The sequence below is a fragment of the Peromyscus leucopus genome, unplaced genomic scaffold (assembly GCF_004664715.2).
Source record: "Peromyscus leucopus breed LL Stock unplaced genomic scaffold, UCI_PerLeu_2.1 scaffold_1261, whole genome shotgun sequence".
Lineage (NCBI taxonomy): Eukaryota > Metazoa > Chordata > Mammalia > Rodentia > Cricetidae > Peromyscus > Peromyscus leucopus.
Window position 1 is genome coordinate 81655 of NW_023504404.1, and position 72089 is coordinate 153743.

Below are 72089 nucleotides of genomic sequence, written 5' to 3' on the forward strand. Positions count from 1 at the left end.
GAACTTGCACTGTCCAACAGCCTGGCCTCAAACTCAGAGACCCACCAGCCTCTGCCTTCCCATTGTTGGGATTAATGGCGTGTGCCACCACACTTGGCTCTAATCTTTTCTTTAACTTCTTTTCACAAGTTGGGAATTTAGCTGGGTGGTATCTTGCTCTGAGTTCACCACTCCCTTTATTCTATTTCTTAATTGGTTTATCTCCTTGAACACAGGATTTAGCTCTATTACACTTCCTGGTGCCCCCTTTATCAGTCTGTACATTATGTATTTTTATTTGCTCAGCTTGCTACTTTTCCTTATAATTCTTCATTAGGGTTACCTTTAATAACCACACAACAGAGCCTATACTAGGCTGCTTTGAGATTTCCTTTTCCAAAGAATTAATCCAAAAGTTTTCAGTTTATCCACAGACAAACTCTTTGGATGAAGGAAAAGTAGTGGCATTCTTCACCAAAATATCACAAGAATGATTTCTAGGCAACACATTAAAATTCATATCTGAAACATCTTGAGACAGCACCCCACAGTTCACATAACTCTAAGCATCACTGTTTTCCATGATCCTGTTGGTATGACCCGTTAATCAGTACTCAAATCATTCTGCTGTGCTCTTAACCCAAAGCACCCAAGTCCAAATTCCTCCAAAAAAATCATGGTCAGGCCTATCACAGCAATATCTTAGTCCCAGATACCCTTTTCTCTCTTAGTTAGAGTGTCTACTGCTGTGATAAGACACCATAACCATGGAAACTCTTATAAAGGAAGCATTTAATTGGGGTGGCATACATTTTCAGAGGTTCAGCCCAATATTGTCACAGTGGAACCTGGCAGTGTGCAGGCAGACATTGTACTGGAGATGTGGCTGAGAGTCCATCATCTTGCAGGCAACAGGAAGTAGACTGAGGCTTGGGTGGGCTTGGGCATATATGAGACCTCAAAGTACACCTCCATAGTGGCATACTTCTTCCAAAAAGGCCACACCTACTCCAACTTACCCACACCTTCCATTCCCTATGAGCACATAGAGATTCAAATTACCACACTGATCTATCATTTGAGACCATCCAGACATAGAACAGTTTAACCCTTCATATCCCTCCTCTGCTTCTGTTGTTGACCTGAAGCTCCTTGTGTGCTCAGTGCCCCTGGGGCTGGACCTAAACACAATGCAGGGAGATTTGTATCTGAGCTCACAATTCACTTTCCTCACTGTGTCCCTTGCACAGTAATACATGGTAGTGTCTTCAGTTCTTAAAATGTTCATTTGGCAATACAATGAGTTCTAAGAATTGCCCCTGGAGATTGTTAACTGGCCCTTCACAGAATCTTTTTTCCTACTTGCATCATATTTCATAATTGCTTCCCTCTCCAGCCTCCTTTCTGGGGCTTGGTGAAAACAGTGAATCGAGAGACTGCACAGAAGAGTTTAATGGACCCTGCAGACCATAACAAACCACCCCCAGACTTTACCAGCTGTACCTTACACAACACGTCTGAAAACACAGAATCATAGTCAGAAACCTGTCACATACACCCATTGCAACTCTTCCTCATGTCCTCTTACATAAACAGAATCTCCTCCATGTAATTATTATTTATAAGAGCAAGAATGAAAACCCATCTAAGCCCCAGTTCCATGGTGAGTGATCTGTGTTCACTTCTATTCACTGAACAGGAAGACCGGCTGGGGTCCAGGGCTCATCTCCACTCTCACATTTTCATGAGTAGAGGAAGGAGTTATTTGCATCTCCTTCTGCTATGTACCGAGCTCTGAGGTTGGAACTCAGGGTGAAGACAATGCTCAGAGCAGATGTAAGAGACTTTGTGGTCATTGTCAAGAGTTACTTAATTCATGATGTTGTGATATTGTACTATATACTTTTCTGGCTAAAGATTCACTACACTTCATTTAATATCATGTTTGATGTTTACACAAGACATGAATTATATCTAGTAATGTGGTCTCCTATTTAAAAATATGAAATTTAAAAGGCATCACAGACTGTTACATTTCTTGAGGAAGCTTAGGTCTAATGTGTCATCCCCGTATCTGGGTTTGTGCTTCTTAATGCTGCAGACAGCTCCTCCCTGGAACAGCTCTTGGTCAGAGTCAGACATGTCTGTGGAAGCTCAAAGTCCCCCTCTCTTAACACCAGAGGAGCTTCGGGTATTATATCTCCAAAGAGTTCCCAGAGCCCCAGCACTGATTTGGGACCTTTAAGGACTCCAGTGTCATCACGGAGCAGCTATCATTTCTCTACACTTCTAGTGGGTAGCCAATGGACAGATAGCTGGTAACACTTTTGATTTTTTTTTCATTTTAATAGTTCCTGAAAGCATGGATACATATTTTATTTGCTGCAAATGTACTTGACATCAGATGATTGCACATTTATGTTTTCACATGCTAAGCATCCATACACATGGAACCTTGTCTAACCATCAGCACAGTCATGGAAGTGAACACATGTCTCATCCTGAACACAGCCACAGGCAAGTGGTGACATCTTGTGAATTTAGTTTTCACTGCACATTGGTAGTGTGCCATGACTTTGTTGATTCACAGTCTAGTCTCCATAAAAATATATCCTATTCTTTCACCTGATTTGGGTCAGTATTTGTATTATCTAGTTGTTTTAGTCATTTATACAATGCAGAACTTATCCCCTGTACTAAGTTGGCTGCTCTTAGGGAAAGAAACAACAGAATGTATAAATATCAACACAGGCAATTTTACTTTATATTCCATGGCTATCAGATCTTTGGCTGCACACTAGAGATGCAGAGAACCTGGCAACTGCTCAGTTCATGACACTGGGTGCCTTAAAGATCACAAATCAGTGCTGGGGGCTTGGAAGCTCCCTGCAAATGTAATATCAGAAGCACCTCTAGTATTAAGTTCATTGTGGAAGGCTGAAAGAGATGGAGAGTGCCCAGTCAAAGGGAATCATAGCAGCAGCAACAATCTATTGTATCTAGCGGTAGGCATGGTGACATTATTAGTCTCAAGCAATAGATATTTGAGACTTCCCATAATTTTTATGAAGTTTAATCAGTCCAAGAAACTGTGGCTCCTCTTTCTGTGAAAGAATACAGTGAAATATGTCTTTAGAAAGTTGTATCCTAAGTTGTCAAGTCTCTGTATCACAGATATATTCTGAAAAAAAAAATATGGCAAGTCTTAGTCCCTCCAGCCTGTAGAACCTTGCACAGTAACAAAGTCTCACTTATTGTCCTGGGGACAGAGCTCAATTTGTAGAATGTGTTTTGCATGCCTGAATCCCTGTGTTCATTCCCAACTCTGTATGATAAGCAAGAGGTTAGAGGAGGAGAATTGTCGGTTCGAGTTATGCTTGGTCTATATGAAACTGTGTACCAAATAAGAATAGAGAAGAAATAAGGATTGAAAAATCAAGACAATTTACTAAGTATGAATTTCTAGTTTTACATAGAAAGATAAGTATTTAGTGTTACATAACTATACTCTGTATGTGTAAACTCTTTTCCTGTCTTTGTATAAATTATTGAATAATGTAATAGGAAATTAAGATGAGAAAAACTGAAATATAATAATTTAAGAAATGCTGTGTAAGATCCAGTGAAGAATGAATGATTACGTTGAACTGAAGTAAAAAATGTGGCTGTAGGCACAGCTCAGTGCTGTAGTATGTCAGCCCTAAAGCTCTAAGAGTTTTCCTCAAAAAATAAAAAGAACTGGTATATAAAAATATATACTATCTGAGATTATTCTTTGAACAATGACAAAAATACATTTTGAAAATCTGTATAAACCATTTATTTTCTCTAGGGCTGACCTTTCCCCCCTAGCAAAGAGACCTGCTGCTTGCCACCACAAAGGTACTCGCAGCAATTCTGTGACATCCCTAAAACACTCAGGGGCCTATTTCCTTCCATGCTATATCTTTTGCTCTCTGGATTCTCAATGACTTGCCTTTTCTTTCACCACCACCTAGATTTGTTCTTTCTCAGAGCAAAGATTCACCAGGCCCCTTAGAGACTTGCCTGCACTGCACTACCAGGTCGTCCTGCTCCTTCTTCTCCCACAGAGTACTCTCTTCCTGTGAACTTCCTCCACATGCCATCATGTTGTCTTTGCTCTTTACCACATCTTAGGCAGTTTTCACCATGGTCTTCCTTCTCTGAACTCCTGGGTAAACATTGTTCTTACATAGAACCTAGGCCTCCTAATCCTTAAGGTTCTTGCTTCTATGTGCCAACAGTCTGCCCTGGTTTTGCAAAATCTTTCATCCCTATGCCTTTTTTATCAGAACAGTAGTATTTGATTTTCATCTAGAGCCCAGGGCTATCTAGTATTAGGTTCTTGACCACCTGAGCAGTGTCAGGAATAAGTATAATTACATGGAGTAATTCTGAAGTACAATCTGAAATTGGTTGGTTATGCCAGCAAAAGATATTCTACCTGCATGTTAAGGTAAACAGCAACTATAGTCCCAGCTATAATACCTTTGGACCTACAATGGTGTCTTGCCTGCAAAACACACATATTTTCTGTGTTCTAAAAACTTCTCCTTATACCCTCAGATAAATTCCTAATTTGCTTATCAATGAAGCTATTATTTTTTAATTTTAGATGGAGACTAATGCAGATATCAACATCAGGTAAACATGCAGAGAACAAGTGACCTTGGAATGTGGAAATGAAGTTGATACGTCTTCAATGTTAACCCTGTGCCAAAGGCTCAGAAAAGTCATGAAGAGGGTACAGAAAGAGTGTGAAATTCACAGGACTAGGATGCCACCATAAAATGGTATCTTCTAGACAGTATAGGGATGCTACTTTACCCATGAAATCTTGACAATGTTGATGTCTAAACCAGGCGACAATAGTATAACATGAAATGTCTTAGGTCTCCATCCATAAATGAAGAGTTACAAGTAATCAATGGCTGCTGAGAGAGAGAGAATGAGTTTTCTTCTAGACAAGCTACCTGATGGGTTATTGAATCCCAAGTGGACTGTAGTAAACACATAAACATATACATAACTATAACTGAGCTTAATGTGTTAAACATACATGCACACACAGAGAGAAACAGAGAGAGAGATAGAGAGACAGAGACAGAGAAACAAAGTCAGGGACAGAAGAGAGAGACTTGTAAATGTTAACTAAAGTTGAAGAAGTCGTGAATTTTATAATGAGTGAGAGTTGGACATGGGAAGAATTTGAGTGGGGATATTGATGTGTACACTACTCAGTTTAAGAAATTTCAAAAATATTTTAATTGAAAAACTTTAAAATCAACAACAAAACCTTTTCTAACACAAAACTACTTGGTCAGTGGCTTTTGTTCAGTGCAAACACTTAATGGGAGGACCTAGGAATCCCACCCAGCCTGTGTTCCTCTGGTAGGGCCGCAAGATAGGGCTGGGATGGTTTACAGGTGCACAGGGGAACTTGTATGCATTTCTTGCTCTGTATAAAAAGCTATGCATTAGACGTATTTGACATGTGAATGATTAGAGCAAAGGAAAGAGACAAAACTGAATAACACCATTATTTATTACACATGTGTGATATAATTCAAAGTCTTATTTTATTGTGCTTTTGAACTGAGATACAGCTTTGCCTTATTTGTTCCACAGAAAGCCATTATAATACAATGCTGATAATTTTAGAAGGATTAGCAAAGTTTTATGGATGTTGAATCCACTTATGAAACTGAAGAAATAGTTTTCAAGTGTAGCTTAGTGTTGATTCATGCAAAGTGACTGGTATGTGATACCCAGAATTGAAAACAGTTATTATGCACATTCTACATACTATTATTTTCTATAAATAACCTATAAAAATTTGAATCTTTGTTTACATTTTTTCATGTTATTAATAAAGAGTTTTATTGGCTAGGAAAATGGCTCATCAGTGAAAATTAAGCAACACTCTTGCAGAGGATTCAAGCTCAGCTCCTAGGACCAATGTTGTATGGCTCACAGGCATCTGTAACTCAAGAGATCCAACTGCCTCTTCTGGCCTCTATAGGCTCCTGCATTCACATGTACATACATAAGCAGGGATGAAGATAGAGGGAACCGGGAGCAAATGATAGTGAATTGAAATTCAGTCAGACATCTTTTGCATTAAGCATATCATCCTCCTGTTGCCCACCACTAGCAGCACACAAAGGGCCCCCTTGCTTCAACACCAGAAATTGAAGTTCATAGCCTATTGCTGAAGACACTACACACTTCAGACTCATGACATGGAAGAATATAGCTGGAACTCTCCTGCAAGCCATCCCCCTGAGGTACTATAAAAACTATTCAGAGGGCCTGATCCAGTTGGGGGCCCCTCAGCCTTTGGTTCATAGTTCATGTGTTTCCATTCCTTTGGCTATTTGTCCCTGTGCTTTATCCAACCTTGGTTTCAACAATTCTCTCTCATATAAACCCTCCTCTTTCTCACTAATTAGACTCCCGGCGCTCCACCCAGGGCCTAGCCGTGGATGTCTGCATCCAGATTCCTCAGTCCTTGGATGGGGTTTCTGGCACAACTATTAGGGTGTTTGGCCATCCCATCACCAAAGTAGGTCAGTCCCGGCTGTCTCTCGGCCATTGCCAGTAGTCTTTTGTGGGGGTACCTTTGTGGATTTCTGTGGGGCTCTTTAGCACTTTGTTTCTTCCTTTTCTCATGTGGTCTTCATTTACCATGGTCTCCTATTCCTTGTTCTCCCTCTCTGTTCTTGATCCAGCTGGGATCTCCCACTCTCTTTCTGGTATAGACTGTGCTGGATATAGAACTCTAGTACATCACGTCACTATTTTTAAACATTTTCAGAGTAATAAAGGAACCATGTGTATGAGTTCCTAAAGGTAGAAAATAATCTAGAGCCTCCACTTTAGGGTCTGGCTCTGATATCCTTCCATTTCTCCAGTTCAGCTCCCTCCCTAGGACATGACACTATACTGATTGGGAGTGAATCTCATGTGAAGAGCCTTGAAATTGCCTCTCAGCGAGACAGGATTGAAAGGTTCTAGGTTTCCAAAAGAGGAATTCATCCTACAATGAGATAAACTGTTTACATGGTAATTGAGAGAGACTTTGAACTTGGTCATTTCTGTTATTGGAGCAACCACAGAAGAATAACATATCCTAGGAACTAACTGAACTTCTCCACGTTAGATCTTGTATCTTTCTAGGTGATGGTCTCCTGGGCCTTGTATGTGGTTAAATGAGAGTAATCAACTGTGAAATAGAGTCAGGAAACACCCTTGCTGGCCTCTGCACCTGCTTCTCAGGCTCTGTGTAACTAATTTATTTTGGTTTTAATTTTTGTTGTCTTATGGCAAAAAATATTTAGTAATATTATTGATCATACAAACTCAATGTCATTTAAAAATCATATTCAATATCAGACTATGTCCCTCTGTATTTACTTTGACAGAATCTCACTCCCATGTAGAGATTGCTCTGAAATGTTTTTGGACAGTTTTATAATCTCTCAGAAATCCTGTACAAGACAGAAAGTTTGTCCTAGGAATTTTGTGTGACTGTGAGGTATCAGCCTAGTCATAAGGTGGAATTCTGTGGAAAATGGAAGCTTTGTCTCTCCTTGAGAAATTCAGCCTGTCCCCACAGAAGTCGGCCCTATGAAACTTGCATGGGTCCATCCAATTCAAATCTTACAACAATCGAACATTCATTCAACTCTTAGTCTTTCTGTTGATGGTCCCCCAGAATTTAGAGATAAGAGAACCCCTCTTTCATTTCAATCCTCTGTAGATTATTTTTGAACAACAGATTTCATGATGTTGAGAGTTTACAATGCACAGTCAAGAGCAGGCTGGCATTAGATCTTGGATGACAAGGAATTTCTGTCCCTTTTACCTAGAGTAGGAGATACTACCTGAGTATCATGTGACCTGCTGGAAAAGGCCCAGAGGTTAAGGAAGGAAAATGATGAAATGTGAGAATAATTTCCAGAAGGAAAATAAACATACTGGCAGGAAAACAGACATTCCAATCAACTCTCAACCTGAGGATGTTCATGTATGTGAGATAAGCCAGGTCAGGTGGAAAACAAATTGGGTTTTCTAGTCACGGGGTCTTGTTTCTCCAACTTACTGACTTTTTCTGAATACATAAAACTGTTTACACAAGAGAATCCCACTGTCCACTGTGTTGTTTTCTGTTTCTTCTCTTTCTTCTTCTTCTTCTTCTTCTTCTTCTTCTTCTTCTTCTTCTTCTTCTTCTTCTTCTTCTTCTTCTTCTTCTCCTCCTCCTCCTCCTCCTCCTCCTCCTCCTCCTCCTCCTCCTCCTCCTCATCATCATCACCATCATCATCATCATCATCAGTATGTTTCCATGCTATCCATGGCAATATCATTTCTGTTCCTGACATTCAGACTTTGTACAACCTAAGTGTGTATGAATTCTCCTAATGAGAAACAAAACAAAACCATGAAACATACATAAACAGGAATGATTAGATTCAGACATGTCAAAGTTATAACAAAGCCAATAATCAAGAGAAGGGCTAATTGTGCATTGCTGCCTATAACAACAAAAAGTGTATGTGTGTGTGTGCATGTGTGTTGGGGGACAACTGTGCACCATACACTGATGTCCATTCGATGTCAATCAGTGTCAATTTAGAACTTGAGACAAAGACAATCCGATTTCAGCATACAAGGCTCCTGATAACAAGAACTAGTAGTCTCTTACATTTCCAGTTTGGAATCCCACTGCTCTGGCCACAATGTTATCTGCACAGGAGCCCAAAATGTTGTCAAGGTAGCAGACTCCATGCCCTGTGGACTCCAGAGCATGACATGCAATAACATCTCTAACTCTAAAACAATATGAAATTTGATCACTACTAACAAAAGCAATTCAGAATGAGGCAATAAACTTGTCACAGCTTCAGTCTTGCTGTAGTCCATCCACCAGGGCCTGGTTAAAATTCAGTGCTCACTGGCCATAATCAGGAAACTCTGGCTCAGTAAGTAACTGCTGGTGCTTACAAGGTTAATATTGACTGAAATCATGCTATTGTTGAGGAATCATTTGCCCAAATCCTAGGAGAAAAAGCTCACTTTACATTCATTAAACATTGCTCATATATTTATCATTTTTCTTCAGTATACCTCATAGGCATTGAGAAGTTAATCCACAGACACCTGATGTCCAGAGTGTGCCAAACCAGCAGGCTCACTGTGGTCATCATAGGTCAAAGGCAGCCATGAGTGCTGACACTCACCCTGGCATTAGGTAACACACCTTGGATCCCTTGGTTTTCACCTTCACCCTGTGCTGTTCAATGAGTTGTGTTTGTCTTGATTTAGGTAATCCCATATTCTATAGTCCGTTTCTTCCCCAAAATATCTTTACACATAGTTTGGTCAGTACAAACGTATCCAAAGAAGGCTCAGGTCTGCACAAGTGTGCTTTTTTTTCCCTTTCACAGATACCTGAAACTTGTAATCCTACTGAACCAGCACCAAACATCACTTCCCCTAATGATTCTGTAACTCACAGGTAAAACATACCATCTTTAGAAGCTTCTGCTACAGCAAATGTTCTATTACATTAAGCATGGAGCCAATGTTAATAAGAAAACACCAGCGAGAAGCAGAAAACTGTGATTAGGAACTCTGTTTCCAATGGAAGGGAGTTAGAACAGAGACAGTAGATGACATCGGCTGGCATTGGCACAATGTTCAGTCAGACATTTCCACAAGTTGAGGGTATAAGAACCATCTTCAAAGGAATCATTACATGGAACATTAGGTTGAAAAGTAACCTTTACTATGATGCAAATTTCCAGTATGCATTGTTGGAAAATTTTTGTTACCTCTACCCTATTAGAGCATTAACATATTGGAAGCTGGAAAGAGTAGACATCTTGTTTTTCCATGGAAGATCTTTGCTCTGCCCCATGTGAGAGGAAATAAATTGAAAGGTCTTTAGATAATTTATATTTCCCTGTGATTTCTAACTGAACTTATCACCGCCAAGTCTTAAAATTACAGACTTTTGTGAAAAACTTTTATTTTTTTGTTTATTCCATCTGATAGCAGGTGAAAATGGATATCTGAGATGTACCATAGGGAAATAATGATATGCTTATTAGAAATTAAGCAAATAGAAATTCTCATAGACTATGACATACCAAAGGGTCATAGTCTTACCAAAAGAAGACTTTTTAACAGGAAGGGGAACCACATATTCTAAAATGTAATCGGACATATGCTTGTTTGTGAGGAAGCACATGGCGGCATTTCAGAACTGCCTATGGTGTGAGGGGCACTAAGTAGTTCTGAGTAGGCTACTCAGTTTCTGAAGTTTATCTGTGGTTACGGAGCTCCACTGTAGTGAGGTTTGTAGTATGCATCTTGGTTCACACTGAGGTCTCCCCCCAAGTCTCTGGCACAGTAAGACACGGCAGGTGGAGCATATTTAATGCACCTTGTCTGTTGGAGGTATTCCAACTGATACTGATGCTGGAGCTGAAGTCACAACCACAAACTGTGTCTTCAGTAGCACACGGTATGGTACCAGCATATATTCTGATCCTTTCTTGGATGATGTGAGACCCAGTGATATTTGGTGACATAGAAGCCAGACAATACAGGTAAGTGATGGTCTGCAAGGTTTTTATGAGGCCAGGCCTGATTCCTTCAGCTTCCCCTGGGACACTGGACCTGAGAATAGTGAACATCATCATCAACCATAAATACAAACTATGGGCCACATGCCCAGTTCCTTTCCTTCAATGCTGTGACACTCACTATAGAGAAAAGTAACAAGGCAGAAAAGCAGTTCCAGGACACACACACTTTGATAGAGACTCCTTTAAGAAGGATATGAGAGTACACCAGTCAGGGCTCCTTTCACTATGACACTGGGTGTTATTTTTCTTGGGGGAGTTGCTAGAGGATAAAAGGGTGAGCGAAGTGAAGGTCAATTGTCTCTTTCAGACAGGATGATTGACCTTGTGTTGCCTAGAAAGTTTAGAGGCACAGACCTCATGGAAATTTTCTTGATCCCTACCTTGTTAACCCAGTCCCAGACAAATCAGAAATGATGTGGATTCTGTCATCCAGACATTGCTCTGTGAACATGAAGGTGGCCTCCTCTATTTTCTTCATCCTCCAAGCCGTGACTTCCTCCCATGACCACTTTGTACTGTTTAGTTGGAGGCATGGCCATCATTAGAGAATCTTCACAACTGAGGACAGTCTCTGAGTCCTGGCTGGCCCGGCTGGATGTCCATCTACTTCTTCATCTCTGGAAATCTCATCTTTGAGTCCCTGTGTCTTTATCCCTGACCTTTGGGCTGTGGGTCGCCTTAGGGAAAACGGGTCCTCTCACTGGGGAGAAGATGTGCAGTGCAGGGTTTTAGGGACTCTGACCTCTATGCACACTGTGCTATCATCTATCATCTTTGTGATTCTATGAGAGTTTCAGGGATATTTTTGCACATCTCATCTAAGGTTTCTCTAGAATTTTCCTAATGCTCATTCAAAATTAGGCAAAAACATCACAGAATTGAACGTCAATCTTGTTAATGGAATAGGGGACACATGCTTTAAGGCCACTGACTCTGCTCATTTTATTTTACCACTTTTATAAGGCACCATGTGTTAGTATCTGCCCTTAGGTTAGGTTTCCAATATCATGAAACTCTGCAGGAGGAGATCAAAAATCACAGATCAAACACTAATAGTGCAGACCCAGGTGTATCTGCACAAAAACATATAGTTCTTTTCTATATTACAGGTGGATTCTTCACTGACACATTTAAAACATTATCAGTGTAAACACGAGTATTTTTAATATAATATTTTTAATTTTAATGCAAATTTATGTGCTTTTTGTACAAAATATCCCAACATTGGGAGTAACACCCTTAAAAGAGAGCCCTCAGACATTAGCCAGGTAAAATGACCTCAGGAAATCCCTACCCTGCATTACAGGGTGGGTAATACAGCTGCAGTATATGTGGAGCCACATTCCAGTCTATAACACATTCCTTAGGCATAACAGCAACTGCTTTGTGTCAATATACTAGGAAGGGCTCTGACAAACAGATGTATCTCAGGGTGGAGGGAATGGAGAATAGAAACAACAATTTACTTCTTAATTGGGCAACTAGTATAATGTCAAAGTCAGCTGAGATTCAAAAAGCTGTTTTGGTTAAAAAAAAATCCTCCTAAGACCAGAGATGGCACATCTAGGTTCACAATGAAAAAGACAAGAAATACTACCACAAACACCATCTTAATAGTAACAGTAAGAAATAAGCAAATGTGACTTTACAAAAACACAGTTTTCATGATCAGAGAGAGAAATGACACCAAAGCCTCCCTGCCCTTTGGGAGTGAGAAGCAAAGTCAGAGAAAACCAGGGGTTTTTCCTTCCAGTTCTGGTCAGAGTTCCTGGACTTGTTTAGGGTTGAGCGCCCCCTGCTGGTCCAGAGCTCCTCTGCAGGGAGGTTTGTGTCTGGGCTCATACTGAAGTCTCCTCACTGTGTATCTTGCACAGTAATATGTGGCTGTGTCCTCAGTGGTCACAGAGTTCAGCTGCAGGAAGAACTGGTTCTTGGATGTTTCTCTGGTGATGGAGATGCGGCTCTGCAGTGATGGGTTGTAGCTGGTGCCACCAACATAATTTATGTACCCCATCCACTCCAGCTTCTTCCCTGGGGACTGTCTGATCCAGTGCCAGGAATAACCACTGGTGATGGAGTAACCAGTGACAGAGCAGGTGAGGGACAGGGATTGAGAGGGCTTCACCAGGCCAGGCCCTGACTCCTGAAGCTGTATCTGGGACAGGATACCTTCAGACAAGAAGAGACAATTCTGTCAATCACAGGTTGTCACAACCCCTCATGGACACATGTATGAAATGGTAACACTCACCAGGAAGGGCAGTCACCAGACACAGAAGACCCAACAGTGTCATCTTCTAGGCTATACCTCCTCTTCCTCAGAGGTCAGTCTGCTGTGAGAGAGATGTGAGCTCCCACAGTCCAGGAGGGGATTTAACTTAGAGCTAGAAGATGCATTTGCATGTGGGGAGTCAACCTCTTCTTTAGAAATGGGGAGTGTGGATACTGACTCTGCTTGGTTATTACAATGTAGCTATCACTTCCTTTGCTCTCCTGTACTGTGAGTCTGGAATAAGAGAGCATGGGGACTCAGGAGATCACAGGAATCAAATCTTGGCAAAACCTCACCTCCACTTGCAAGTGCAACCTCTCGACCTCATTCTTCTGACTTTGTATTTTTAAGGTCTGAAGTCAGTGCCAAAATCCTTTTTCACACTTGGGTTCCTGAGCTCCTTCTTGCTGATTAGTAAGCCCACACTGGTCATGCTTTACTTCCCATTGTCACCCATGAGATGGGTTTCCACATTTCCTAGAAAATTGGCAGTCTGTCATATTATTGTTGCACAGGCTCCACACCTATTTCTTGCTCCATCTGGCTGTGGTTTGTAGAGGAAGCACATGCTGAGAGAAGCAGCTGCATACCATACTTTCTCCTCCTTCTTTGACTCCCAAGTCCTCATCATCCATGTACACCATATTGCTGTCTTTTGAAAATAAACAGGCTTCTAATGAATAATAATAAAATATAGTAAAATGAGATCAGAGAGAAGCAAATACATAGGAACAGGACAAAACCAACAACAGCAACAAGAAAAACTGAAGAAAAAGTGCCCAAGGAAAGACACAAGAAACAGGTGTGGATGCAGAAAACACCTGAATTACACACTAAGGAATCCCATAAAAACACAAAATTAGAAGCCAGACTATATAGGCAAAGGAACTTAGGATACAATAAGAGATAAATAAATAAACAACTAAATAAAATTTAAAAAAAACATCATGTGATATTATGAGACAAGGAACCTCAAAAAATGCATTTGAATTTGATTTCTGATAACCACCTACTACTGGACAAGCACCCTGTGCTTAAGAGTAGTTGGTTTCCTCAGAAACACTCCCTAGAGGAAACTAATTTCTCATTTGCAAGTTGTTATCAATTGGAGATAGCTTCTGGATTAACAATGGGCACTCATGTCCACTTCTTTCTAGTCTAGTGCAGGCTCATGCAGGCCATGTGCATGCTCCCTTAGTTGCTCTGAATTTGTATGAAACTATCTTGTTTATTCATAGGCCTTATTTCCTAAGTATGTCTATGACCTCTGGGTCTTCTGTTTTCTCCTCTTCTTCAGTGTTTCATGGGCCTTTAGGGGAGGGATATGATGAAGACTTCTCATACAGTTCTGAATGCTCCAAAATCTCTCACTCTCAGAATATTGTCTGGCTGTGGGTCTCTGTATGTGTTTCCACATGTTGCAGGAGGAGTTTCTCTGAAGACACTGATATTTGAAAGAGGCAGAATGTCATTGGGAGTCATTTTATTGCAATCTATTTTTATAGAGCAATAATATTTATCTTTATCCTAGACTCCTGGACTATAAAGTCTCAGATTCTTGGTGACTCAAGTAGTGTAGAGTATGGGCTCTAATTCATGGAACAAGCTTAAGTCAAATCAGATGCTTTCTGTTATTCCAACAAGCTTGTTCTGCCATTGACCTAGCATATCTTGCAGGCTGGATACTGTTATGAACCAAAGGAGTTGTAGCTTATGTTGGTCTTACATTTCTCCTTTGGAATCTTCTACTGTGTGAAGTTTACATGCTACATATCTTTTTTTCCTTCTTACTTTATGTATGGCTGTATGACTGGGTGGCTAGCCCCTCATGCCCTCCTCTCCTTCTTTTCTCACTCCTTACTCTCTTCCCTAACTTTCTCCTCAAATGGGCTTACTTTAATATCTCTTTTCCCTTATTCTGTCCCTCACTCTCTTTTTCCTCACCCTCCTCTTTTGATCCACCCTTCCAGCCATCCCCCCATGCATCCACAACTATCTATACTCTTTCCTCTGCCTATAGGAGATCTATCTTCTCCACGCCAATCCCTTAAGACTTAAATCTCTTTCATGTAAATCTAGGTTTTCAATTCTGGCCCTGGATAATTAAGTCTTCACAGGAGGCTAAAGAATGATAAAAGGAAGTTGATGGAGACTGTATCGCATAAAGAGACGCAACATTTCTCTTCACAGATTTGGGACTGGATTTATTTTAATTCTCTTTATGTTGTGCCAACCAGTTCCCAAATAAATACATGGAGACTAATCCATTTTTATGAACGCCTGGCCTTTGTTTGGCTTGTTTCTGGCGAACTTTTCTAACTTAAAGTATCTCATTTCCCTTTAATTACATTTTCCTTGTGGGGTTTTTAACTTTCTTTACTCCATATATCTTTTTTTCCTTCTTAGTTTATGTATGGCTGTATGATTGGGTGGCTAGCCCCTCCTGCCCTCCTCTCCTTCTTTTCTCACTCCTTACTCTCTTCCCTAACTTTCTCCTCAAATTTAGCTTCTTTGCCCATCAGTACTATGGGATGTCTTTCTGTATCCTGTGAATTTATGTTGTTCCTATTGGTTAATAAATAAAGCTATTTTGGCCTATGGCAAGAAAGCTTACAGCCAGATGGGAAATCCAAGTAGAGATATAGAGAGAAGGGAGGGGTTGGGGAGACATAAGCCAGCTACCCAAGGAGCAACTTGTAATGGGACACAGGTAAAGCTACAAAATACATGGTGATATATAGATTAATAGTTATGGGTTGAGTTAAGTTATAAGAGCTAGTTTATAAGAAGTCTGAGCCATAGGCCATATAATTCACAATTAATATCAAGCCTCTGAGTTCATAAACTATAAATGACTGCAGGATGGTGAGTCCAGGCAGGACCAGAGAAACGTCCTTTACATATAGCTTTTGCTAATTAAAAAAATAATTTCTGGGATACAGGCTGCTTGATGGAGACATAGACCCACTGCCCAGAGCTGGCAGTAAAGATACCTCTGCTATGTTGGGAAGCTGAGATGGGCAGAGTCAGCAGCCAAAGCCATTGCTTCAGTGCTGGCTTGCAGTTTAAAACAATGATCAAATAAGGGTTATAGATACACAAAAGACAGATTCATATGGAATAATCCTCTAAAATGGTTTACAATATGTGTAAAAGGTAAGTATGCTTAAAAGAGAGAAGATAAAGCATATAGATAGTCATAAAAATAAAACAAAGTAAAAAAATAAAATAATATGTAAAAAAATAAGCCACATAAAGATGGATATTACACAGAGAGTCTGAGTTATGTTGTCTTGGGGATTTTTAACTGCAGAATGACATTTGATTTATAAAGGCTGCTAAATTACACACACACACACACACACACACACACACACACACACACACACACATATATATATATATATATATATATATATATATATATATGTTATCTTGACTTAAAAATTTGGATCTAAGAATATGTTGCTTTGGAAAGGAGGCTGTGCTTTTGTTTCCACAGGAAGCAAGAGGCTATGGATTCACATAAGGTTAAAATGGATCAGATTTGATCAAATGAGACCACCAGAACCTTAACAAATGCTACCTATCAACAAATGTTATAGCCAGTCTTCCCAGGACTTGACCATTATTTTGAATTTTCTCAGGATCCCCATAAGATTGCCAGAACCCCCAATCAGCAGAAATTAATATAAAAAGCTATGCCCAGTTTCCCAAAATATTATTTATAAATGTTTACTTTTATTTAAAGGGGGTTGATTATAAATGCAATCTCTTTCTAAAGAAAAAAAGAGGGAAATAGATATGATAGGATAAAAAGGTAGATTATTAAATCTTTCTTTAAAGAACAACAACTTGTTTGGAATGTTTTACAATGCTATGGATTTTAGTTTATTGATACAAATTTAACGTTAATTTTGTTATATTGCAAGTTTATTTCAACTCTTTTTTAAAGTATTATGTTTATGCAACTCATTTAAAATTGTAATGCATAATTAAGAAATATAGATTAATATTTAGTCATCAATGGGATAATCAAACTTATAATCATGTTAATTAATTTTTCTAGATAAATAATCTTCAAAAACTTCAAAGACTTACAGAATATGACATTTAAAATGTTTTAGGATCCTGTTTTCCAGGTAGCCTCCCTGGTGATGTGAGTAGCAGTCCAATCATCCTTGTTCCACATCTAGTATCCTCCTATGAGTGAGTACATACCATATTTGTCTTTCTGAGTCTGGGTTACCTCACTCAGGATGATTTTTTTCTAGATCACTTCCTAGATGATTTCTAGATGATTTTTGTTAGCCTGCAAACCTCACAGGGATCGCCCAATAACAGAGAAATGGCTAAGATGTACATGAACAACCTGGACATGAGTAGGAGTAATGAAGGGCGAGGGTCGAGGGAAAGAGAGCCTGTGGGAACGGGAGATCCCAGCTGGATCAAGAACAGAGAGGGAGAACAAGGAATAGGAGACCATGATAAATGAACACCACATGAGAAAAGGAAGAAACAAAGTGCTAGAGAGGCCCACAGAAATCCACAAAGATACCCCCACAATAGACTGCTGGCAATGGTCGAGAGACAGCCGGAACTGACCTACTCTGGTGATGGGATGGCCAAACACCCTAATAGTCGTGCTAGAAACTCCATCCAAAGACTGAGGGATCTGGATGCAGAGATCCATGGCTAGGCCCTGGGTGGAGCTCCGGGAGTCTAATTAGTGAGAAAGAGGAGGGTTTATATGAGCGAGAATTGTTGAAACCAAGGTTGGATAAAGCACAGGGACAAATAGCCAAATGAATGGAAACACATGAACTATGAACCAAGGGCTGAGGGGCCCCCAACTGGATCAGGCCTTCTGAATAGGTGAGATAGTCAATTTGCTTGATATGTTTGGGAGGCATCCAGGTAGTGGTACCAGGTCCTGGGCTCATTGCACCAGTTAGCTGTTTGAAACCTGGGACTTATGCAGGGATGCTTGGCTCAATCTGGGAGGAGGGGACTGGGCCTGCCTGGACTGTGTCTACCAGGTTGATTTCAGTCCTGGGGGAGGCTTTGTCCTGGAGGAGGTGGGGATGGGGGGTGTGCTGGGGTGAAGGGGAGGTGGGCAGGAGCAGGTGAGAATAAGGGAATCTGTGGCTCATATGTAGAACTGAATGGTATTGTAAAATAAAATAAAAGGAAAAAATTAAAATGTTTTAAAAACTTTGACTTTCTGAACATTGAGGCATGTCTTCTCCTGGCAGCATCAATCTACATGAGAGAAGATGATGGGACATCAAAGAACCTCCATATGGTGTTTACTTTCTTTATGAAAAAAGGGCATGAAACTGCTGTTGCCCAACTTGTTTGCCAGGGTGTTGTATAAACTAGATACACAGGACCCATAGTAAAATGACCCCTGAATTTTGCCAAATCAAGGTGAGATGGTCCTTCAGGTTTCTGTTTCACAGAGGAGACTGTCAAATATTCTACAGGACACAAGGAGAAGTGTCTAAAATACTCCATACCTATAGGCTGAAGATGGATGCCCCAACATTGCAGAGGAACTTTGGGTGACTGTCCAGGCAGCCAGCTGTCTCTGTCATCTCCAGATTTTTGAAAGTTGCTTACAATGCATTTACTGTTTTCTTAGATAACATTAAATCCTTCTGGTATCTTTGATGGTATAGAAGACTAGATAGTTATAATTATAGCTTTCCTTAGTCATAATAAAAGGTAAATTAGATATAAAACTTTAAACTCACAAAATAGGATAGATGATAGAATATTTCCTAATTTTGCCAAATATAAACAGACTAGTATAACTATGATTTTTGCTTGATAACTGCTTTTTTATATGCAATTTTACTATGTTAAAGTTATAACTTTCCTTTTTGATTAGATAGAAAGGAGGAAGTGCTATGGGATATCTTTCGTTATGCTGTGAATATATACTGTTCCCATTGGTTAATAAATAAAGCTGTTTTGGCCTATGGAAAGAAAGCTTATAGCCAAGCAGGAAATCCAGGAAGAGATACAAAGAGAAGAAGGCAGGAGTGGGGGAGACACAAGCCAGCTGCCCAAGGAGCAACTTGTAATGGGACACAGGTAAAGCTACAGAACGTGTGACGATATACAGATTAATAGTTATGGGTTGAGTTAAGTTATAATAGCAAGTTTGTAAGAAGCCTAAGCCATAGGTCATACATTTCACAATTAATATCAAGCCTCTGAGTGGCTATTTTATAAATGGCTGTGGGACCATGGGGCCTGGTGGGACAGGAGAAACACAGAACCATGGGACTGGGTGGGACTGGAGAAACTTCCTCTACACACCAGTCCTGCCTATTTGTCTTCTGCCTAGCTATCAGCCATTCAGCTCTTTATTAGACCACTCAGGTCTTTTAGGTAGACAAAATAATAGCTTTACAGAGTTAAACAAATGCAACATAAAAGAATGTAGTACATCTTTGCACAATTAAACAAAAATTCCACAGCATAGCCGCGTGGTGGTGGCACACACACTTAATCCCAGCACTCATGAGGCAGAGGCAGGCAAGTCTCTGTGAGTTCCAGGCCAGCCTGGGCTAGAGAGTGAGTTCCAGGAAAGGTGCCAAAGTTACACATAGAAACCCTGCCTCAAAAAAAGAATTTCACAGCATAAAAGAATGTAACAAAACTTAAATAGTCAAGAACAAGGGTGCCAAATTCATCTGTAACTAGATATATTAAAAAAACTGTTTTGGTAAAAAATACAATTGGCTATCTTGGGTCCTTGTTGATACTGCCATGAGAGATTTAACAAGTTTAAGGAAAAGGAGTGAGGTCCTGCATGCTTCTACAGATAGAGTAGATGACAGGCCTCACACACAAATTTGTTGTCCATTCATCAGCTGATGGGCCTCTAGGCTGATTCTAGCTCTTACCTGCTCTGAAGAAGGCAACACTAAACACAAATGATCTGTACTAGGGAGTCCCTAGGTGTCTGCTCAGGAGGGATGTGGCTAGGTTGCATGACATTTCTATATTCAGTGCTTTGGGGAAACTCCAGCAAATGTCCATAGGGACAGCAACAGTTGACACTCTCACCAAACATGTATTATGGCTCCATTTTCTCCAATTAATCATCAACAGTTGGTGTCATTTGTTTCCTTAGTAAATGCCATCCTTACTGGAATAAGAGGAAATCTCAAACTATTTTTGTAATTTGCATTTCCCTGATAGATCAAGATGTTGAAAACTGTAAAAAGCAATACTAGCCATTTGTTTAATGGTTGCATTTACATCACATGAAAAAACTATAAATTTTCTCAAAGCGCCACTGCTGTCTGTCTGTAGAATGAATGAATTCTTGGCCTTTCAAAGGATTAGGAGAGAACTCTGTAGGTTGTGCCAACAAATCAGAGGAGATACCCCTTTCCCTGTTTCTATTGAGTTTCACCCTATAGCATACTTGGGATGTTCTCTCTGTCTTTTGTGTATGTGATTCATTTACAAAACTGTCTTCTCAAGATTGTCTGGTGGAGCACTTTGCACTGTTGCTTGGTCCCTCTGAGGGTCAGAACAGCAGGGAAGCAGAGTGAGGAAGGTCACAGTAACTGAGGTTGAGATTGGAACCTGCCTGATCATAGTCTGTTCCTTTAAAATATCAGATCCGTGAAATTCTGACAAGGTGTGGAATTTGGGAATGGATCATTTCCCAGTCAGCTCCTCTGATTTCTGTCAATGGGCTGCCTATGCCTCAAGGCCACATAGATAAGATCTGGGTGATGAAAGAAACCTGCAGTGACAGATTTTATAACCCTCCTGCCTATATTTCCATCATTTGCCATGATGCTTATGAGGTGCTCCCACCCACAAGAGAAATGAGTGGATATTAAAATCAGCAAAAAGAAAAGGGCTTCTCTGCAGGAGGGAGACACCAACACTCTCACAAAATCCCCTATCTTCAGACTGCTCTACCTCCCTAAGGACGAGAGTTATATACTTTATCCATAAGGATGCTGTGTCCAGTTCAAGGAAAAATGAAACTACTTACTTATGTGTCATCAAAATAACATGAAACAGTTTTATACAAAGAACTTTACTGATGTATGCACAAGGCTTTAAGGAAAATGAAGATAATCAAAGGCACTAACAAATCTGTGAGAAAATTGACAGTCTTATTTATGTATGTTTGAAGGAACTTTCCTGTGTTTAGAGATTTCCTTAATTTAAGCAGCAAAGATGGTATTTTAACTGTTGGTGTTCACACACTTTTAGACATTCAGCTGAAATTTCTATCAACTCTTGAGGCCCAAATTACCAATATCTATTTTTCTCCTATTTTGTAATCCTTCAGTTCTTCCATCATTGTACTGGAAGTATTAAATGGTCACACTCATCGTTATCAATTAACTAGAGGAGAAACAAAGCCATGTGAGTCAGGAGTGATTGATGCATCTCCTGCAGAACGAGGAGGTGAGCTGTTGTATGCAACACAGGTGTGGCAAAATAACAGTCCTCTCCATCTGAACCCAGAGTTAGACCTGAGCATCATTCATTGCAGAGGGAAAGTGCACATTGTCCAGAGGACATCACCCTATCACTGTAGGCGGCTTTGCACCTTTGAGGCAGATAGGATGAACAGCTGACTCTCACACCATTGGCCAATCTCTGCTCCTCAGTGGGTCACAGTGGCAGAGTTCTGAGACCAGAGAGAAACTCAGTCAACTCATGAATGAAAATCTTCTCATTATTTATCCATTCCTTATGAAAAAGGACAGTCGATATCAGGAGCAAGGCACAGAGGCGAAATAAGACACAATTGTGCTGATGGTGGAATTTGGCAATATTTATAGTTTATCCAATAATTCTGTTTTTACACAAATGTTCTGAACATACCTTACCCTGGGATACAGTTCTCAGCTTGTTACTCAAGGTGTGTAACAATACACCAAGGCCTGAATTCTCCCAGCTCTTTCTGGAATATATATGGCATGCCTTTCAACCATTATGGAAATCCAGTACCACCCACCCCAACTTCATTTGATTTTAAAACTATTTTGGGTTCCATGCTTCCTCAGCATGTAATCCTGGTGCTCATGGCAGAGTCTCATCTTCCCTGTGTAATGCTCTGCATTTCAGTGAGGCCAGACTGTGTTCTGTATTTAAATGTGTAGGTCAGAACTGAATACAGACCTGTCTAGATATTTGGTTATTTCAAAGATAATTAGAAGCTATGCCTGTAGAGCAGGTCCCTGGGGAATATGATCTATGATTTGAAACCATCCAGACATAAAGTATTTTAACCTTCCATGTCCCTTCCCTGCTTCTATGGTTGACCTTGAGCTCCCTGTGTGCTCAGTGCCCCCTGCTGGACTTGAAATCATTGCAAACAGGTTTGTGTCTGAGCTTACAATTCCCTTTCCTCACTGTGTAATACAGTAGTACATGGCAGTATCTTCCTTTCTCAGACTGCTCATTTGCAGGTACAATGAGTTCTTAGAATTTTCTCTGGAGATGATAAATCGGCCGTTCACAGACTCTGCATAGTATCTTGCACTTCCATCATATTTTATAGTTGCTACCCATTCCAGCCCCTTCCCTGGGGCTTGACGAAACCAGTGCATCCAGTGATCACTGAAGGTGAATCCAGAGGCTGCACAGGAGAGTGTAATGGACCCTCCAGTCTGTGCCAAACCGCCCTGAGATACAATCAACTGCACCTCACATTGGAATCCTGAAAACACAGAGAACCATAGTCAGAAATCTGTCACATATATCCATTATCACTCTTACTCATGTCCTCTTACACAAAGAGAATCTCTTCCCTGTAAGTTACCTTTTATAAGAGTAACAATAAAAATCCATCTAAGTCCCAATTCCATGGTGAGCAGTCTGTGTTCAGTGCTGGTCACTGAATGGGAAGACCTGGCTGGAATTCAGGGCTCAGCTCCACTCTCACAGGTGAGGCTCAGCACTGGGCTGGTTTTCATGAGCAGAGGAAGGCATTATTTGCATCTCTTCCTGCTATATAGTAAGCTTTGAGGTTGGAACTAAGGGAGAAGACAATGCTCAGAGCCGATGCAAGGGACTTTGTGGTCATTGACAACAGTGACAGAGTTATGATGTTATGATATTGTACTACATGCTTTTCCTGGTTAAAGTTTCACCACACTTCATTCATTTCGTGTTTATTTTGTACACAAGACCTACATTTTCTGTATTAATGTGGCCTCCTTTTTAAAAACATATAATTTACAAGGCATCACACACTGTCACATTTCTGGATGATGTTCAGGTCTGGTGTGTCATCCCCGTGCCTGGGTTTGTGCTTCTTGGTGCTGGACACAGCTTCTCCCTGAGACAGCTCTTGGTCAGAGTCAGACATGTCTGGTGAAGTTTCAATGTCCCCTTCACTGTGATGGGGACACTTTTGATTTTGCTTCATTTTAGAGTTTCCTGAAAGTGTGAACACATTTTATTTGCAGCAAATGTACTTAATAAGAGACGACTGCACATTTATGTCTCATGTGCTAAGCATCTGTACACGGGTAACCTTGTTTAACCATCAACAGAGTCACAGAAATGAACTCACATCTCACCCTGAACACATCCATAGACGGGAGGTGACATCTCCTTGTGACTTTATTTTTCACTGCCCTGGTGATTAGAGAAATTGACGCTCTGCTATGACTTTATCAATTCATAGTCTGGTCTCCATAAATTGTCTTCTATTTTTTTCACCTGATTTCAATCAGTATTCTTATTATCTATATTTAGTCATTTATATAATAGAGAAATTATTCCCTACACTAGGCAGGGTGCTCTTAGAGAAAGAACCAATAGAATGTATAAACATCAACACAAATGCAATTTTACTTTATATCATGGCTATCTGCCCACTGGCTGCCCACTAAAGATTCAGTGAACATGGCAATTCATGACACTGGATGCCTTAAAGATCACAAATCATTGCTGGGGACCTGGAACCTCCCTGTCAATATAATATCAGATGCTCCTCTGATATTAAGTCCATTTTGGAAAGCTGAAAGAGAAGGAGCATGCCATTCACAGGGAATTATAGCAGCAGCAGGAATCTTCTGTATCAAGCTGTGGGCATGGAGATATTAGTCCTCTCAAGCAATGGATATTTGAGACTTCAAATATTTTTTGAAGTTTAATCAGTCCAAGATTGCATGGCTCCTCCATTTGTGCAAGCACTGGCTCTCAGGCTCAAATTTGTCCTCACAATAGGAAATTGTGTCCTGAGATGCCAAGTGTCTGTATCACAGATGTATTCTGAAAAGATATGGCAAGGCATAGTTCCTCCAGTCTGTAGTCTTTGGATAGCTCAAAGTGTCATTTACTGTTCTGAGGACATAGCTCTGCTGGTAGAATATTTTTTTCATGCCTGATGCCCTATGTTCATTCCCACCTTTGTATGAAAAAGAAGAGGTTGTAGCCCGAGAAACAAAGGTTTGCATTGTGCTTGGTCCATATGAAACTCTGGAAAAGAATAGAGAAGGAAGAAGGATTGAAAAACATGAAAATTTACTTCTTATATATTTCTACTTTTCCATAGAAAAACTAGATTTCAGCACTGCATTACTATACCCTGTATTTGTAAAATCTTTTGCTGTTTTTGAATAATTATTAATATTTTCATAGAAAGTAATATAACAAATACTAAAATATAATAAAGAAATGTTGTATAAGATTCAGTGGCTAATGAATACATACATTTAATTGAATTAACAAAATGTGTCTGAGGCCATATCTCATAGTACAGTATATCAACACTAAAGCTCTAAATCTGATCTTCAAAAAAAAAGAACTGCTATATAAATATAAGTACTATCTGATATTATTCCTTGAACAATGATGAAAACATATTTTGAAGATCTGTGGTAACCATTTATTTCCTCCAGGTCTGACCTTGCCCACCTACCACAGAGACCTGCTGTTCCCCATCACAAATGTATTCACAGCTCTTCTGTGACATCCCTAAAACACGCTGTGGGCCTTTTTCCTTCTATGACATATCCTTCTGCTCTCTGACTCCGCAGTAACTTGTCTTCTTCTCACCAGTGGCTATATCTGTTCTTTTTAAAGTCAAAGATTCACCCGGCCCCTTAGAGACTTGCCTGCACTGCACCACCAGGTCATCCCTCTCCTTCCTCTCCCACAGTGTCCTCTCTTCCTGTGACCTTCCTCCCCCATGCCACCATGCTGTCTTTGCTCTTTCCCACATCTGAGGCAGTCTTCACCGTGGTCTTGCATCTCTGAACCGCTAGGTAGGCATTGTTCTTACTTAGCATACAGGCGTCCTACTTCTCAATGTTCTTGCTTCTAAGTTCTTCCAGACTTGTTGGCTTTTTCAGAATCTTTCATCCCCATGACTTTTTTAGGAGAAGAATTGTACTTTGTTTTCTCCTAGGTTTTGGTGGTATCTAGTATTAGGTTCTGGGCCACCTGAACAGTGTCAGGAATAGACACAATCTCACGGAGTAGTCCTGAAATACAGTCATATATTGGTTGGTTATGCCAAATCAGTACTCTGCCTGCATGTTACCAAAGCAGAAAGGTAAGCAGCAACCCAGCTACAAACCCTTTCAACCTCTAATGGTGACCTATGTATAAGACACAAATATATTTTCTAACTGTGTTCGAAAAACTTAACCGCATACTCTCAGATAGAAGTTCTAACTCCCTCATTAATGACTCTCTTAGTTTTTAATTGCCGATGGAGACTATTGCTGGGAGCCACATCAGGTAAACACCCAGAGAACAAGTGACCCTGGGATGCCCAACAACACTTGATACATCCTCAATGTAAACCCTACACCTAAGGCTCAGGAAAAATCCTGAAGAGGGGGAAGAAAGATTGTAAGATCTAAAGGACCAGCATGTCACTGTGAAATGGTATCTTCTAGACAGGACAGTGATGCTGCACCCATGAATTCTTCACAATATTGATGCCTAAACTAGGCATCCATAGTATAGAAGGAAAGCTCTTAGGCCCCCACCCCTAAATGAAGAACCACAGGTAATCAACGAAAGAAGAAGAATCAGTTTTTTTCAAGAACAAGCTCCCTGGTGTGTTATTCAGTCCTCTGGAAACTGCCGTAAGCACATGTGCTGTGGAATGTCATTTTGTATGCTGTGAATGTGTGTTGTTAAAAAAAAAATGCTGATTGGGCCGGGCAGTGGTGGCGCACGCCTTTAATCCCAGCACTCGGGAGGCAGAGCCAGGTGGATCTCTGTGAGTTCGAGGCCAGCCAGGTCTCCAAAGCGAGTTCCAGGAAAGGCGCAAAGCTACACAGAGAAACCCTGCCTCAAAAAATAAAATAAAATAAATAAATAAATAAAAAATTAAAAAATTAAATAAATAAATAAAATGCTGATTGACCAGGAGCCAAGCAAGAAGTATAGGTGAGATAAACAGACAAGGAGAATTCTGGGAAGATGAAGGCTGAGTCAGGAGTTGCCAGCCAGACACAGAGGAAGCAAGATGTGAAGGCAGAATTGGAAAAAGGTACCAAGCCACATGGCTAAACATAAACAAGAATTATGGATTAATTTAAGTATAAGGTCTAGTCAATAATAAGCTTGAGCTAATGGCCATACAATTTGGAAATAATATAAGCTTCTTGGGTCTTAGAGTCTGTGGGACTGACAGGTGAGAGAGATTTGTTCTGACCTCAGGCCAGGTGGGACACAGGAAAACTTCCAGCTACACACATGTATATATATATATATATATATATATATATATATATATATATATATATATATATATATATATATATATATTACAACTGACCTCAATATTACACACAAACACAATTAGATACACACAGAGACATGCACACACAAAGAAAGAGACACACAGAGAGAAAGAGAGACAACAGAGAGAAATGTTAACTAAAGATGAAGTAGTCATGAATTTTAGAGGGAGTGAGAATTGGACATGGAAAGAATTTGAGTGGAAATATTGATGGGTGCAGTATTCAGTTTTAAAAATTCTCAAAAATATTCTAATTATAAAAATTTAAAAGGAATAATGAAATCTCTCACACACAACTCCTTGTCTAGTGGTTTACATTCAGTGCTCTGACTGAATTAAAAGAACTGGGAATCCAGGGCTGGGCTTCTCAGAGCTGCGGGGACAGAGCTGGGCTGGTTTGTATGAGCAGAGGGAGGCCTTGATTGCATTTCCTGCTGCAGTGTATTGAGTTTTTGGGGGGAAGTATTAGACAAATGAATGCCTAGAACAAAGGAAAGACACTGGGTAATAGTTAAGAATTATCCATTATTTATTATGTGTGATATAATTCAAAGTCTTATTTTATTGTGTTTTTGATGAGAGACCCCACTCTGCCTTATTTGTTCCATTGAGGCCATTATAGTACAAGGCTGATAATTATAGAAGGATTAGCAAAGTGTTATGAATGTTGAATCCAGATATGAAGCTGAAGAAATAGTTTTCAAGCATGTAGCTTAGTGTTGATTCATGAAAAAAAAACTGATTGTGATGCCCAGTACTGAAAACAATGCTATGTAAAGTCTATATATTATCATTTTTCTGTGAATAACTTCCAAATGTTTGAACCTTTTTGTGTGTATGAATTACTAGTCTGGTGTGGCCTGTGTTCAATGTAGCACTCTTGTACATCAGGTCACTATTTTTAAACATTATCAAAGTAACAAAGGAACCATGTCTGTGAGTTCCAAAAGGTGGAGAGAAATCTGGAGCCTCCACTCTAGGGCCCTGCACTGATGTCTCTCCATCTTTCCATTCATGCTCCCTCCCCAGGACATGACACTCTACAATAATTGGGGGCATGGTCTCAGCATGAAGAGCCTTGAAATTGCCTCTCCATGAGATAAGATTGTCAGGTCCTAGTTTTCCAATAGAGGAATTCATTCTACTGTGAGATAAACTGTCTCCATGGTGATTGAAAGGACCTTTGATCTGGGTCATTTCTGTTAGTGTAGCATTCCCAGAGAGTCACAAAGATTCTAGGAACTAACTGAAATTCTGCATGCCATATCTTGTAATCTTCCAGGCAAGGGTTCTAACTGCCATAGGAGATGGTCTCCTGGGCATTGTCTGTCGTTAAATGAGAGGAATCAACTGTGAAGTAGAGTCAGGAAACACCCTTGCTGGCCTCTGCACCTGCTCCTCAGGCTCTGTGTAACTATTTTATTTTGGTTTTACTTTTTGTTGTTTTATGGCAGAAATTTTTAACAATGTTATTGATTACGTGGAATTGATGCCATTTGAGAGTCATAATATCCAAAATTGGACTGTGTCTCTCTGTGTGTATTATGACAGAACATGGTCTCCAATTGATTAATCTCACTCTCATGTAGAATTAGTCTGAAATGTTTGTAGACAGTTGCATACTCTCTCAACAATCCTGTACAGGTCAAGAAGATTGTCCTAGGAATGTTGTATGACTGTGATCCATCAGGACAGGCATAAGATGAAACTCTTTGGAGGATGGAAGCTTTGTCTATTCTTTAAAAATCCAGACTGTCCCCAAAGAAATCAGTCCTATGAACCCTGCATGGGTCCATCCAGTTCAAATCTATAAAAAACAAAACTTTCATGCCATTCTTATTCTTTCTGTTGATGATTCCAGAGAATTTGCAGATAAGGGAACCCTTCTTGATTTTTATTCTGACTCTGTTTTGGTGATATTTTGTTTGTACTCTCACAAATAAAATTTGCCTGAAGATCAGAGGACAAAGCCAGAAACTAGATTAAACATAGAAGCCAGGCAGTGGTGACACACACCTTTAATCCCAGCACTTGGGATCTCATACCTTTGCTCCCAGTATTTGGGAAGGACACACACCCTTAATCCCAGTACTAGGAAAGTTGAGACAGGAAGTGATATGGCTGGGTGGAAAACGGCATCTAAAGCAGGAGACAAGAACTCAGTCTTTCCACTGAGGACTCAGGGGCATTCAATCCGAGGATTCACGAAGACAGGATCTTCTTTTTCAGCTGAGGAGTTGATGAGGTGAGAAGTGGCTATGACTTGATTCCTCTGATCTTTCAGCATTAATCCCAATATCTGGCTCTGTGCTTTTCTTATAAGACTGATTAGGGTTCGTGCAATGATCTGTGGATTATCATTCAATGGGAGAGTTCATGATGGTGTTGTTATTTTACATTGCACAATTGAGAGTTTTGAGAAAGGCACTAGGACTTTGAACACAAGGAACTTTTGTCCATATTTAATTGGTGCAAGAGGCACTTCATGAATATCCTGTGATCTGCTGGCAAAGGCCCAGAGAATATGAAAGGATAATCATGAACTGTGAGAATAAATTCTAGGAGGAAAATAAATGCACTGGAAGGAAAATAGATATTACAACCATCTCTCCACCTGAGGGTGCTCATGTATGTGAAAGGAGCCAGGCCAGATGGGAAACTAATTGGGTTTTCTATTTTTGCAACTTTTTGGCTTTGATCTGAGCCAATAGATGATAGATAGATAGATAGATAGATAGATAGATAGATAGATAGATAGATAAAACTGTTTATATCAGGAATCTCAATGTCCACTGAGTTGTTTTCTCTTTTCTTTTTCTTCTTGCAATTATTGTTTTAATCAAAAATGGTGAGATAGTAGACATGCTATCCATGGCAGTATTATCTCTGTTCCTGACATTCAGTCCTTGTACAGCCAGCATATATGTACATTCTCCTAGTTAAAACAAAACAAAACAAAAACAAAAACAAATTAACATACAGAAACAGAAATAATTGGATTCAGACATAACATGTTTATAACAGAGCCATGAATTAAGAGAAATCCTAATTGGGCCTTGCTGCCTCTAAAAACAAAAGGTGTGTGTGTGTGTGTGTGTGTGTGTGTGTGTGTGTGTGTGTGTGCACGCATGGGGAGCATTGTGCACTATACACTGATGTCCATTCAGTGTCAACCACTGTCCATCCAGAACTTGAGACGGAGACAATCCAGTTTCAGGAAACACACTAATGTGGTGGTATTCTAATTGTACTGAAATGTGATTTTGATTGTATGTTAATAAATAAAGTCACCCGGGGGTCAGAGCTATTAGAGCCATAGACAGAGTGTGGCGGTGGTGGCACACGCCTTTAATCCCATAGATCTCTGTGTGTTCAGGGATACAGCCAGCATTGGAGACCTAGGGGGCTGTACATTCAGACAGTGACGAGGCAGTCACGTGTTTGGGTTTACAACCAATGAGAAGGCAGAAAAATAATACTATAAAAAAGACGTACAGACAGGAAGTAGCCCTCTTTCGGGAAGCTGGGACACCGCAGGCGGAAGGGTGAGATTTTAGCTCTGAGCTCTGACCTCTCGGCTTTCTCTTTTACATTGTTTCTGTGTTTCTTATTTAATAAGACGGTTAGTTACATCTACACACTAATGAGCAGTCAGGGTGCCTGATAACACAAACCAGTCTCTTACATTCCCAGTTTTGAATACCACAGTGCTGGCTCCAGTATTACTTGAGCAGGAGCCTAAAATGTTGCCAAAGTAGGAGACTCTACATTCTGAAGGGCATGCCATTACATCTCTAATTCTAAAACAATAAGAAACTTGATTTATGCTACCAAAACAATTCAGGATGAGACTCACATATAAATAAATATAGAAAATTATGTTTATCGGGAAAGATAAAGTGACTCTACACAACTCTATGGGGACAACTTCCAATGAAGTATTTGGTAAATGGTGTTTGGTACATCCAATTGAATTTTGAAAAGGGTTTCAGTTTGCCTTGACATTTTTGATTTGTATTTACAGGGGAAATTCATATTATAGTGTATTCCCAACAACTCTACCAATAGTTCTAGTCTCCTAGATTTAAAGGTGATATATATATATAAACTGTTGCTAGAGCTTGCTGTGTCTTTTGTTTCATGTAAAATGGGGTGGTCATTGATAAAGATCTACTCAAGGTATTGTGCAGTGTAGGGAGTAACCTGTATCAGCATAATTTCCTTTTCTGATGTCCTTTTGAACTGTTGACAAATACCCTATAGTACTCTGGAGAGATGGCTGACAAAAGGACACTCAGAATGAATATTTCTGAGCAAGTCCCCAGACTCATCTTCTCTGTCATCTCAGTCCCAGCACAGCTTCCTGCTCCCCAGGGTTTCTGACGCACCCCAGAATGTGGGCTGCAACACTGTGTCTTGCACAGTAATAGACTGCAGAGTCCTCAGATGTCAGGCTGTTCAGATCCATGTAGGCTGTGCTGGAGGATGTGTCTGCAGTCAGTGTGGCCTTGCCCTTGAACTACTGATTGTAGTCAGTACCACCATTTCCAGGATAAATCCATCCAATCCACTCCAGGCCCTGTCCAGGCCTCTGCTTCACCCAGGTAATATAATAGCTGGTGAAGGTGTAGCCAGAAGCCTTGCAGGACAACTTCACTGAGACCCCAGGCCTCACCAGCTCAGCCGCAGACTGCTGGAGCTGGACCTGGGAGTGGACACCTGTGGGGAGAACGTCAGAATGGATGTCATTGTTACTTGTGTATATGGACCCTCCACAAGTCAGGAACTTGGGAGCCCCTTACCTGTAGCTGCTACTATCAGGAAGAGGATGATGCAGCTCCATCCCATGGTGAGGACCGGTTTGTTCACTGCGTCTGGAGAGATGATCATAGGCTCTTGTGGGCTATGGACATCCCTGTATTTACCACCACAGAGTCACATGATTTGCATATTCATGAGGCAGGGTACTTCTTAAAAAGGTGCTAGTCCAGGTTGAGAAGAAGGAGGTAGAGGATACCTGGTTCTGGCAGGAGACACCGAAGTCCAAATCCTAATCCTGTCCAAGGAAATAGCCATTTCTGAGACCTGTGCAGACCCTGTGGATATAACATCAAGGCCAAACCTCTCAATCTAAAAGCAGAATCCCAACCTGAGACATTTTGATAAAATTGATTTACAGGTGATGGTAGTAATGAGCATAACTGCATATTGAAATTTCAAAAACTCCTAAATTAGGAGAATTTCTATTCTTTTTTTTCATGTACAAGCAATTAACATTTGCTTTTGCAGCAGGTTGCAGTTGTGTGTTCCTGGTGAATTTTTTTTAATCTTTTTTTCTTTTTTTTTTTGTCTATTTGTTTGCTTTCTATAGAGAGAAAGTTGTGGAGCTTAGTGATAGGAATGTTGGAAAGATATGACAGAGATTGGGCCTGGAAACTGATCAGAATACGTTGTATGAGAAAAGCACATTTTTAAAAAAATAAATAAACAAATCTTAATAAAATAAATGAGAAAATAAAAGTCTGTGCAATCTTAGAATTTTGCTGTGTTTGAAAACTGGAGACTTCACGTATCAACTACAGCAGGTGTTGTTCAGCTAACAGACTTTGAGAGAGTCCACAGAGCTATGGCGTACAGCTATTTCTGTCCTATTGATTATTGGCCACACTGTGCCCCCTGCTGGTCCTGAGCTCCTCTGCAGGTTGGTATGTGGTGATTTGCACTGACCTGGATAAGAGTATATAAAGTCAGATTAACCCAATAAACTTGTTGCAGCTTCAGTCTTTCCATCCTGCCCTGGTTACAACTCAGTTCTCACTGATCATAATCAGGAAACCCTGGCTTGGTAAGTAAGTACTGGTACTTGCAGGGTTTGTATCAATTGTACTCCTATCATTGTTGAAGAATCATTTGCCCAAATCCTAGCAAAAAAAAGGTCATTTCACATCATTCAATATTGCTCACACATTTATCTCTTTTCTTCAATGTGCCTGGGAGATATTGAGAAGTTAATCTGCTGACTTCTGGTGTCCAGAGTGTGCCCAACCTACAGGTACACTATGGTCATCATATGTCATTGGCAGCCATGTGAGTTGATCCTCTCCCTGACAGGGAGAAAATTGTGGATCCCATTGTTTTCACCTTCACATTGTGCTATTCACTGAATTGTGTTGGTCTTGATCTCAGTAATCTCATATTCTATAGTCTGTTTGTTCTCCAAATATCTTCAGACATAGCTGAGGTCACTATAAAAGTATCCAGAGAAGGCTCAGGCCTGGATCAACATATTCTCTTTTTCTTTTAGAGATACCTGAAATCTGTAGCACAACAGAGGCAACACTAAACATAATTCCTCCCAAGGATGCTTTTCTAACTCTCAGCGGAAAAATTCCAGCTTTCCTACCTTCAGTAGGAACACAGAGTTCCATTACAGTAAGCCCAGAGACAATGTTAATAAGAAAACAGCAGAAAAAAGTGATAACAAACTATGTTGCCAATGGAAGAGAGTTAGAACAGAGATCTTAGATGACATGAGCTGGTATGTGCACAATGGTCACTCGGGCTTTTTCACAAGCTGAGGGTATAAGAAACACCTTCAAAGGAATCATTACATGGAACATGGGGGCAGAAAGTAATCTTTACAAGGATGCAAATTTCTTATGTGCATTGTATGAAAAACGTTAATTACCTCTACCCTGTTAGAGCATTAACATAATAGAAACTGTAGAAAATAAAAATCTTTATTTCCCCTATATCTGTGGTAATAATATTCATTCATGGAAGATCTGGGTTCTACTCCCTATGAGAGGAAATAATTAGAAAGGTTTTTAGATTATTTAAATTTCACTGTGATTTCCAAATGAACCCACCATCACCAAGTCTTAAAATTACAGAAATTTGTGAAAAACATGGAAAGTTTTATTTTCAAGTTCATTAAATCCAATAGTATTTTGCAAATGGACATTGTAGATGCACCATGACAAAATAATATTATGCTCATAAGAAATTAATCAAATAACAGTTGTCCTAGACTATGACATAGCAAAGAGTCTCTAAAAGATTTTTATGAACAAGAAGGGGAAACCACATATTCTAAAGTGTAAACCGATATGTGCTTTTTGTGGTGATGCTTTGTGCTCTAACAAACAAAGCTTACCTGGAGGTCAGAGGACAGAGATACTCATTAGTTAACCATAGAGGCCAGGCCATGATAGCACACACCTTTAATCCCAGCACATGGAAGGAGGAAACAGATAGTGGTATATGGCTGGGCAGAGAGAGGAATATAAGGGGTTGGAGACAGGAGTTTGCCACATTTTCGGATGAGGAGTTGGTGAGGTAAGAGTTGACTGTGGCTGGTTGCTCCTTTGTGTCTCTGATCTTTCAGCATTTACCTCTATATCTGACTCTGGTTTTTATTATTAAGACCAATTAGAATTCACACTACATGCTTGTTCATGAGGAAGCCCATGGTGGAAGTTCAGAACTGCCTATGTTGTGAGGGGCATCTAGTAGTTCTGAGTATCTTCAGCAGTTCTTAGGTGCCACTGCTGTGCCAGATCTCCTCTGTAGGGAGATTCGTGTCTGAGTTTACACTGAAGTCTCCTCCTATGTCTCTGGCACAGTGAGATATAGCAGATGGTGCAGATTTAAGGAAACTTGTTTATTGATTGAATGCTTACTGATAGTGATGCTGGAGCTGAAGTCCCAATTACAAACAGTGTCTCCAGTAGTCCAAGGTATTGTATCAGCATACTCTAATCACTTCTTGGATGCTGTGAATATGATGACCCAGTCAATATGATGATTGTTGACATAGAATTCAGAGAGTACAGATGAGTAGCAGGGTCTTCAAGGATTTTATGAGGACAAACCTGATTCCTCAGCTACACCTGGGTCAGTGCACCTGAGGATATTGATTACCACCATTAATCATAAACACAAACTATGAGCCACATGTCCAATCTCCTTTCCTTAAACACTGTGACACTCACTGTAGGGAACAGTCACCAGGCAGAAAAGCAGTTTCATGACACACATACTTTGGTGTAGTCTCCTGTGAGAAGGAGATTTGGGCTCATCAGCCAGGGCTCAGCTTTCAATCTGACATTGGGTGTTATTGTTCTTGGGGAAGTTGCTAGAGGATATAAAAGGTGAGCAGAATGCAGGTCAATTCTACATCCAAGAGAGGGTGATTTATCTGGTGTTGACTAGAAGAACTAGAGGTACAGATCTCAGGGATATTCTCTTGGCCCCTGCCCTGTTAACCCACTCCCAGACAAATGAGAAATGATGTGGATCCTGCCATCCAGATATTGCTCTATGAACATGAAGATGGCCTTCTCTCCTTCCTTCATTCTCCAGGCTGTGACTTCCTCCCATGACAATTTTTCACTGTTTATTTAGAAGCATGGCCATCATTAGAGAATCCTCACAGCTGAGGACAGTCTTTGAGTCCTGACTGGCCTGGCTGGATGTCCATCTACTTCTTTATCTCTGGAAATCTCATATTTGAGTCCCTGTTTCTTTATGCATGACCTGTGGGCTGTGGGTGGCCTTAGGTGAACCAGGTCCTAACACTGGAGAGACAGCTGTGCAGTGCAGGGTTTTAGGGACTCTGATCTCTATGCACACTGTGCCACCTTCTTTGTGATTCTATGAGAGTTTCAGGGATATTTTTACACATTATCTCTCATTTTGGGTTTGTTTAGAATTTTCCTAATTGTCATTCAGAACTAGACAAAAACATCACAGAACTGAGTGTCTATCTTGTTACCTGAATGGGGGCCCATGCTCTAAGGCCATTAACTCTTCTGATTTTATTTAGCCCCTTGGATGAGGCACTGTGTTTTATAGTCTGCACTTGGGTTTGGCTTCCAAACTCATGAAACTCTGTAGGGGGAGATCACCAATCACAGATCAAATACTAATGGTGCATGTCCAGGTGTATCTGCACACACAACTTATAGTTCTTTTCTATATCACAGATAGATTCTTCACTGACACATTTAAAAAATGGTAATTATCAGTATAAAAACATGACTATTTGTTTAATAATCTGTTTTTAGTCACAGTGCAAATTTATTCACTTTTTGTACAAAATATCCCAATATTGGGAGTGGGTAACCCCCTTAAATCAGAGTCCTCAGACATCAGGCATGCACAGTTGACCTCAGGAAATCCCTGCCCTGCGTTGCAGGGTGGGTAATACAGCTGCAGTGATGTGTGAACTGCATTCACTCTATGACATATCCTTAGGCATAACAGCAACTGCTTTGTGTCAATAATCTTGGAAGTGCTCTGACATACAGAAGTATCTGAGGATGGATGGTATAGAGATTCTGTGATTCCAATGTCAGCTGAGTTTCAAAAAGATGTTTTGATTAAAAAAAATATTTGTAAGACCAGAGAGATTGCTCATCTGGTAAAAGCTAGATTCACAACCAAAAGGGACAAGAAATATTACCACATACATCATCTTAAGAGTGACAATGAGAAGTAAACAAATGTGACTCTATAAAAACAGTTTTTTCATGATCAGAGAGAGAAATAGCCCCAAAGCCTCTCTGCTCTTAGGAACTGAGAACCAAAATCAGAGAAATCGGGTTGTTTTTCTTTTCAGTTCTGAAATCTTGAGTTCCTCGGTTTGGTTAGAGCTGACCGCCCCCTGCTGGTCCAGAGCTCCTCTGCAGGGAGGTTTGTGTCTGGGCTCATGCTGAAGTCTCCTCACTGTGTATCTTGCACAGTAATATGTGGCTGTGTCCTCAGTGGTCACAGAGTTCAGCTGCAGGAAGAACTGGTTCTTGGATGTTTCTCTGGTGATGGAGATGCGGCTCTTGAGGGATGGGTTGTAGCCGGTGCTACCAGCACTATTTATGTACCCCATCCACTCCAGCTTCTTCCCTGGGGACTGCCTGATCCAGTTCCAGGAATCACTGGTGATGGAGTAACCAGTGACAGAGCAGGTGAGGGACAGTGATTGAGAGGGCTTCACCAGGCCAGGTCCTGACTCCTGAAGCTGTACCTGGGACAGGATACCTTCAGACAAAAATAGACAGTTCTGTCAATCACAGGTTGTCACAACCCCTCATGGACACAAGTATGAAATGGTAACACTCACCAGGAAGGGCTGTCACCAGACACAGAAGACCCACCAGTGTCATCTTCTAGGCTACACCTCCTCTTGCTCAGAGGTCAGCCTCCTGTGAGAGAGATATGAGCTCCCACAGTCCAGGAGGGGATTTAACTTAGAGCTAGAAGGTGCATTTGCATGTGGGGAGTCAGCCTCTTCTTTAGAAATGGGGAAGGTGGATACTACTCCATTTGCCTATTACAATATGGCCATCACTGTATCTGACTTCCTGTAGTGTGAGTCTGAAATAAGAGAGCATGAGGACTACAGGGATCCCAGGAAACACACCTTGGGACGACCAACCTCCACTTCTAGCACAACCTCTTCACTTACGTTCTTTTCCTCCTACACTTTTCACAGTCTTAGTTCATGTCAACCTTCTTTTCACACTTGGTTCCTGAGCTCCTGCTTTCTGATTAGTAAGCCCACACTGCTCCTGCTCTTTTTTCTTCCTTTTCCCACACATGTGGTGGTTGGCATCTTTCATGCAAATTTGGCACACTGTCATATTGTTGTTACCCAGGGTCCACATCTACTTCTTGCTCCATCCAGGCTGTGGGATGCTGAGAGAAGCAGCTGGGAACTCTGCACACCATGAACATTACTCAGGGACCCCATTCATTCTTTATCCTGTCCTGGCTCAAGCCCACCCAGGTTAGACATGGACAGAACCATGGGAGCAAGTGTGTGATAGCCAAACCACAGAGACTAAGGATTTAAATAAATAGGACCTTTTCTGCCTCGGGCATTTTTACAGTCTTAGGCTACTCTAGGAGTTATTAACATGTGTCAGGATTTGGGCGTAGTATGAGTCCTTCCTCTTTCCTCATCGCCTAGTATGTTTAACCTATGGCCAAGTATTTTTTTCATGGAATATAGATTTTTATCTCATATAATATCTCATTAATATAGTTTCTCCTCTCTCTTCATCTCTCAAATCCTTCCCTCCTCTCCTTCCCTGCAGGTAAACCATCTCCCTGACTCTTTTAAGAATACAAACAGGTTTCTTATGAATAATAATAAAATAAAGTAAAATGAGGGCAATCAAAAATGGACACATCAGAGCAGGTCAAAATAAACAACCAAAAGGATAGGAGCCCAAGAAAAGACAGAAAAGAGGTGCAGATGCTGAGATCTCCTGATGCACTCACTCTGGAATTGGATAAAAATACAAAAATAGTAGCCATATTATGTATGCAACTGAACATAATGTCTTGGATAAAACAAGAGATAATTAAATAAACAAATAAATAAAATGATAAAAAACCATGTGATGTTAAAAGAAAAGGAACCTCCAAAAATGCATTTTAATTTGATTTCTATGACCATCTACTTTTAGACATGCAGCCTATGCTTAAGAATGGTGGGTTTCCAGTCCCATGTTGACCCCACAGCCATTGATCCAACATTCATGAGTTCCCTCTAGTTTGCTTTGGTTGTCCCAGCATATTTCTCCATCATGATCGTGATGAACTTGCTCATAGAATCCCCCTTCTCTCTTTGACTGGAATCTTGGAGCTCTGTCTGGTGATTGGCTGTGGATCTCTGCATCTACTTCCATCAGTCACTGGAGAAAAGCTCTGTGATGACAGTTAGGGTATTCACCGGTCTGATCTCTGGGGCAAGCAAGTTCAGTTCAGGCACCCTCTCCACTATTGCTAGTAGCTCAGGCTGGGGTCATCCTTGGGGATTCCTGGTAACTTCCCTAGCACTGGGTTTCTCTCTGTCCCCATGATGTCTCTGTCTATCATGGGATCTGTTTCATTGTTTTTCCCCTCCCTCCCTGTTCTAGGCCCTTTGCATAGTGAGACAGTTGCGCAGCTTGATCTGCTTGAGAGGCCCCCTGAAGATTGTATCAGAATCCATCTGATCTCTGGTGCATGAGTGGGGGCTTATGGAGCACACTACCTATGATGGGACACCTCTTGCAGCCTTTGAGGCAGGGGAAAAGGCTTGATTTGCCTCTACTGGATGTGCGTCCCCATGGGGAGGCCTTGCCTTCTAATGGATGGGACAGGGGGTGGGCTGGGAGCAGGAGGCTGGGGGGAGCGGGGGGAGGGAAAAGGGGGATGTTTGGTTGGTGTGTAAAATGAATGAAAAAATTTCTTATTAAAAATAAGGAAAAAAAAGAAAAGAGTGTTTGGTTTCCTCAATGAGACTCCCTTAGAGAAAACTATTTCATTTGCAAATGGTCATCAATTGGAGATAGGTTCTGGGTTAGGGTTGGGCATGTGGGTCCAATTCTTTCATCTCTAGGACCCCATCTGGTACACCATGAAGGCTCTGCAATTGCTGCCTCAGTATCATATGTGCAACTATCCTGTTTCTTAGGGGACCTTATTTCCTTGGTGCTTCTATCACCTCTTGCTTTTACACTATTTTCGCCTCTTCTTCAGTGTTCCATGAGCACTGAGGGGATTTGAAGAACATATCTCAAACAGTTGTGAGTGTCAAAAGTCTCTCACTCTCAGAATATTGTCTGACTGTGGGTCTCTGTATATGTTCCCATCTGCTGCAGTAGGAAGCTTCTCTTATAATGGCTGAGCAAGGAACTGATCTTTGAGTGTAGCAGAATGTGATTGTGAGTGATTTTGTTATAATCTTCTTTTTATAGAACTGTAGTACTTATTTTCATCCTAGGTTCCTGTACTATCTAGTTTCAGAGTCTTGGCCATTCAAGTACTGTAGAATATGGGTTCTATTTCTTGAAGGCATCTTATGTCAAATCAGATAGTGTTGGTTACTTCCACAAGCTTTTTTCCACCAATGACCTAGCATATCTTGCAGGCCAGATACTATTTTAATTTAAAAGAGTTGTAGCTTGTGTTGGTGGTATATCTCTCCTTTAGAATCTTCTACTCTATTAGGTTTCCATACTGACTCTCAAGTGGCCCTAACTTTTAGCTCTCTTTCCCCTTATTCTCTTTTTTCTCCCCCTTCCTCATACTCTCCATTTGATCCTCCCTTCCAGACACCACCAATGCATCCAAAACAGTCTATATTATTTCCTTTTCCTACAGGAGATCTATCCTCTCTCTTGCCCTCAATCCCTTAAGAATTAAAGCTCTTTCATGTGAATTCAGGTTTTCAATTCTGGCCCTGGATAATTTATTATTGATTGGAGGCTCAAGAATTAAAGCACAAAGTTGATGGAGACCATATCCCTTAAAGGCACACAAAATATATGTTCACAGACTGAGGTCTTCACTTTGATTAGCAATTAGAAATATTAAAACAACGCTTTTGTTAGAATATAATCGGATCTCCTGTGTGCTTATTGAGTGTGCAATGATAGACCTAACAAGATTAGAAAAAAGGAGCATTAACCTAAATGTTTATACAAATAGTGTTAATCCCAATGACAAGAGGATGACCATGACCATTACCACAGTTTGAGCCAAATCAAGGTTGTTTTTTCATAGGGATGTACCCAAAAGCTGGCCAATGAGTGCCTCCTAATTCAGGTTAAAGAGAATAGCCATGAATCCACCCCATGGACCTCTTTTAGGGAGTATTATTATGAGTAGTTTTATAGAAACAAGACAATGGGGCAATAAGGAAAATAAATAAATAAATAAATAAATAAATAAATAAATAAATAAATAACATGTGGCCACCCACCATGTGATTATTAGGGTTCAGGGTGCAACATTGAGGGTCTGGGTATTCTCAAAAACAAATCAAGTTCATGGGTTGGGGAAGGTCAGGTTCCAAGAAACAGAGAGCAACTCAAATCTCACAGTTAATAAAAACTTATTTTTTTTTTTAATTTTTCAAGACAAGGGTTTTTCTGTGTAGCTTTGCGCCTTTCTTGGAACTCACTTGGTAGCCCAGGCTGGCCTTGAACTCACAGAGATCCACCTGGCTCTGCCTCCCGAGTGCTGGGATTAAAGACTTGCACCACCACTGCCCGGCCAAAACTTATTTTTAAAAATGCAACATAATGGATCCTGTCTATAAATGGAGTCAGGCAGGTTCCTCCATATAATGGAAGACAGGCTTCAACCACATCTTTATTGTCCATTCATCAGCTGATGGGACTCTAGGCTGATTCCAGCTCTTAGATGCTATGAAGATGGCAACACTGCATACAAATGATCTGGTATCTTTGCAGTAGAGATTCCTTAGGTGTCTGCCCAGGAGTGATGTAGCTATGACACATGACATTTCTATTTTTAGCTTTTGGAGGAAATTACAGACAAAATTTCATAGGAAATGCAACAGGACATATTCTCACCAACAGTATATTATGTCTACTCTTTCTCCAATTAGTCATTAACATTTTATTGGTGAAATTATTAAGGCCACTCCACGTAGTTAAAAGGGAGGTTTATTTAGTGGCATAACTTACAAAAGAAGGGATAGGTAGGTTGCAGGATCTGGGGAAGACATAAGGCAGTCCAGTTGTGTTCTCTGGAGAACTCTGCACGGTCTACCTCTAGCGTCCAAGGTCCAGGAACCAAGAGCAGTCAGTACATCTGGATCTCAGCTCTTCAGGGCCCTCTCTTGGCCCTGCCTTTTAGGCAAGACAGTTACTGAAGCATCAATGGGGGTTGGAAATTCCAGATCAAACCTGAAATGGCTACCGACTACACATTTGATGTCATTTTTTTCTTTTTTCTTTTCATTTTTCTTTATTAAGAAATTTTCTACTCACTCCACATACTATCCACAGATACCCCGTCCTCCCTCCTTGCACCCCCCAGCCCTCTTTCCCTAGCTACCCCGCATTCCCACATCCCCCAAATCAAGGTCTCCCATGGGGAGTCAGCAGAGCCCAGCACAATGAACCTAGGCAGGTCCAAGCCCCTTCCCATTGCACCAAGGCTGTGCAAGCTGTCACACCACAGGCACCAGATTCCCAGAAGCCTGCCCATATACCAAGGACAGATCCCGATCACCCTGCCTGGGTGCCCCCCAAACAGTTCGAGTCCAGCAACCATCTTCCATGTACAGAGGGCCTAGTCCATTTCCATGGGGGCTCCACAGCCACCAGTCCACAGTTCCTGGGCTTCCACTAGTGTGGCTAGTCATCTCTGCACATCTTCCCTTCATGAACTCGATGTCCCTGCCCTGCAGTATCTCTCCTCTCTCTCATCAGTTGGATTCCTGGAGCTCAGCCTGGTGCCTGGAAACAACCGAGATATCCCTCAACTGAAGAATGGATAAAGAAAATATGGCACATATACACAATGGAGTACTACTGAGCAGTAAAGAACAAGGATATCATGAAATTTGCAGGCAAATGGACGGATCTAGAAAATATCATCTTGAGTGAGGTAACCCAAACTAAGAAAGACAAACATAGTATGTACTCACTCATAAGTGGATACTAAACGGGAGGGAAGGGATGGCCAGACTGCAACCCACAACTCCAGAGAGGCTAGCTAACAGGAAAAGACCCTAGGAGGACAAATGGATGACCCTGTGAAGGAGAAGTGGATGAGATCTTCATGACTGGACTGGGTGTGTGTCGGGTGGCAGAGGGCAAGGAGTGGGGGATGAGAACATAGGAAAATGGGAGGGTCGAGTTGGAACAGGGACAGGGTTGGAGGGCAGGGGGGAAGATACCATGATAGATGAGGACATGAGAATAGGGAGAGGCAGGGTGCTGGGAAGGCTCTCAGGAATCCACGAGGTTGACCCCACCTTGGACTGCTGACAGTGGTCCAGAGGGTGCCTGGCTTTGTCTACTCTGATGAACAGCCTAGCAAATAACCTAGCTGTCATCATAGAGCCTTTGTCCAGTGACAGATGGAGGCAAATACAATGATCCACAGCAAGGCACCAGGATGAGCTCCATAAAACTCTTTATTAGTGATTTGTGTGATGTTTGTGTTTCCATCACATGAAAAAATTAATAACTATGAAGTTCCTCAAAGCACCGCTGCTGTCTGTCTGTAGAATGAATTCATTCTTGTCCCAGGAGAGAACTTTGTAGGTTATTCCAACAAATCAGGGAAGAACCCCATTTCTGTGTTTGTATTGGGTTTCACCCTATACCATGCTTGGGAGGCTCTCTCTGTCTTTTGGGTACATGATCCATTAGCATAACTGTCAGCTCAGGATTGTCTGCTGGAGCACTTTGCACTACTGTTTGGTCCCTCTGAGGGTCAGAGCAGCAGGGAAGCAGAGTGAGGAAGGTCATGGTGATTGAGGTTGGGATTGGAACCTGCCTGATCATTGTCTGCTCCTTTATATTGTCAGATCAGTAAAATTCTGACAGGGTGTGGAACTTGAAAATGGTTGCTTTCCCACTCAGTTCCTCTATGTCTTTCAATGGGCTGCTTCTGCCATTACCTTAAGGCCACAAGGATAAGCTCTTGGTGACATCAAAAGCCTGCTGTGATAGGCTTTGTAACTCTCCTGCCTGCACCTCCATCACTTACATGGTGCTTATGAGCTGCTCCCTCCCACAAGAGAAATGGCTGAATGTTAAAGTGAGCAAAGAGAAAGAAGGTTCTCTCCAGGAGCGAGACACCAGCACTCACAGGAAATCCCCCAGTGCTCTAGCTCCCTAAGGATGAGAGTTCCTATAAATGTCCATATGGGAGCTGTGTAAAGTTCACAGAAAAATAAGATTATTTGCTGATGTGTCATTAAAATTCCAGGAAACAAACCGGGCGGTGGAGGCACACTCCTTTAATCCCAGTACTTGGGAGTCAGAGCCAGGTGGATCTCTATGAGTTCAAGACCAGCCTGGTCTCTAAATCGAGTTCTAGGAAAGGCGCAATGCTACACAGAGAAACCCTGTCTCAATAAACAAACAAAAAAATTCCAGGAAACAGTTTTAGCCAAAGAACTTTATATGCAAATTTTACTTATGTACACATGAGGATTTAGGGGAAATGTGGAATATCAAAAGCACTAACAAATCTGTGAGAAAAGTGAGTGTCTTATTCATCTATGTTTGGAAGATCTTTCCTGTGTTTAGTGATTTCCTTAATTTCAGCAGCAAAGATGCATTTTAACTTGTACTGACAATTTCTAACATTCACCTGAATTTCTAGCAAATCTTGAGACCATATTGTCATGTGACAGTTTGTAGCCTTGATAGAAGAAAGTATCATTTATTGTCCTTGGGTCATTGCTTATTTGGTAGGGTATTATTTTGCAAGCCTGAAGCCCTGTGTTCATTCCCAACACATGATAAGTCAGATATTAGAGCAGAAGGATCATAAGTTTGAGTTGTGATTTGTGTATATGAAACTTTCAAAAAGAATGAAGAAGAAAGAAGAAATTAAAATTTACTTAGTATGAAGTTATGGTTTTGCATAGAAATGTAAGTTTTCAGCCTTACATTTCTATACTCCTTATGTGTAAATTTGTTTTTGTCTTTCCATAGATTAATAAATGATTTCATATGAAATTAAATAAGACATACTAAAATATAATAATTCATGAAAGGGTGTATAAGGTTTAGTGAATAATGAGAGTCACATTGAATTGAGTCACAAAATGTGACTGAGGCCATAACTCACTGGTATAGCATTTCAGCCCTAAAGCTCTAAGATTGATTCTCAAAAATACAAATGATACTGTAAAAAGATAAATGATATCTGAGATTATACTTTGAACAATGACAAAGCACATTTTTAATACCTGTGTTTATTTATTTCCTCCAGGGCTGACCTTTCTCACCTACCATAGAGACCTGCTGTTCTCCTTCACAAATGTATTCCCAGTTCTTTTGTGACCTCCCTAAAACACCCAGTAGGACTATTTCTTTCTATGCCATATCCTTCTGCACTCTGGATCCTCAATGACTTGCCTTTCTCTCACAGCTGGCTAGGTCTGCTCTTTCTTACAGCAAAGATTCACATGGACCTTGAGAGACTTGCCTGTGCTGCACCACCAGGTCACCCAGCTCCTTCCTCTCCCACAGTTCACTCTCTTCCTGTGATGTTTCTCCACATGCCACCATGTTGTCTTTGCTCTTTCCCACATCTTAGGCAGGGTTTACCATGGTCTTGCTTCTCTGAGCTGCTGGGTAGACATTGTTCTTACTTAGCACATAGGCCTTCTATTTCTCAAGGTTCTGGTGTCTAAGTGCTGCCAGATTGCCTGGCTTTTTCAAAATATTTACTGCCTGTTCCTTTTATTGGCAGATCTGTATTATTGGATTTTCTCCTAGGACCCAGGGCTATCTAGTATCAGGTTCTGTGCCACCCCCCGCCCCCAGTAGTGTCAGGAACAGGTGTAATCTCATAGAAATGTACTTAAACACAATCAGATATTATGGTTATGCCAAAAAAAGCATATTCTGCCTGCATGGTTCCAAAGTAAAAAGGTAAACAGCAAACCAGCTACAAAGCCTTTGACCCACAATTGTGCCCTGACAGAAAGACACAGATATATTTTCTGTGTTCTAAAAACTTATCCTATATCTTCAGATAAGGTTTCCAAATCTCTCATTAATAAAGATTTTGTATTTTTAATTGCAGATGGAGACTATATCTGAGATCCACATTAGGCAATCATGCAGACAACAAGTGACTCTGGGATGCCCAACTACAGTCATAGCATCTTTAATGCAACCTCTACACTAAGGGCTAAGGGAAAATTCTGAAGAGGAGACAAGTATTGTAAGATCTAGAATACTAGAATGCTACTATGTGATGGTATCTTCTAGACAGGACAGGGATGTTGTAACCATGAAATTTTGACAATATTGATTCCTAAACTAGATGTCCATAGGATAGGAGGAAACCTCTCAGGTCCTCACCACCAAATGAAAAGCCACAGGTAATCAATGGCTGCTGAGAGAGGGAGAATCAGTTTTCTTCAAGGACAAGCTCCCCGATAGGTTATTCAATCCCAAGTGGACTGCTGCACATATGTACATATATGTAACTATAACAGAGCTCAATATGTTACACACATCTACACACAGAGAGAGTCACAGAGAGAAGAGAGAGTGGTAAAAGTTAACTAAAATGAAGAAGTCATGAATTTTAGAGAGTGTGAGAGTTGCATATGGAAAGAATGTAAGTGGGGATACTGGTGGATACAGCACTCAGTTTAAGAATTTCTCAAAAAAATTTAACTAAAAAAAGTTAAAAGTAATAACAAAATCTTCTTTCACATACAACTCTTCAGTTAGTGGTCATCACTTAGTGTTATCACTGAGTTGAAAGGCTTCAGTATCCAGGATTGGGCTTCTCAGCCATTGCTACAAGAATATACCTGGCTGAATTTCATGAAAGGAGGCCTTGTTTGCATTTCCTGCTGCAGTATAGTGAGTTTTATGGTAGAAGTATTAGACATCTGAATGCCTAGAACAAAGGTAAGAGACAAAATTGAGTGGGAAAAATAATATAATTATTGATTATTTATTGCATATTTGTTTTATAATTCCAAGAATTATTTTATTATGCTTTTGACCACAGACACTACTGTGCCTTATTTGCTCCACAAAACCAGTATACAATGTCAATAATTTAGAAGTACTGGCAGAGTTTTATTTGTGTAGAATTCAGATATGAAATTAAATTAATAGTTTTCAAAGGTGTAGGTTGGTGTTGATTTATGCACATTTACTGATGTGTGAAACTGAGTATTGAAAAATGGTAAATAAATTCTATATACTATTATTTTTTGGAAATAACTTCTTAAATTTGAAATTTTCTGTTTATATTTATGGCTCGCCTCTTGTCAATTGTTTTGGATATAACACTCCTGTACATCAAGTCTCTATTTTTAAACATTTTCGATGTAAAGGAACCATGAGTATGAGATCCAAAGGTGGAAAGTAATTTAGAGCCTCCACTGGGGCCCTATTCTGATGTCATTCCATCTAACAAGTCTGGCCCTCTTTCTAAGACATGACACTCTATACTGAACGGGGCTGATTCTTAGCATGAAGATCCCTGGAATCGCCTCTCTGTGAGACAAGATTGTTAGTTCATAGATTTCCAAAGAGAAATTCATTCTCTTATGAGATTAACTGTCTTTAGGGTTATTGACAGGGCCTTTGGACTGGGTCATTTCTGATACTGTAGTGTTTCAAGGAGAGTAACAGATTATAGGAACTAACTGAACTTCTCCATGTCAGATCTTCTATACTTCCATAGAAGATGTCTCCTGGGCCTTATAGGTGGTTAAATGAAATGAACCATTGCTGGACTCTATAAAACTGCTCCTCGGGATATGCATGACTAATTTATCTTAGTTTTACTTTTTGCTGTCTTATGGCAAAAATATTTAACAACGTTATAGATCACACAGAATCAATGTCATTTGAAAATCATAACATACAATATCAGACTGTGTATTAGTTCCTGGTCCTCATGATTTATACACCTTTCTGCTTCCGGCCATCACTTCCTAAGATTAAAGGTGTGTGTCACCATGCCTGGCTGTTTCCATGGTGGCTTTGAACACACAGAGATCTAGATGGATCTCTACCTTTGGAATGCTAGGATTAAAGGCATGTGTGCCACCATTTTCTGGCCTCTATATCTAGTGGCTGTTCTGTCCTCTGACCCCAGATAAGTTAATTAAGTTGCACAATATATTGGGGAACATAATATCACCACGTTTCCCCTTTTTTATCTAAAATTAAAATAAGCCTATAACTAATACAAGAAAAACTATATCCAATAAGTATATATATATATATATATATATATATATCGTTTAGAATTACATTAACAATGTCTAGTCAATTAACATTTGACAGATTCAGACAAAAAAATTCATTACTTATCCTATTTAAAACAAGTAGTTCCTTTTTAAAAGTAGATTTGTTAATCTCCCTTTTTTATCTTATCATAGCATATTCTTTTTTTAAGTATATCAAAAAACTCTACCTTTTATCTTATCATTTCTGTATCTTCCCTTAAGAGTAGATTCAATGATCTACCCTTTTCTATATCTTCTTTCTTTTTCTTTTTATTAAACAAGAACCCTGCATCTAATCTCCTTTGTTTGGTTTTTTTTTAACCACTAACAATCAACAACTTGTAACTAACCATCCTAAACAATTACAATTATCCATAAGCCATTGAATGACCAAAAACACCCACCTCAGCTCTTGGGAATGCAGGCGTCACTTTCTTAAAATTACTTTCTGCTTTCTGGGGGCAAAGATATCATTAGGAGATCCTGAAGAAAACTTTTTTGGTTAAATATGAAGTCCTGGGAAAGGTAGCTGTATCATTTGTTGTCCAGTCTCTGCATAATGGGAAAATGTAGGGTTTGTCTCAAGTCCTTGCTCGAGTTGTCTGTGAAACTGGATCATCTCAGCTAGTCATCTCCAAATTGTCCTGAGCAGTTTGTAGTCCAAAGCTAATCTTTCCGTGGTGTTACTCAGCTTAATGGCTTTACTGTAGTCCATGTGGTATCATCTTTGTAGCTCCCCATCATCCTTTTGAAGATTTCAAAGTTGCTGTTAGGTGTGATAATGGTTCCCTGCAGATTTTTTTTTCTTTCTTGTGCCTCCTCTGTGGTTTGGAGCAATCACAGCCTGATACATGTCTATCTATTGGAACCACGAACGTTCTTCCCTAAAAGAGAAAATCTTCACAGCAATTTCTCCCCACCATTTGTCTTGCCAAAATTTTCCAAACTGACCTTTGCTGATGCTTTCTTGTAACACGATGGTCCTGGCAATTCTTCTCCGAACAAGCAGCAGTAAACCCTTCATCCCAGGTAGCAGCCTCACCTCGTATCCAACATAATAAGATGGAGCCAGCAACTTGGAGCAGCAGCTGCTGCCTCCATGGGTCCACCACCACCATTTGTGGCTTGGCTCCGTCCACAGCTTCTCCTTAGCAAGCCTCCCTGGCTAGCCTCAAACTCGGGATCCTCATGCCTCTGTCTCCTTCAGCAAATACTACAGGCCTGCAGCTTGGGTCTGAGCTGGGGACTGCAAGGCCACAGGCAAGTAGCTTTTTCGAGAATTCATACCTTGAACATTGAGTGCCAGATGTAACATGAATCTTAAAAGGTCTTATTAATAAGAACAAACCCAGAGCCAGGTATTGGCTAAATGCTGAAAAGATCAGAGAGACAGAACAAGTCACATCCAACCTCACCTTGCCAATTGCCAATCCTGTTTCCTCAGGTTGAAAGCTCAGGGTCTTCACCAGAATAGATCTTAGCTAAAATGCTGCTAAAAGCTAAAAGCTTATAAAGCCTAAAAGCTTAGCCAGGCTCTAGTTCTTGGTCCTCACGCCTTCTACACCCTTCTGCTTCCTGCCATCACTTCCTGGAATTAAAGGCATATGTCACCATGCCTGGCTATTTCCATATGGATCTCTGCCTTTGGAATGCTAGGATTAAAGGTGTGTGTGTGCCACCATTTTCTGGCCTCTATGTCCAATGGCTGTTCTGTCCTCTGATGCCAGATAAGTTTATTAGGATGCACAATATATTGGGGGGCACAATATCACCACAGACATGGTCACAAATTTGTTAATCTCACTGCCATGTAATGATTGCTCTGAAATATCTGTAGACATTCTTATAATCTCTGAGCAATCCTATACTAGTCAGAAAGGCTGTACTAGGAATGTTGTGTGATTGTGATGCATCATAGCAGCCAAAAGATGGGATTCTGTGGAGGATGGGAGCTTTGACTCCCCTTGAGTAATCCAGCTTGTCTCCACAAAAGACAGACCTTTGAAACTTGCGTGGCTGCAGCCAGTTCATATCTAACAACAACCCAACTTCCATACCATTCTTCATCTTTCTGCTGGTGGTTCCCCACAACTCACAGGTAAGGGAACTGCTCTTTGTTTTCTATCCTAACTCTGTTTTATATTTGAACAAGAGAGTTCATGATGATGTTGATGCTTTCATAGCAAAAACAAGAGCTGGAGGACACAATGCCTTATAGAACAAGGAATTTCTTTCATCCTTTACTTGGTGCCGGAGACCCTTTTGAGCATCATGTGATGTGCTGGAGAAGGGCCAGAAGATAAGATAGGATAATGGTGAAATGTGAGAATTAATTCCAATAGGAATATAAATGTGCTGGCAGGAAAACAAACATTCTAATTAAATCTCAACCTGAGGGTGCTCATATATGTATAGGAGCCAGGTCAGATGGGAAACAAATTGGAGTTTCTAGGCACAGGGTCATGTTAATTTTAATAAAACTGTTTGCTTGATCTGAGACAATAAGTAAGTAAACAAATAAATAGATAAATAAATGGAACTGTGTGCACTAGAGAATCACATTGTCCACTTTGTTGTTTTCTTTCTTCTTTTTCATTTTGTTATTATTACTTAATTCAAACTAGTCACATTGTAGCCGTGCTATCAATGGCAGTATTTTTTCTGTTTCTGCCATGCATCATTTGTACAGCCAAAATGTGTAGAGATTCTCCTAATAGAAACAAAACAAAACAAAAACAAAAAAGCATACACAGACAGAAATGATTGGAAGCAGACCTGTGAAAGGTGAGACAGAGCCAAGAATCAAGAGAAGTACTAAGTGGGCCTTACTGCACCTAACAACAAAAGATGTATGAGTGTGTATATCTGTGTGTGTGTGTGTGTGTGTGTGTGTGTGTGTGTGTGTGTTAGGGGGATCATTGTGCACCATACACGGATGTCCATTGAATGTCAGTCAATGTCACTCTTGAACTAGGGACAAAGACTGTTCAATTTCATGAAACAAGGTAATGAACACACATGGCTCCTGATAACATGAACTGGTCTCTTACATTTCAGTTTGGAATTCGACTGCTCTGGTCCCAATGTTACCTGAGCAGGAGTCAAGAATTTTGCCAAAGTTTTTATACTTCACCCCATGAGAACTCCATAGTGTGACATACTGCTACATCTCTAAATCCAAATCAATAAGAAATTTGACTATCACCCAAAACAATTGAGGATTAAATATACATATAAATAAATATATGAAATTAGATTTATGAGGAAATGTAAAGTGTCTCCCAACAAATGTATGGGGACAACTTCCAATTAAGTATTTGTCCTGGTGTTAGATATGTGAAACTGAACATTGAAAGGGGTTTTAGTTTGCCTCGATATTTCTCTTGTATTTTACCAGACAAATTCATTTTATAGTATATTCCTAGGTACATCACCAACAGTTCTAGTCTCTTAGATTGAATGGATATATAAATATATATTATATTTTGATATATCATAATCTTATATATCGTAATAGCTACCAGAGATTATTATCTTTTGTTTAATTAGAGAAGTGTATGTGAATGGAGGTGGTCATGATAAAGATCTAGTCAACATATTGTGTACAGTAGGGGAATCCTAAATCAGCATCACTCCATTCTCAACTGTTTGTTGATAAAGACTTCATAGGATTGTGAAGTGACAGACAAAGGCACACTCAGCATGATTTGTATCTGAGCAAGTCTCCAGGCTAATCTCTGCCATCTTAGTCCCAGCAGTTTCCTGCTCTTCCAAGGTTTCTGACACACTCAGGATGTGGGTTGTAACACTGTGTCTCATGCACAATAATAGACTGCAGAGTCCTCAGATGTCAGGCTGCTCTCCATGTAGGCTGTGCTGGAGGATTTGTCTGCAGTCAGTGTGGCCTAGCCCTTGAACTTCTGATTGTAGTTAGTATCACCATTTCCAGCATAAATCCTTCCAATCCACTCCAGGCCCTGTCCAGGACTCTGCTTCACCCAGGTAATGTAGTAGCTGGTGAAGGTGTAGCCAGAAGACTTGCAGGACAACTTCACTGAGGCCCCAGGTTTCTGGAACTCAGCCACAGACTACTGCAGCTGGACCTGGGAGTGGACACCTGTGGAGAGAAAGGCTTAGTGGATGTCATTGTCACCTGAATGTATGCATTCTCCACAAGTAAGGAACTTGGGAATCCCTTACCTGTAGCTTCTGCCACCAGCAAGAAGATGATCCAGCTCAGTTTCATGGTGAAGAACTAGTGTACACAGAGACAGTGGAGAGGACACAAATCATTTTTGTCGTGGGTTGTGGAAATCTCTGTATTTACCACCATAGACTCACATGATTTGCACATTCATGATGCAGGGTACTTCTTAGATAAGGACTTAGTCCAGCTGGAGAAGAAGGAGAGAGAGGAAACCGAGGGTAGGCAGCAGGATGCTGAAAACCAGATCCTCATAACCCTCTCTGATGAAGCAGCCATCCCTGAGAACTGTGAAGACCCTGTGGATATAACATCAAGGCATAATCTCTCCATTTAAATATATAAAACCAATCTGAGACATTAGATCTTTTTCCTGAAAAAAATTCATTTACAGGTAGTGGTAGGGATGAGAAAAATTGTGAATGGAAATTTCAAAAACTCCTAAATTAGGAGAATTTCAAATCTTATTTCTTGTAAAAGCAATTAATATTTGCTTTTTCCAGCAGATTTCAGGTGTGTACAAATAAATATATCTTAAGATACATGTAAAAATAAAATTCTTGTAGATCTCAGCCATTTCTCCATCATTGGGTGATCCTCATGGACTTATATCATTGCGGAAGAAATATTTGCTGAAATCTTAGCCAAAAGAGCTCATTTTACATTAATTAAAGGTTGTTCATACATTTACTTCTTTTCTTCAGCATACCTGAGAGATAGTGAGAAGTTAATCCACAGTCTCCTGGTGTCCGGAGTGTGCCCAACCTGCAGGATAACTGTGGTCATTATATGACACAAGCAGCCATGTGGGCTAACCTTCACCTCACATTAGATAACAGACAGTGGATCCCTTGGTCTTTACTTTCACACTGTGCTGGTCTATGAGTTATGTTGGTCTTGATCTCAGTAATCCCATATTCTATAGTCTGGTCTCCAAAATATCTTCACACTTAGCAGATGTCACTATAATAGTATCCAGAGAAGGCACAGGCCTGGGTCAGTAGATTCTCTTTTATTGTTACAGATCCTTGAAATCTGTAGCACAATTCAACCAACACCAAATATCACTTTGCAAAAGATGCTTCTCTAACTCTCAGCTGAAACATTCAGCTTTCATATCTTCTGAAGCAACACAGTTTAGTTACAGTGAGCATGGAGCCAATGTTAACAAGAAAACACCAGCAAAAAGCAGAAAACTGTGATAAGGAACTCTGTTGCCAATGGAATGGAGTTAGGACAGAGACAGTAGATGGCATCAGCTGGCATGTGCACAATGGTCACTTAGACTTTTCCACAAGCTGAGGGTATAAGAAACATTTTCAAAGCAATCATTACATCGGACATTGGGTCAGACAGTATTCTTTACATGGATGCAAATTTCCAATATGCATTGTGTAAAAAATGTTAATTACCTCTATCCTATTGGAGCATTAATCCATGGGATGCTGTAAAATGTAGACAACTGGTTTTCCAATCTGTCATTGGTAAGAACATTTTTCATGGAATATCTGGATTTTACTCCCCATGAGAGGAAATAAACTGAAAGGTTTTCAGATTATTTAAATTCCCCTGTTTTATCCAACTGAAACCTATTATCACTAATATCACCTGTATTAAAATTACAAACCTGTGTGGACAAACATGGAAAATTTTTTTCTTATGTTTATTTCATCTGGTATCAAATGACAAATGGATATCTTAGATGCTCCACAGGGAAATAATTTTATGCTTTTAAGAATTTAGCACATGTTAATTGTCATAGAAGATAACATAGCAAAAGGTCTCTAGAAGATTTTTTGAACAGGAAGGGAGAAACTATGTATTATAAAATGAAAAGAGACACATTCATGTTTGTGAGTAAGCACATGGGAACAGACCATTTCTGCATATGAATTGAGGAGCATCTAGTAGTTCTGGGTATCTTCATCAGTTATTAAGTGCTTCTGTTGTTCCCAAGCTCCTCTGTAGGGAGGTTTTTGTCTGAGTTTACAGAGTCTCCTCCCAAGACTCTGGCATGGTAAGACATGTCAGATGTTTCAGAGTTAAGGAAACTTGGCTATTGTAGATATCCCTACAGACACTGATGCTGGAATTGTAGTCTCAATTACAAACTGTGTCTCCATTAGTCTATAGTATGGTAACAGCTTCTTCACTGACACATTTAAAAATAGTATCAGTGAAAACTCATGAGTATTTGTTTAAAATGATGTTTTCAATTATAATGCAAATTTATGTAATTTTTATACAAAATATCCCAACTTTGGGAGTGAGTAACCTCCTTACAGCAGAGTCCTTGAATCAAATCCATGCACAGTTGATCTCAGGAAATCCCTGCCCTGCATTACTGCTGTGGGATAATGCTTTTGTAGACTGGTTTAATAAAACACTGATTGGCCAGTAATCAGGCAGGAAGTATAGTCAGGAGAAGCAGAAAGGAGAATTCTGGGAAGAGGAAGACTGAGTCAGGAAATGCCAGCCTGCTATCCAGGGAGCAGCATGTAATGGCACACAGGAAAAGCTGCAGAAAACATGACAACATATAGATTAACAAAAATGGATTCATTTAAGTATAAGAGCTAGTCAGTAGTAAGCCTGATCTAATGGTCAAGCAGTTTTAATTAATATAAGCCTCCTTGTCTTAGGTCTGAGCAGCTGCAAACTGGGCGGGACACAGGAAAACTTCAACTACATATTACTGGATAGGTAATACAGTTGCAGTGATGTGTCAACCCCATTCAGTCTATGACATGTTCCTTAGGCATAAAGCAACTGCTTTGTGTCAATTCTCTAGGAAGTGCTCTGATATGTAGATTTATCTGAGAATGGAAGCAATGGAGATTCCAAAGTAGAATTAACTTATAAATAATTTATAAATCAATTCCATTGTCAGCTGAGTTTCAAAAGGAGGTTTTCATTGAAAAATAACAAATTCTGAAGACCAGTGAAATGACTCAGCTGTTAAAGCTTAAACTCATGACCAAAGGGGAAGAAATATTACTATATACCCTACCTTGAGAGAAACAGTGAGAAATAAACACATGTGGCTTTATTAAAAGTTAATATTCAGAAGAAGAGAGAGAAATGGCCGTCGATCCTCCCTGACATTAGTGAAAGGAGAAGCAAAGTCTCAAGATATGGGCAAGACATTATTATTTAGCACATGGGCCTCCTATTCCTCAAGGTTCTGGCTTCTATATCTTTCTAAACTGGCTGATTTTTTTCAGAATCATTCTTCCCCATGCCTTTTGAGCAGAACAGTAGTATTTTATTTTCTCCTAAGTCCCAGGGTATTCTAGTTTCAGGTTCTAGGCCATCTTAGTAGTGTCAGGTATAGATGTATTTCTAGTGGGTAACCATTGCAGCTTTGATCTGGAAGTTCCAACCCCCATTGAGGCTTCAGTAACTGTCATGCCTACAAGGCAGGGCCAAGAGAGGACCCTGAACACCCGAGATCTGGATGCACTGGCTCTTTTGGTTCCTGGACCCTGGACACTGGAGTTAGACCAAGCAGAGTGCTCCAGAGAACACTGCTGGACTGTGCAATACCTTTTCCAGACCCTGTAGCCTATCCCTTCATTTGTAAGTTACGCCACAAAATAAACCTCCCTTTTAACTAAGTGGAGTGGCCTAAATAATTTCACCAATATGTAGTCTCATAGAATAATCCTGAAATACAATCAGATGTTGGTTGGTTTTGTTAACAGAAGGAATTGTTTCTGCATGGTACCAATGTAAAAAGGTAAACAGCAACTCATTTATAAACCCACTTTGATCTATAACGGTGTCCTTCCTGCAAGACAGAAATATATTTTCTAACTGTGTTCTAAAAACTTATCCTTATATCCCAGATTTAAGCTCTAACTCACTCATTAATAAATCTCTGTTGTATGAATTCTAAGGATCTTATAATAAAAAACCAAGATATCAGGCAAGTGCTGAAAGATCAGACAGACAAAGGAACAAGCCATTAGAGAAACTTCTCAACACTACTCAATCCTCAGGCTGAATGGAAAGGAAGGCAAGATGTTATCTCCACAAATCCTCAGACTGAATGCCTCTGTGTCATCATGTAAAAGGCTCTAGTTCCTGTCTCCTCATGCCTTATATATGCCTTTCTCTAGTCAGCCATCTCACTTCCTTCCTAGTGCTGAGATTAGTGGCATATGTTTTTCCCAAATACTGGTAGCAAAAGCATGAGATCTCAAGTCCTGGGATTGAAGACCTGTGACTCCCAAGTGTTGGGATTAAAGGTGTGTGCCACCACTGCCTGGCTGTGTTTCTCTCCTAGACTGAATCAGTCTCATGTAATACAGGGTGGATTTGAACTCAGAGATCCAGACGAATCTCCTCCTCCTGAGTGCTAGGATTAAAGGTTTATGCTACCACCACCTGGCCTCTATGTTTAGTCTAGTGCTGGCTCTGTCCTCTCATCTTCAGGCAAACTTTATTTGATACACAATATATCACCACAAAGCTCTTGCTTTTTAACTGAAGATGGAAACTATTGAAGAGATCTGCATCGGGAAAGCAAGCAGAGAACAAGTGACCCTGGGATTTCTAAGCATAGTTTATAATTCTTCAATGCATACCCCACAATAAAGGCTCAGGAAAAGTCCTGGAGTGGGGACAGAAAGATTATAGGATCTCAAGGACCAGGATGCCACTGTGAGATAGTATCTAATAGATAGGACAGGGTGCTGCACACATGAAATCTTGACAACATTGTAAACTAGATGTCCATAGTATAGGAGAAACCTCTCAGGTCCCCACCCCTAATAAAGATCTACAGGTAATCAATGAATGCTGAGAGAGGATCAATCAGTTTCCTTTAAGAATCAGTTTCCTTTAAGGACAATCTCCCTGGTAGGTTATTCAATCCCAAGTAAATTACTGTAAACACATGCACATATACATAACTATGACTGAGCTCAATATGGTACCCCCCACAGAGAGAGAGAGAGAGACAGAGACAGAGAGACAGAGAGACAGAGAGAGAGAGAGAGAGACTGTTAAATGTTAACTAAATTTAAAGAAGTCATGAATTCTAGAAGGACTGAGTTTTGGAGATTTGTATATGGGCAGAATTTGAGTGAGGAATTGATTGGTACAATACTGAGTTTAAGAAATTTTCAAAAATATTTTAATTAAAAAATTTAAATGAAACAATGAAATCTCCTCTCACACACAACCCCTTGACCATTGTTTATTATTCAGTTCTACTGCTGAATTGAAAGACCTGGTAATGTATAGCTGAGCTCCTCAGCTAGAGCTGCAGTGTCAGGGCTGGGCTGGTTTTCATGAGCAGAGGGAGGCCTTGTTTGCATTTTCTAATGCAGTATAATGAATTTTGCAGTGGAATTATTAGAAATGAATGCCTAGAGCAAAGGAAACAGATAAAAATGAATAGTAGTAAAAAAATAAATAATTATTTATTATTTACTACATGCTTGTGATATAATTCAAAGTCTTATTTTATTGTGTGTTTTTAAACAGAGACAACTGTCTGCCTCATTTGTCCCACAGAGGCCATTATAAGACAATGTTGATAATTTTAAAAGGATTAGCAAAGATTTATGAATGCTGAATCCAGATATGAAATTGGAGAAATACCTTTCAAGTTTGTAGTTTAGTGTTTGTTCATGCAAAATGACTGGTATGTGATGCCCAGTACTGAAAAACAGTGATGTGCAAATTCTATATACTATTCTTTTTATGTAAATAACTTCCAAAAATTTGAACCTTTCTGTTTATATTTATTGCTAGTCTAGTATCAGCTGTGTTAGATGTATCACTCCTGTACATCAATTCATTATTTTTAAACATTTCAATGCTCACAGAGCTCAGCTGCAGAGAAAAACAGCTCTTTTTTTCTGGAGAGATTGAACAGATGTATCAGAGATTGATTTTAAATGCCTCTATTGTTATTAATATTCTTCTCAATGCCTTGGTCTTCTCTGCTGACAGTTGTATCCAAATCCATACCCTCCACTGATACTATAGAGTCACTACAGAGAATTACAACATGCCAAATCACTGTGCCAAGAAAAATAAGAACCTTTTTGACTAGGGTCATCATATTTGGCAGGGAATCATGCAGTTGGTCTAGTTTTGCTGTCTTAAGAGGCACCTGTCATAGGTTTTCAGGTTAGAGTCCATGGTTCCATGGGTATTGTGTACATTCCAGTTACTGATAAACCAAGCTGCTCCATCAGGCAGAGAAATTTTCAAGATACCCCTGTTTCTCTATGTTCCCTAGAAGTCTATGAAGCATAGAGAAGTTTGACAGGACAATTGGCCTTACATGTTAATATTTTAAATCCTTTCAACCTGCAAGCATCTTTGCATCCTGAAATCATGGTAACAATTCTAGTACCTGCCATTATATTTTGTTTCTGATAAAAGTATAAAAATGTTGGTTTTTCATAGCATCAGTCTTGCTTTGGCCATCCATTCTGGCCCGGTTACAGTTCAGTTCTCACTGACCATAATCAAGAAACCTGGCTTGGTAAGTAAGTTCTGGAGCTTACAAGGATTGTATCATTTGGACTTATATCATTGTTGAAGAATTACTTGGCTAAATGCTAAGAGAAAAAGCTCATTTCACATCCATTAATATTGCTCATACATTTATTTATGTTCATCACTATACCTGGGAGATATTGAGAAGTTAATCCACAGACTCCTGGCATCCAGAGTGTGCCCAATCTGCAGGCTCTCACTGTGGTCAACACATGTCCCTGGCAGCCATGTGAGCTGATTCACCCCGGCATTAAGCAACAGATTGTGATTCCCTTGGTTTTCACCTTGCCACTGTGCTGTCTGAAGAGTTGTGTTTGTTTGGATCTCAGTAACCCCATATTCTATAATCTGCTTGTTCCCCAAACTATCTTGCACATAGCTTGGTAATTATAATGCTATCCTGAGAAGGATAAGGCCTGAATAAGTAAATTCTCTTTCCTGTTACAAATACCTGGAATATGTAATTCAAATGAACCAACACTAAACATCATTTCTCCCAAAGATGCTTTTCTAATTCTCAGATAAACGTTCCAGCTTTTGTACCTTTAGCCACAACAAAGAGTTCCATTGTAGTGAATGTGGAGCCAATGTTAACAAGAAAACATCAGCAAAAAACCAGAAAACTATGATAAGGAAACTCTGTTGCCAATGGGAGGGAGTTAGAACACAAAGTGTAGATGACATCAGCTGGAATGTGCACCATGGTCATTTAGACTTTTCCACAAGCCCAGGTCATAAGCAACATCTTCAAAGGAATCATTACATGGGACTTTCGGTTTAAATTAATCTTTACAAGCATGCATATTCCCAATATGCATTGTATGAAAACTGTTAATTACCTCTACCCTATTAGAGAATTAACCCACTGGAAGTTGGAGAGAGTAAATGATTTTCCCCCATCTATCTATGGTAATAACATTTGTGTGTGGAAGATCTGGATTGTATTCCCCATGAGAGGAATTAAATTGAAAGTTTTTCAGAATATTTAAATTTCCCTGTGATCATTACCAAGTCTTAAAAATGCAGACCTTTGTGGATAAACATAGAAATTTTATTCTTATATTTATTCCATATGATAGCAAGTGGCAAAGGAATATCTTAGATGCACCAGGGGTAAATGATGATACGCTTATTAGAGATTAAACAAATAATAACTGTCATAGATGATGACACAGCAAAGGCTCCCTAGAAGACTTTTTGAACAGGAAGGGGAAACCACATATTCTAAAATGTAATCAGACATATGCGTGTTTGTGAGGAAGCACATAAAGGAAATTCAGAACTGCCTATGATGTGAGGGGCAATTAGTATTTCTGAGTAGCTTCAGCAGTTCTTAAGTGCCTTTGCTGTTCCTGAGCCCCTTTGTAGGGAGGTTTCTGTCTGGGATCACACTAAAGTTTCCTCCAATGTTTCTGGAACAGTAGACGTGGCAGATGGGGCAGATTCAAGGAAAATGGCTATTGGAGGTCTTCCTACTGATAAGTGATGCTGGAGTTGAAGTCCCAATTACAAACTGTGTCTGCAATAGTCCACAGTATGGTACCAGTATATTTTAAATTCTTAGATGCTGTTAGACCAAAAGAAAATGACGGGTGCTTACATAAATCTAGACAGAGTGACAAGGTCTGCAATGGTTTTATGAGGACAGACCTGATTCCTGCAGCTGCACCTGGGACAGTTCACCTGAAAATAGCGAACATCAGCATCAATAGTAAACACAAACTTGGGCCACATGCCCAGTTTCCTTTCCTTAAATACTGTGACACTCACTGTAGGGAACAGCCACCAGGCATAAAAGCAGTTCCAGAAGATATGTACTTAGATGTAGACTCTTGTAAGAAGATGAGGGCACCTCAACCAGGGCTCAGCTTTCAGCCTAGGACAAGGTGGTTTTCTTCATGGTGGAGTCACTAGAGTATATAAAAGGTGAGCAGAGTTCAGGTTAGTTGTCACTCCCAGACAGGGTTATTTACCTGGTGTTGACTAGAAGAACTAGAGGCACTGACCTCAGGGGTAGTTTCTTGATCCCTGCCTTTTTAACCATCTCCCAGACAAATCAGAAATCATGTGGATCCTGCCATCCAGACATTGCTCTGTGAACATGAAGATGGCCTTCTCTCTTTCCTTCATCCTCCAGGCTGTGACTTCCTCCCATGAACACTTTGCACTGCTTACTTGGAAGCGTGGCCATCATTAGAGAATCCTCACAACTGAAGACAGTCTCTGAGTCCTGGCTGACCTGGTTGGATGTCCATCTAGTTTTTCATCTCTGGAAATCTCATCTTTGAGTCCCTTTGTCTTTATCTCTGATCTTTGGCCTGTGGGTGGCCTTAGGAAAACCAGGTCCTAACACTTTACAGACAGCTGTACAGTGCAGGGTTTTAGGGACACCCACCACTGTATACACTCTGCCACCTGCTTTGTGACTCTATGAGAGTTTCAGGGATATTTTCACATATTATCTCTCATCTTGGGGTTGTTCCAAATTTTCCTAGTGATCATTCATAATCTGAAAAAAAAAGTCACAGAACTGATTGTCAATCTTGTCAATTGAGTAGTGGGGCATATGCTATATCCAATTTGATTTTATCCCTTGGATGAGGCACTGTGTTTTAGTGTCTACACTTGGGTTAGATTTCCATTCCTATGAAACTCTGTAGGAGGAGATCACCAATCACAGCTCAAACACTAACGGTGCAGGCCCAGGCTTATGTTTACATATAACATACAGTTCTTTGCTATATTACAGGTAGTTTCTGTCACTGACACATTTTAAAATAGTAATTATTGGTGTAAACACATGAGTATTTGTTTAATACGATGTTTTTAATCACAATGCAAAAATATGTACTATTTGTACAAAATATACTAACTTTGGGAATGAAACACTCCTTTACAGCAAAGTCCTTAGAGCTGAACTATGCTCAGTTGACCTCATGAAATCCCTGCCCTGCATTACATTGTGGGTAATACAGCTGCAGTGATGTGCGAACTGCATTCAGTATATGACACATTCCTTAAGCATAACAGCAACTGCTTTGTGTCAATACTCTAGGAAGAACTCTGACATACAGATGTATCTCAAAGTGGAGGGAATTGAGAATAGAAAGGACAATCCATTTCTTAATGGGAAAACAAGTATAATATCAAAGTCAGCTGAGTTTCAAAAATCTGTTTTCATTAAAAAAAAAAAAATTATTCCTAAGACTAGAGTTGCCACAGCTGGTAAAGGCAAGATTCACAACCAAAATACAAGAAATATGACCACAAAAACCATCTTGAGAGTCCCAGTGAGAAATAAGCAAATGTGACTTTACATATACAGAGTTTTTTGTTTTTGTTTTTGTTTTTTTGTTTTTGTTTTTGTTTTTCAAGACAAGGTTTCTCTGTGTAGCTTTGCACCTTTCCTGGAACTTGCTTTGGAGACCAGGCTGGCCTTGAACTCACAGAGATCCACCTGCCCCTGCCTCTAGAGTTTTAACGATAAGAGAGGAATGACCCCAAAGCCTCTCTGCCCTTATGGAGTGAGAAGCCAAATCAGAGAAAACCAGTTTTTCTTTCCAATTCTGAAATCTTGAGTTCCAGGGTTGAGTTAGAGCTGATCGCCCCCTGCTGGTCCAGAGCTCCTCTGCAGTGAGGTTTGTGTCTGGGCTCATGCTGAAGTCTCCTCACTGTGTCTCTTGCACAGTAATATGTGGCTGTGTCCTCAGTGGTCACAGAGTTCAGCTGCAGGAAGAACTGGTTCTTGGATATTTCTCTGGTGATGGAGATGCGGCTCTAAATGGTTGGGTTGTAGTAGGTGCTACCACCAGAACCGATGTACCCCATCCACCTCAGCTTCTTCCCTGGGGACTGCCTGATCTAGCTCCAGTAGTAACCACTGGTGATGGAGTAACCAGTGACAGAGCAGGTGAGGGACAGTGATTGAGAGGGCTTCACCAGGCCAGGTCCTGACTCCTGAAGCTGTATCTGGGACAGGATACCTTCAGAAAAGAAGAGAAAATTCTGTAAATCACAGGTTTTCACAACCCCTCATGGACACATGTATGAAATGATAACACTCACCAGGAAGGGCTGTCACCAGACACAGAAGACCCAACAGTGTCATCTTCTAGGCTACACCTCCTTTTCCTCAGAGGTCAGCCTCCTGTGAAAGAGATGTGAGCTCCCACAGTCCAGGAGGGGATTTAATTTATAAGTAGAAGGTGCATTTGCATGTGGGGAGTCAACTTTCTCTTTATAAATGGGGAGGGTAGAAACGACTCCATTTGTCTGTTACACTGTGCCCATCACTCTGCCTGACTTTCTGTAGTTTATGGCTGGAATAAGAGCATGAGGACTACAGGGATCCCAGGAAAAACACCTTGGCATGACCAACCTCCACTTCCTAGTCCAACCTCCCCACCTAGATTACTTTCCTCATGTATTTTTCCATCACAGGTCAGTGCCAAACTTCCTTTCTCACATGGTGCCTGAGCTCCTGCTTTCTGATTAGTAAGCTCACGATTTTCTTACTCAGGAGATGGGTTTCCATGTTTGCTGGAACATTGCCACATTGTCATATTTTTGTTGTGCAGGGTCCACATGGACTTCTTGCTCTATCCAATCAGTAGAATGTAGAAGAAACACATGCAGAGAGAAGGAGCTCGCAACTCGACACATTATGATACTTACTCAGGGATCCCATTCATTGTTTATACTGTCCTGGCTTACAGACCACCTGGGTTAGACATGTGACAGTATCATGGGAACAGGTGTGTGATAGCCCACCACAGAGACTAAGGATTGAAATAAATAGGACATTCTTCTGCCTCAGGTCTCTGTACAAATGATGCTCCTCTTGGAGTCTGCAACACGTGTCAGTGTTTGGCCACAATATGAGTCTTTTTGTCTTTACTCATCCTCTTAATTACACTCAAAGATCAGTGCCTTGCTCCTCCATGATGACAAAATCTTCCTCCTGCAGCACTTGGAAACACATATAGAGACCCACAGACAGACAATATTCTGAGAGTGAGAGACGTTGGACATAGGACTATATGGGAAGTCTTCATCAAATCCTCTCAGGGTCATGGAACACTGAAGTAGAGGAGAAAAGATTAAAAGAGCCAAAGGGGATTAGACCCACCAAGGAAATAAGGCCTCTAAATCAACAGGATTTAAAGACCTAAAGTAAGTATTTTTAAATTGAATATATATTTTTCTCATTGAATATATCCTGATTAGAGTTTCTCCTCCCTCTTCAACTCCCAAAACTTCCCACCTGCCACTGACCACGCATCGTTCTGGCAGTCGTTACAAGAACAGCTGCCTTGTGAGCCACCTGGAGTGGAAGTGCCTGGCTCACACACCCAGATGGGACAAATGGAGTTCTGATTATATGGTTGACATTTCTTTTTTACCTTTACCTAGAGGGTTGCTATCTCTCTTGTGACTTCCTCTGTCTTCTTACCCTGCACAATTTTTCTTGAAGGCCAGCAGCCAGTAGAGCTTAAGAGGAATCAATAATGTTTCAGTGGCTCTATCATGTTTGTGATTCTTTGTTTGGGTTATCTCATTCAGCATGATCTCTTCTAGTTCCATTCATTGGCCTGAAAGTTCATGATGTCATTGTTTTTGACAGTTGAATAATATTGTATTGTGTGAATGTACCACCTGAGAAGACAAACTTTAACCACATCTTTATTGTCCATTCATCAGCTGGTGTGTCTTTTGGCTGATTCCAGCACTCAGATGCTATGAAGAAGACAATACTGAATAAAAGTGATGTGGCATTTTTGCAGTAGAGAGTCCATTGATGTCTAATCAGGAATGATGTAGATAGTCCATGCAACATTTGTATTTTTAGTCTATAGAGGAAATTCTTGACTTAATTTCATAGAAAATGCAACAGTTCACACTCTCACTAACCATGCATTATGGTTCCTTTTTCTCCATTGAATCATCAACATTTAGTGTCATCTATTTCCTCACTAATGTCATTCTTACTGTGATAAGATGAAATTTGAAAGCTTTTCTTTAATTTGTATTTCTCGGATGGATGAAAATGTTGAAAACTGTAAAAAGTGTATATTCCATTTGTGTAATAGTTGTGTTTCCATCACAGAAATAAACTAAGAAGTTTCTCAAAGCACCACTGCTGTCGGTCTATAGAATGAATTCATTCTTGGACTTTCAAAGGATTAGGAGAGATCTCTTTAGGTTGTGGCAACAAATCAGGGAAGAACCCCATTTCTGTGTTTGAATTGAGTTTCACACTATACCATGCTTAGTATGTTCTCTTAGTCTTTTGTGTACATGATCCATTAACAAAACTCTCAGCTCAGGATTGTGTGCTGGAGCACTAGCACTTATGCTAGTTCCTTCTGAGGATCAGAACCTCAGGGAAGAGAAGCAGATTTAGGAACAACACAGCGATTGAGATTGGGATTGGAACCTGACTGATCATTGTCTGCTCCTTTATAATGTCCCATCAGTGAAATTCTGAGAAGGTGTGGAAATTGGGAATGGATCCTTTCCCTGTCAGCTCCTCTGAGTTCTGTCAATGTTCTGCTTCTGCCATTGCCAATGCCACAAGGATAAGTTCTGTGTGACATAAGAAGCCTGCTGAGATAGATTTTATAACCCCCTGCCTCGGTATAATGAGTTTGTGGTGGAAGTATTAGACCTATGAATGACTAGAGCAAAGAGAAGACAGACACAATACTAAGTAATAGAGAAAGATTAAAAAATTATCTATTGTTTATTACACAATTATGATATAATTTAACATCTTATTTTATTGTTTTTGACCAGAGACCCCACTCTGCTTATTTGCCACAAAGAAACCAGTGTATAATACAATGTCAATAATTAAGAAGGATTAGCAAAGGTCTATGAATGTTGAATCCAGATACATAATTGAAGAAATAGTAGCACTCCTACACATCAGGTCACTATTTTAAAACATTTTTCAGAGTAGTAAACGAACCATGTCTATGATTCCAAAAGGTGGAGAGGAATCTAGAGCCTCCACTCTGGGGCCCAGCTCTGATGTCCTTCCATCTAACCATGCCTGTCCCCTCCATAGGGCATGGTACTCTTATACTGAAATGGGGTCAGTCTCATCATGATGTGCCTTGAAACTGTCTCTCTGTGAGGCCGGATTGTTAGTTCCTAGTTTTCCAATTGAGGAATTCTTTCTACGGCGAGATAAACTTCATTCATGGGGACTCAGAGGGCCTTTGAACTGGGTCATTTCTGTTATTGGCCTTTCCAGGAGAGTGACAAATATTGTAGGAACTAACTCCTCCATGAACTTCTCCATGTCAGATATTTTGTTTTTCTAGGTAATGGTTTCCTGAGCTTTGTATGTGGTTAAATGAGAGGAATCAACTCTGGGTAGAGTCAGGAAACACCCTTGCTGGCCTCTGCACCTGCTCCTCAAGCTTTGTGTAACTAATTTGTTTTGGTTTTAGTTTTTGTTTTCTCACAGCAAAAATATTTAGCAATGTTATTGATCATATAAACTTGATGTCATTTGAAAATAATAATATTCCATATCAGACTGTTTCCCTAACTGTTTACTTTGACAGAGCATGGTCTCCAATTGAAGAATCTCATTCCCATGTATATATTCCTCTGAAATGTTTGTAGACAGTTTTTTAATCTCTTAGCAATATTGTTAAGGTCAGAAATACTTTCCTAGGTATCTTTTTTGACTTTAGTGCATCAAGGAAGTCATGAGGAGGAATTCTGTGGAGGATGGAAGCTTTCACACTCCTTGAAAAATCCAGGATATCCTCACAGACGTCAGCCCTCTGAAACATGGCAGGCGTTCATCCAGTACTAATATAACATCAACCCAACATTATACCAGTCTTCATTTATCGGTTGAGGAGTCGCCCGAATTCACAGATGGGAAGCCCCTCTTTCATTTCTATCCTGACAATGGTTTATTTTGTAACAAGAGAGCTCAAGCTGTTGACAGTTTATGTTGTACACTTGAGACTGGGAGGGCTCTAGGCCTTGGAGGACAAGGAACTTCTATCCATTTTTATTGGTTCAGAAGACACTTTCTGAGTGTCACGTGATCTGATGAAAATGGCCCAGAGGATAAAGTAGGATAATGATAAACTGTGATAATAATTTACAGATGGAAAATAAACATACTGGCAGGAAAACAGACATTCCAATTAAGTCTCAACCTGAGGTTGCTATTATATGTGGGAGGAGCCAGGTCAGATGGTAAACTAATTGGTTTTCTAGTCACAGGGTCTTATTTATATAACATATTATATAACATTTTATATATATATATATATATATATATATATATATATATATATATATATATATATATTGTGTTAATGTTACCAGGGTTTGTTGTTATTTTTGCTTCTTTTTGGAAGAAGCATTTCAGCGGAGGTGGTCACTGATAAAGATATAGTCAAGGTATGGAGTACTGTAGGGAGCATCCTGAATCAGCATTACTTTGTTCTCTGATGTCCTTTTGAAATAGTGACAAACATCCTATAGGACTGTGAAAAGCTGGCTGCTGACAAATGGACATTCAGAATGATTACTTTTGATCAATTCTGCAGGCTAAAATATCTGATATTTCAGTCCTAAGGCAGGTTCCTGTCCTTCTAGTGTTTCTGACACATTCAGGATGTGAATTGCTATACTGTGTCTTGCACAGTAATAGACTTCAAAGTCCTCAGATGTGAGGCTGCTCAGATCCATGTAAGCTGTGCTCAAGGTCTTATCTACAGTCAGCTTGGCTTTGCCCTGGAACTTGTGTGCATAGCCAATATTACCATTTTAATTATCAATCCATCCAGCCCACTCCAGACCCTGTCCAGGTCTCTGCTTCACACAGTGCATATAGTAGTCAGTGAAGGTATAGCTAGATGCCTTGCAGGATAATTTCATTGAGGCCCCAGGCCTCACCAGGTCAGCCCCAGATTGCTGCAGATGGACCTTGGAGTAGACAACTGTGGGGAGAAAGGCAGAGTGGATATCATTGACACCTGAGTGGATGGACCCTCCTCAAGCCAGGAACTTGGGAGTCCCTTACTTGTAGCAACTGCCACCAATAAGAGGATGATCCAGCTCCAATTCTTGGTGAGGACCTTATGTGTTCAGTGACTGTGCAGAGGACACAAATCATATGTTTTTGTGGGATGTGAACATCTCTGTTTTATCACTATTGCCTCACTTGATTTGCATATATATGAGTCATGATACTTCTAAGATAAGGACCTAGGCCAGATGGAGAAAAATAAAAGGGTATAGAAATTCTTGGTCTGGCATCAGAATGCTGAGGTCAAAATGCTAATCCTGTCTGAGAAAGCAGCCATTCCTATGACCTATGCAGGCTCTGTGGATATAATCGAGGCCTAATCTCACAACAGAATCCCAATCTGAGACATTTAGTCCTTTTCCTGACAAAACTGATTTACAGGTAATGGCAGTGATTAGGATAATCAATTGTGCATGAAAATTTTAAAACCTTATATATTAGGTAATCTTTTTTTAATGTACAAGCAATTAATATTTGTTTTTCCAGTAGTTTGCAGGTGTGTATTTCTCCTGCTTATTTATTTTTTATTTTCTAAGTTCTTTTTTTGTCTATATATTTCTTTTCTATATAGAGAAAGGAAGGTCATCCAGTTGAGTGGTAGGAACGTGGGAAGGATCATGGGGGAGCTGGGTATGGAAACTGATCAGAATACATTGTATGAAAAAAACATGTTTTTCAAAACTCAGAAATAAATAAATCAATTGTAATAACATAAAGAAGAAAATAAAAATCTGTATAACATGGACAAGGAAGTTCTACTGTGCTTGAAAATTGAAGTCTGAATTAAAAAAATAGAAAATTGGAGACTACAACAAGTGTTATTCAGCTAATAGACTTTAAGAAAAGTGTCCAGAGAAGCTACTGTGTCCATACCTCATCTCACTTCTGTCCTGCTGATTATTGGCTCCATTGTTTCCCTGCTGGTCCTGAGCTCCCCTGCAGGTTGGGATGCCATGGCTTACACTCAAGCTTCTCTGTCTGTCTTGGGCAGAGACACATCCCTGCTACTTTGGTGCTCAGAGAGCTCAGCCACAGGGAGGACTGGCTCTTCTTTTACTGGAAATACTGAATGGATATGCAGAGACTGATTTCAAGTGTCTCTATAGTTATTAATATTCTTCTTAATGCCGTGGTCTTCCATGGTGGCATGTGGATCCTTTCCACAGTATTCACTGGTACTATAGAATTATTACAAAAAATTACCACATGTCAAATAACTGTGCCTAGGAAAAAATAAGCATCTTGTTTAGCTTGGCTCACCATATTTTCTAGAGAATCATATAGTTGGTCTAGTCTTGCTGCCTTAAGAGGCACATGTCATAGGTTTCCAAGTTAGAGTCCATGTCTCCTGGGGCACTGTGTGCCTTTCTGTTCTTGATGAACCAAACTTCTTCCTCAGGTGGTGAAGCTTTCAGTCCCACCTCTGTTTCTCTATGTTCCCTCAAGTCTTCAAAGCATATAGAAGCTTGACAAGACAATTGGTCATAGGTATTAATATTTTATATCTATATAAATTACAAACAGTATAGTATCCTGTTATGTTGCATTGTAATGATCCTAGAAAGTGCTGTTATATTGTTTTACATAAAGGTCTTGTGTGGGGTGTTTACCCACCACGCCCACAGTTCCCCAGACTTCTCTTGAGTGCAATCAGCAGGAAATATTAGATATAAGGATTTATAGCAGAGAATCTTGCAGAGATAAACAGATAGAAAATAAAGGATAGCCTCGAGAGGGCCTGGAACCTATTCCAACGGATCCCTGACTGTCTCTGGCCCAGGGTTTTTATAGAGACGCCAAGGAGGTGAAACAAAAGACCTCTTCCCCCAGCACAGCCAAGTTCAGACCATCTCAGACACCTGTACTCAGGCCCGTGGTCCTGATCATCCTCTATTCGGACCTGCTGGGTAAAGACACGAGGAACCCGAGAACGGGTTCCCACAGTCTTGAAAGTCTTATTGGTCACAATAAACTTGTCACAGCATTAGTCTTGCTGTGGACCCTCCATCCTGGCCTAGTTAAATTCAGTTCTCACTGACCATAATCAGAAAATCCTGGCTCACTAAGAAACTGCTGGTGCTTAAAAGGTTAGTGTCAACTGGACTCACATCATTGTGAATGATTTCTTTGCCCAGATCCTAGGAAAAAAGTTCATTTCATATTCATTAAATATTGCTCAAATATTTATTTCTTTACTTCAGTATACCCGGAGGATATTAAGAAGTCAATGTAAACACACCATGTGTCCAGAGTGTGCTCAACATCAGGCCCACTGTGTTCATCATAGGTCACTGGCAGTCATGTGTGCTGACCTTCATATGGACATTACATAACAGACCATGGATCCCTTAGTTTTTTATCTTCATATTGTGCTGGTCAGTAAGTGGGTTGATCTTGATCTCAGTAATCCCATATTCTATAGTCTGTTTGTTTCCTAAACTAACTTAACACAATCTGTCACGATAATAGAATCTAGACAAGGCCCAGGTCTGCACTAGTAGACTCTTTTTCCTTTTACAGAAAACAGAATTCTGTAACACAACTAATTCAGTAGCAAATATCACTTCTCCCAATAATGCTTCTCTAATTCACAGATAAAACTTTTCAAATTTCCTAGCTTCATAAGCAACAAAGAGTTCAATTGCATTAAGCATGGAAGGCAATGTTAACAAGAAAACACCAATATGAGGCAGAAAACTGTGATAAGGAAAAATCTGTTGCCACTGAAAGAGAGTTAGGACAGACACATTGGATGACATCAGCTGGCATGTACACAATGGTCACTCAGACTTCTCCACAAGCTGAGCAAATAATAAACATCTTGAAAGAAATCATTACATGGGACATTGGCTTGCAAATTAATCATTAAAAGGATTCAAATTTCTAATATGCATTGATTGAAAAAATTTAATTACCTCTACTCTGTTAGAGTAGTAACACATTGGAAGCAGGAAAGAGTAGACATCCTGTTTTCTCATCTATCTTGATAACAACATGGATTCAATGAAGATCTGGATTCTACTCCCTATGAGAGGAAAAAAAATTGAAATGCTTTTAGATTATTTAAATTACCCTGTGATTTCCCATTGATGCTATCATCACCAAGTCTTAATGTTACAGATCTTTGTGGAAAACATGAAAAGTTTTATTCTTATGTTTATTTCATCTGATAGCAGGGGACAAATGCATATCTGCGGTGCTTCATGGTGAAATAATGATATGCTTATTAGAAATTAAGCAAATAGAAATTCTCATAGACTATGACACACCAAAGGGTCTGTAGAAGACTTTTTAACAGGAAGGGGAAACAACATATTCTAAAATGTAAACAGACATATGCTTGTTTTTTAAGAAGCACATGGAGACAATTCCTAATTTCCCATGGTGTGAGCAGCAATTAGAATTTCTGGGTTAGGCTACTCAGTTCTTAAGTGTGTCTGTTTTTCCTGGGACTCCTCTGTAGGGAGGTTTGTGTCTGAGTTCACGCTGAAGTCTCCTACCATGATGCTGGCACAATTAGATAGGGGTTAGAATGCAGATTTAAGGAAACTTGGATATAGGAGATATTTCTACTGATACTGCTGCTGGAAGTCCCAATTACAAACTGTGTCTCCAACAGTCCATAGTATGGTGCCAGCATATTCAAACCATTTCTTGTGTGCTGTTAGACCCAGTGAATGTGATGATTTGTTACACAGAAACCAGACAATACAGGTGAGTGACAGGGTCTGCAAAGTTTTTATGAGACCAGACCTGACTCCTGCAGCCATGCCTTGGACAGTGAACCTGAGAATAGTGACAATCATTGTTCATCATAAACAAAAATTAGGACTACATGCCCAGCTTCCTTTACTAAAACATACTGCAGGGAACAGCCACCAGGGAGAAAAGCAGTTACTGGACACACATACTTCGATGGAGACTCCTGTGTAAAGGAGATGAGGGCACCTCAGTCAGGGCTCAGCTTTCAGGCTAAGACTGGGTGCTGGTGTTACTCTTTCTGGGGAGTCACTAGAGGTTATAGTGGGAAACAGAGTGCAGGTCAATTTTCCTGACTAGACAGGGTGATTTACCTGGTGATGCCTAGAACTAGAGACACAGTCCTCAGGGATGTTCTCTTCATACCTACCTTGTTAACCCACTCCCAAACAACTCAGAAATCATGTGGATCCTGTCATCCAGACATTGCTCAATGAACATGAAGGTGTCCTCCTCTACTTCCTCCATCCTCCAGGCTGTGACTTCCTCCCAGGACTACTTGGCACTTTTTAGTCGGAGGCATGGCCCTCATTAGAGAATCCTCACAATAGAGGACAGTCTCTGAGACCTGGCTGGCCTGGCTGGATGTCCATCTACTTCTTCATCTCTGCAAACCTCATCTTTGAGTCCCTGTGTCTTTATCCCTGATCTTTTGTCTGTGGGTCACCTTAGGGAAAATAGGTCCTCTCACTGGGGAGAAGATATGCAGTGCAGTGTTTGGGGATCCCCACCACTGTGCACTCTCTGCCACCTGCTTTGTGATTCTATTAGAGTTTCTGCAATATTTTTCACCCATTATTTCTCATCTTTGGTTTTTATAGGATTTCCTAAATGGTCATTCAGAATTTGAAAAAAGCATCACAGAACTGAGTATGAATCTTATTAGCTGAAGAGGGGACACATGGTATAAGGCCACTTACCTCCTCATTTGATTTTCCACTTGGATGAATTACTGTGTTTTAGTGTCTGCACTTGGCTTAGGTATCCATTCCTGTGAAACTCTGTAGGAGGAGATCATCAATCACAGGTCAAACACTAATGGTGCAGGCCCAGGTGTATCTACACACATAACTTATAGAGTTCTTTCCTAAATTACAAGTGG

General features: G+C 40.2%; 3 pseudogenes and 3 gene segments (V, D, J or C); all 6 read right to left on the bottom strand.

The window, feature by feature from the left end:
• Positions 1–12411: 12411 nt before the first annotated feature.
• On the bottom strand, positions 12412–13013 carry LOC114687602. The segment is given in 2 exon segments: positions 12412–12821; positions 12904–13013. Coding segments are annotated over 2 exon segments (453 nt in total).
• A 9312-nt stretch (positions 13014–22325) lies between these two features.
• LOC114687597 lies at positions 22326–22847 on the bottom strand. The segment is given in 2 exon segments: positions 22326–22636; positions 22739–22847. Coding segments are annotated over 2 exon segments (357 nt in total).
• A 317-nt stretch (positions 22848–23164) lies between these two features.
• LOC119087092 lies at positions 23165–31534 on the bottom strand (annotated as a pseudogene).
• Positions 31535–36278: 4744 nt separating this feature from the next.
• On the bottom strand, positions 36279–36916 carry LOC114687603. The segment is given in 2 exon segments: positions 36279–36724; positions 36807–36916. Coding segments are annotated over 2 exon segments (489 nt in total).
• Positions 36917–51256: 14340 nt separating this feature from the next.
• On the bottom strand, positions 51257–51687 carry LOC119087093 (annotated as a pseudogene).
• A 10014-nt stretch (positions 51688–61701) lies between these two features.
• On the bottom strand, positions 61702–62321 carry LOC114687604 (annotated as a pseudogene).
• Positions 62322–72089: the final 9768 nt, after the last annotated feature.